Source organism: Eubalaena glacialis, chromosome 13, assembly GCF_028564815.1.
Source record: "Eubalaena glacialis isolate mEubGla1 chromosome 13, mEubGla1.1.hap2.+ XY, whole genome shotgun sequence".
In the NCBI taxonomy this organism is placed as follows: domain Eukaryota; kingdom Metazoa; phylum Chordata; class Mammalia; order Artiodactyla; family Balaenidae; genus Eubalaena; species Eubalaena glacialis.
Genome location: NC_083728.1, coordinates 12,532,371 through 12,583,157, shown reverse-complemented (window position 1 = coordinate 12,583,157; position 50,787 = coordinate 12,532,371). Strand labels below are relative to the sequence as shown.

General features: G+C 46.2%; 1 protein-coding gene across 1 annotated transcript; it reads left to right on the top strand.

Annotated features, from left to right (window-relative positions):
• Positions 1–15,316: 15,316 nt before the first annotated feature.
• On the top strand, positions 15,317–33,526 carry LOC133104113 (somatomedin-B and thrombospondin type-1 domain-containing protein-like; the record flags this gene model as incomplete). Its single annotated transcript, XM_061209792.1, has 5 exons — positions 15,317–15,494; positions 24,124–24,318; positions 26,750–26,828; positions 29,298–29,474; positions 33,069–33,526. Coding segments are annotated over 5 exons (747 nt in total), but the record flags the coding sequence as incomplete, so codon positions are not given.
• Between the last annotated feature and the right edge of the window lie 17,261 nt (positions 33,527–50,787).

The window sequence follows — 50,787 nt, the reverse complement described above, 5'->3', positions numbered from 1 at the left end:
GCTCCAAGGTTTTGCACTAGCTCCTGTGGTTTCCTTATATTCTGTGAGCACCACTGTATTCTTCTTGAATTATACTCTGCTTAGAGTTATTCTATTTCCAGTGGGCCAGGACTGGTAGAGAGGCAGAGCTGGGATTCGAACCCAAGGACTCCAAAATAACCTCTTTGCTAATGGCATCCTAGAACTGCTTGCTCCTGCCCGCCACGGTGTTTTCATTCTGGCTTGGACCATGATCTACTCGCATTTCTATTCTTTTCTCCAACAATTACAGGAAATGTTGCTAAGTGCATTTTCTGTGCCTGCTAGTATATGGACCCTATTAAAAACAAATCAAAAACAGTGCTAGCTTGACATGACTTGTTCTTAGGAACAATCTCCTAGTGAAGTCTTGCACACCCACCCTCACCCTACCCCCAAGTTCTTAATGAGAATCATTTTAAGAAGCATTTCCTGGGACTTCCCTGGTGGCGCAGTGGTTAAGAATCCGCCTGCCAATGCAGGGGACACGGGTTCAAGCCCTGGTCTGGGAAGACCCCACATGCCGCAGAGCAACTAAGCCCATGAGCCACAACTACTGAGCCCGTGTGCCACAGCTACTGAAGCCTGTGCGCCTAGAGCCCATGCTCCGCAACAAGAGAAGCCACTGCAATGAGAAGCCCGTGCACCGCAACAAAGAGTAGCCCCCGCTCGCTGCAACTAGAGAAAGCCTGCATGCAGCAACGAAGACCCAACCAGCCAAAAATTAATTAATTAATTAATTTTTTTTTTTAAAGAAAGGGTAAAGAATTTGAATAGACATTTCTCCAAAGAAGATATATGAATGGCTAACAAGGACATGAAGTGATACTCAGCATCACTAATAATTTGGGCAATGCAAATCAAAACCACAATGAGATATCATGTCACACACACGAGGATGTCTACTATACAAAAAAAGCAGAAAATAACAAGTGTTGGTGAGGATATGGAGAAATTGGAACCCTTGCAAACTGTTGGTAGGAAGGTTTAGCTGCTTTAGAAAATGGTATGGTGGTTCCTCAAAAAATTAAAAATATGACATACGATACAGCAATTCTACTTCTGGGTATATACTTCAAAGAATTGAAAGAAGGGTCTCAAAGAGATAGCTATACACCCATGTTCACAGTAGCATTTTCACAATAGCCAAAATGTGGAAGCAATCTAAATGTCCATCGACAGATGAATGGATTTTTAAAATGTGGTATATACATACAGCAGAATATTACTCAACTTTAACAAGGAAATTCTGGCAATGCTACAACATGGATGAACTTTGAAGACAGTATCCTAGAAATAAGCCAGTTATGAAAAGACAAAAAAAATGTATGATTTCACTTATATGAGGTACCTACAGTAGTCAAACACGTAGAAACAGAAAATAGAAGGGTAGTTGCCAGGGGCTGGGGAGAGGGGACAATGGGGAGTTATTTATTGGGTACAGAGTGTTAGTTTTGTAAGATGAGAAAGTTCTGGAGATTGGTTGCACAACGTAACACTACTGAATTGTACACTTAAAAATGTCTAAGATGGTACATTTTATGTTATGTGTATTTTACCACAAATAGAAAAAAATGTTCAAGGGCAACAATAAACTCTGGTAATATAGAAGGAGCAGTGTCTGCCACGGTGTTAACATAAAAGGTAACTTTCCATGACCCACATAGGTGTAAAATAGTTCCACGCAAATAATTCATCTTAGAGCTGGTCCCCTCTGGTTTTTACTGTTGTGGGTCTACTAGCTTATGACCCTTATGGAAAAAAGTATTTGCATCACAGCTTATAGTCATTGGCTATCAGAGATGTAAGAGCTGTTAGAAAAGGGCCTTCCCCCAACCCTCTCCCCATTATGTAGATGAGGAAACTGAGTCCCAAAGAGAGAGCTTGCTTTGTTCAAGGACATAGTGAGTTTCTCCTGACATCTGGCCCAGGGCCTTTCTCAGTGAGGAATAATGAACTCTCCTCTGGCAATGCTGGTGATGGACATATCATTAGAATATGAACTTCTGCTGGCAATGGACTTATCATTAGAATATGTCATTTTCTGGAACTTCCCTGGCAGTCTAGTGGTTAAGACTTCACCTTCCAGTGCAGGGGGTGCAGGTTTGATCCCTGGTCAGAGAGCTAAGATCCCACATGCCTCTGGGCCAAAAAACCAAAACAAAAAACAGAAGCAATATTGTAACAAGTTCAATAAAGACTTTAAAAATGGTCCACATCAAAAAAAAAAAATTAGAATATGTCATTTTTGAAGAAACCTTCCATTTAAAAGACAGTCTCGGGGACTTCCCTGGTGGTCCAGTGGTTAAGACTCTGTGCTTCCAATGCAGGGGGGGTGGTGCAGGTTTGATCCCTGGTCAGGGAACTAAGATCCCACATGCTGTGCGGCATGGCTAAAAAGTTTAAAAAAATAAAAATAAAAGTCTCTTCAGCAAGTGGTGTTGGGAAAGTTGGACAGCTGCATGTAAATCAATGAAGTTAGAACACACCCTCATACCATACACAAAAACTAAACTCAAAATGGCTTAAAGACTTAAAGACGTGATACCATAAACCTCCTAGAAGAGAACATAGGCCAAACATTCTCTGACATAAATTGTACCAATGTCTTCTTAGGTCAGTCTCCCAAGGCAACAGAAATAAAAGCAAAAATAAACAAATGGGACCTAATCAAACTTACAAGCTTCTGTACAGCAAAGGAAACCATAAACAAAACGAAAAGACAACCTACAGACTGGGAGAAAATATTTGCAAATGATGTGACCGACAAGTGCTTAATTTCCAAAACATACAAACAGCTCATACAACTCAACAACAACAAAAAACAACCCAATCAAAAAATAGGCAGAAGAGGGACTTCCCTGGTGGTCCAGTGGTAAAGAATCTGCCTTGCAATGCAGGAGACACGGGTTCGATCCCTGGTCGGGAACTAAGATCCCACATGCTGCGGGGCAACTAAGCCCGTGTGCCGCAACTACTGAGCCCACACATCTCAAACTACAGAGCCCACGTGCTCTGGAGTCCGTGTGCCACAACTAGAGAGAGAAAACCCACATGCCACAACTAGATAGAAGCCTGCGCGCTACAACGAACAACCCACGTGCTGTGATGAAGATCCCATGTGCCGCCACTAAGACCCGACACAGCCAAAATAAACAAACAAACAAAACCCCAAAATGCTTTAAAAAAGAATAGGCAGAAGACCTAAGTAGATATTTCTCCAAAGAAGACATACAGATGGCCAAAAGGCACATGAAAAGATGCTCAACATTGCTAATTACTAGAGAAATGCAAATCAAAACTACAATAAGATACCACCTCACACTGGTCAGAATGGCCATCATTAAAAAGTATACAAATAACAAATAGCGGGAGAGGGTGTGGAGAAAAGGGAACCCTCCTATGCTGTTGGTGGGAATGTAAGTTGGTGCAGCCACTATGGAAAACAGTATGGAGGTTCCTCAAAAAACTAGAGTTGCCACAAAATCCAGCAATCCCACTCCTGGGCGTATATCCAGACAAAACTATAATCCAAAAAGATACATGCACCCCTATGTTCATAGCAGCACTATTCACAATAGCCAAGACATGGACTTTTAGGTTGCTTCCATCAACAGATGAATGGATAAAGAAGATGTGGTACCTATATACAATGATATACTATGCTGCCATAAAAAAGAATGAAATAATGCCATTTGCAGCCACATGGATAGACTTAGAGATTAACATGCTAAGTGAGGTAAGTCAGAAAGAGAAAGACAAATACCATATGATATCGCTTATATGTGGAATCTAAAATATGACACAAATGAACCTATCTACGAAACAGAAACAGACTCACAGACATAGAGAACAGACTTGTGGTTGCCAAGAGGGAGGGGTGTGGAGGAGGGATGGGTTAGGAGTTTGGGGTTATAAGATGCAAACTATTATATACAGAATGGATAAATGAGGTCCTACTGTATAGGACAGGGAGCTATATTCAATATCCTGTGATAAACCATAATGATCCCACATGCTGCAGAGCAACTAAGCCTGTGAGCCACACTGCTGAGCCTACGCTCTAGAGCCCGTGAGCCGCAACTACTGAGCCCGCGTGCCACAACTACTGAAGCCCGTGTGCCTAGAGCCCATGCTCCTCAACAAGAGAAGCCACCACAATGAGAAGCCCGCGCACCACAACGAAGAGTAGCCCCCACTCGCCACAACTAGAGAAAACCCGCGCAGAGCAACGAAGACCCAATGCAGCCAAAAATAAACACTAAAAAATAAATAAATTTAGGGGCTTCCCTGGTGACACAGTGGTTAAGAATCTGCCTGCCAATGCAGGGGACACGGGTAGGAGCCCTGGCCCGGGAAGAGAAAGCCCACGCGCAGCAATGAAGACCCAAGGCAGCCAAAAATAAATAAGTAAATTTATTTTAAAAAATTTTATAAAAAACAAAATAAAACAAAAAAACCACTTATCAGACCTGGACTCATGTTAACGTGGAGTAAAAATGGAAAACTCCAGACATTATAAACACTTGTGTTTCATTTGCTTTGGAGGAATTTTCCTCATCTCTAACTAATGGGCCTCCAATTTCTCAGACTCTCTCTGCCAGAGACGGAAATTGAGCTGGAAAGTTAACCATCCAGAGAGGGTCATGCACCTGGCTCCACCCTAAACTTCATCATTTACCAGTGGAGCCAGCTAGACATTTGGCAGGAAATGGTGAAAATAACATTTTCCTGGTGTCTGACGGTGCCATATGCATTTTGGCTTGGGTGGTATCCAAAAGCAGCTGGGAAAATTCCAGTTTTATCAGGCATCAATCTGTTCACTCTGGGTGTGGCTAGCCATACAGGAAGTCACATAGATACATATTGCCCACTGAGTTAGCTCTGTCCTTAAAAAACATATTATTTAAGATATAAACACACGCAAAGGGCGAGAAGAAGGCAGCTTGAGGAAGTGGCTAGATCGCTATATTGGACATCAGGATTCAAGGCCCAGCTTAGGCACTGACTCCGCCACCTTCATTTATAAAAATTTACCAGTTTTCTACGAAGTGGCAAGTACTTTCTAGCTCTGTGACTTTAGGCAAGTGACTTCACACCTCTGAGCCTTGTCCAACCTCTGCAAAAGTCATTAATAATATTTATTTGTGGTAGATACTGCTGGTTCCTACCCAACAGCTATTTCCTTGACTCGTGTCCTTGCTGTCACGAGTCTCCCACTCTAGAGGCAGATGAAGCCAGCCACTCACCTTCCAAGCCTCCTTTGCATTAAGGCACGCAGCTTAGTTCTGACCAACGAGATGCAAGGGAAAATTGTCCAGGGAGTTTCTAGATGCAGTGCCCATGGCATCTTTTCATATGATTATTAATAATCATGAAACTGAGTCTCCCTAAAACCAAGTTCCCTCACTGACTTTATGATTAATCTCTCTCTCCAAAACTTTATTCCCTTTCTTGTCCCCTCTGACCTCAATCCTCTGCTAACCAAACACTCATCAACCAGAATCAGGTGACTACAATTGCTGTTGTCAATAATATGGTTAATGTACTAAAATCGCTGTTATAGATATGTCATCATTAACGTACAAACTCAGGTTGTTTCTTCAGGGCAAGGTGAGTTAACAGACCCCCAAGCCATGGACCACCTGGACAGAGAATCATAAACCAGAGACATTCTGACTCTCGAAACTAGGATTAAGAAATGTCACAAGATAATGATTAATCCCAACCTCTTTGTTCTTCCCCTTTGAAAAAAAAAAAACCTAATCGAAGAGCAAGTTGGAGTCATCTGAGGCTTGTCTCCCACTCCCTTGCTTGGCGCCCTGCAATAAACCCTTACTTTGCTGCAAACATCAGCTGTCAAGAGTTTGGCTTTCTGCACCAAGGGCACAGGAGCCCTTGCGTGGTTGCAATAACATGATTTCATGCAGCTATTAGGTGGGGCAGGCAGCGCACCGAAAGGCCCAGAAAATCCAAAGCATACGTGCTGCTGTGTAGATTAGAGCAGTGCTTCTCAGGCCTTACTGTGGGGGTAATGTGCATTGTTCAAATGCAGATTCTGTGCTGGGGCCCGAGATTCTGCATTTCTAGTGATAAAGTGCATTCGTATATCAGGACCCACAAAGTGAAGGCTGCTTTAGTGGCCTGGCTCATGTCACAGATCCAAACCTAAGTCTGCCTGCACTTGTGGGAAACACCTGTCAAGGAATCCTAACACAATCACAATCCTCCAACTTCACGAGCTGACCTTAACCCTAGAAAGCAGGACCTTCTAGCCCATCACGCCTTGTTTTGTATTTTTTTAAAATATTATTTATTTTTAGCTGCGTTGGGTCTTCGTTGTTGCGCACGTGCGGCGAGCGGGGGCTACTGTTCGTTGCGGTGTGCAGGCTTCTCATTGCGGTGGCTTCTCTTGTTGAGGAGCACGGGCTCTAGGCACACGGGCTTCAGTAGTTGTGGCACATGGGCTCAGTAGTTGTGACACACGGGCTTAGTTGCTCTGCGGCATGTGGGATCTTCCTGGACCAGGGCTCGACCCTGTGTACCCTGTATTGGCAGGCAGATTCTTAACCACTGCGCCACCAGGGAAGTCCCTCTTGTTTTATGTTGCCTCCTCTAATGCTCTATAAAACTTGCTTTTGCCCCAAACCCCTCAGGAACAGTGTCCCACTGCTTGGGAGGCGCTGTACTCCCCCACTCCATGGATTGTTTGCCCTTCAATAAAGACATCGAACACATTACTAAATTGTTTTAGTTTTGTCATTTGATACAAGCAAGATTTCAAGAGAGACCGATGTTGCTGGTTCTAGGACCACAATTTGAATAGCAGGGTGTTGCATACCTTTGGACACAAATAAGAGAGAAGCCAATTATATGTGAAAAATAAAAAGGAAAGAAGTTCCCAAGGAGGCAGTTCAGGGTTGGTTGATCCAGCAGTTCAACAAGTTCTTTAAGGACTCAAGCTCTCTCCCGTTTTCCTGTCCCCCATCCCGGGTGGTTGGCGTTTAGTCTTCAGGCTTGTTGCCTCAAGGTCATGGGACAGCTCCAGGGGACACCCACACACTACTGAACTTTCAAGGGAAGAGGAGAGCATCCCCTCCTGTGCATTTCCCACTATCAGTGCGAAAGTCTTTCCCAGAGCCCCCTGCCCCTCGAGGGCTACTGATATGCACAGCCCAGGGGTACCACTTTAATAGACTTTACCGGAATGCTGCCTCAGCTCCCAGCGGTCTTCTCCTCACATCTCCGTGGCCAGAAGAGCATCCTGCAGTCAAGGCCAAACCGTCATTGGTAAGGAGATAGAATGAGTGGGATTGGCTTAGACCGCTAGTTCTTAAAGGAAGGTACTCAGACCAGCAGGATCAGCATCACCTGGGAAACCTGTTAGAGATGCAAATTCTTGGGTTCCACCCCAGGCCTACTGAATTAGAAAGGCTAGGGATGAGGCTCAGCAATGGTTTCCCAAGGTCTCCCAGTGATTCTGATACACACTGGATTGAGCCCGGGCTACACATTGGAGTCATCAGGGCAACTCTTAAAATTACCACTGGACAGAAATCAGAATGGTGGTTACCTCTGGAAGTGGGCTGGGGTATAGACCTTCAAGAAGTGTGACCAACTTGTCCCACTTTGCCCTGGACATTCTTTGTTTTAGTACTGAAAGTCCTACATCCCAGAAAAACCCCTCAGTCTTGGACAAATCAGAACAGTGTGTCATCCTACCTTGAAGGGGCAAGAGGGAACTTTCTGGACATGTTCTATGTCATTATCTGGGTGGTGGCTACATGGGTGTACATGTGTGTAAAAATACCAATCTATCCATTTAAAGTTAGGGCACTTAACTCTAGTAAATGTAAAAAATACTGATGTCCAAATTGTATTCCAGATCAACTGAATCAAAATCTCAACTGAGAATCTCAGGTACTGGTATTGGGAAAACTCTCTCCAGTGCTTCTAATGTTCAGCTAGGTTTGACAACTAATGTGTTCAAATCACCTGAGATCTTGCTAAAAAAATGAAGATTCTGGGGACTTCCCTGGTGGTGCAGTGGATAAAACTCCATGCTCCCAATGCAGGGGGCCCGGGTTCGATCCCTAGTCAGGGAACTAGATCTCACATGCCTGCCGCAACTAAGAGTTCGCATGCCACAACTAAGGATCCCACATGCTGCAACTAAGGAGCCTGTGAGCCGCAACTAAGGAGCCTGCCTGCTGCAACCAAGACCCCACATAGCCAAATAAATAAATAAATAAATATTTTTTTAAATGAAGATTCTGGGTCCGTAAGTCTGGGATGGGGCCTGAGATTCTGCATTTCTGACAAGCTCCCAGGTGATGCGGATGCTGGACTCTGTTCTGGGTAGTAAGGGCCAAGCCGAATCAAGATTTACCTTCTGGGTATGAGGGCAGGGGGAGGCGGCCGTCTCCTGAAACATCTTGATGCTGTTATTGAGGAAGGGAGAAAGTTGGGAGAGAGGTAGACTAGCTGTGGGGTAGCCCACTCCTGTGGCGTTCAGTGGAACCAGTGTTTCGGGTGAGGTTAGGAAAAATAGAAGCACACACATGGGCAACGTCACAAATACAGAAGCTCAGACAGCTGTTCCCAAACCCCTGACATGCCAAGAGGTCCATGTTTGCCTGAGTCCTGGCCTTAGCCAAGTCAAGACCAAGGACCCCAGCCTTTGTTCAGTTCGCTTGTCCTGAAGTCATCCAGGAAGCTGCCCCTCTGGAGAAGTCAAGTGCGGCATCCAGAGGTGCCCTGTCCCTCTGCCCCACAGATGCCGTGGAGACTGATACCGGGCTGCCAGCTGGTTTAATTACTCAGATGGGAAGTTGGCTGGGAGAGCCCAGTCTTGGGCAGAGATTAATGACTCCATTATCTTCCTGGGCAATCATCCCATGTGGGCCTCAGTCCGGAATGTAGATATAAGGTGTAAATAAAGTCCCTGTTCTGAGGGAGAGCATTTTTCATTGTCTCCAGATGGGAATTTGGCCCAGAAACCTTTGGCTCAATTCCAGGAGGTGTCTTTGTTTAGCAGAACGACCTGGTCCACTGGGGGCATGTGACACAGGCCTCCTGAGCGCTGGGCTGAGGTTTGGGGCAAAAAATGTATTGCTCTTTTTCTTAAGCTCATAAGTAATACATGCGTGTTGGAAAAAATTTAAACTAGGAAGCTGGGTGCATGTAAGGTAACAAGTGATAGTTCTTGCCCCCCCCTTCCCACTCCCTAAAGGTAACGATGATTAACTTTTGGTGTGTATTCATCCAAACACACGTCTTTTTTTTGGTCCTTTGTTCTTTTCCTTTGATTCAACTTTATCGAGGTATAAGACACTATATTATACACTCTATGGCACATATTTAAAGTGTGTTATTTGATTAGTTTTGCTATATGTCAAACCCATGATAACTTCACCACAATTAAGATAATGAACATATCTATCACCTCCCAAATCCGTTATCCATCCTTGTGCCCTTTTGCAATCCTCCCTCCCTTCCTCCCCCTGCCCCCCGAACATTGACCTACTCCTGCCACTATAAATTAGTTTGCACTTTCTAGAATTCATGTAAATGAAATCCCAGAGTATGTGCTCATTTTTAGGTGATGGAGGTTGGCTTCTTTTATTCAGTATGATGATTTTGAGATGTCATAGGTATCAATAATTTTCCTTTTTTTTACTGCTGAGAAGTATCCCATGTATGGATGTTCCATGATTTGTTTATCCATTCATCCATTGATGAACTTTCTAGATTGTTTCTAGTTTTTGGTGATTACAAATAAAGCTGCTCTGAACATTTAAGTACAAGTCTTTGTGTGGACAAATATTTTGTTTCTTTGGGTAAATGCATAGGAGTGGAATGGCTGGATGGTATCCTATGGTGGGTACATGTTTAACATTTCAAGAAACTGTTTTCTGAAATGGTTTAGCATATCTTGCATTCCCCCAGCAGCATATGAGGGCTCCATGCACTCCCTGTCCTCACCAACACTTGTTATGATCGGTCTTTGTAATTTTCGATGTTCTAATGGATGTGCAGTGGTATCTCACTGTGATTTTAATTTTCATTTCCCTAATGACTAATGCTATGGAGCATCCTTTTATGTGCAGTTACTGGCTATTCACATATACTCTTTTGTGAAGTGTCTGGGAGCAGGGGGTTGAAGGTGCTTTTAGAGCTGCTAACATTGAGGTCCCCATGTGATTCCCAAGCACAGATGTCAATTAGGCAGTTGCATGGTGAGTTTTTTTTTTTTTTGGCCACGCCATGTGGGATCTTAGATCAAACCTGCTCCCCCTGCGTTGGAAGCACAGGGTCTTAACCACTGGACCGCCAGGGAAGTCCCAGGCAGTTGGAGATTAGAAGCTAGACTTCAGAGGAAAGGTCCAGGTTGGCGATGTAAATTCAGGAGTTGTCAGCTTATCGGTGTTTTGAGTCACGAGACCAGATGAGACCAGTAAGGGAGAGTGTGTAGGCAGAGAAGAGGCCAGGTCTGGGTTTGGGGGCACTCGATTAATCTGAAGCCAGAAGATGAGCAAAAACCACTCAAAGCAACTAAGAAGGAGTGGCTGGTGAGGTAAGAGGAGGAGGAAGAGAAGAAAGTGTTTCCTGGCAGGCAACACTATAGTGGCTGGCCTCCAAAGATGGCCCGTAGAGAACCACACACTCTGCTCTTCACACTCCGCTGTGGCCCCTCCCACTTTCACTCTGGGCTGGCCCTGCAAAACCAACAGAATGGAGTAGAAGTGACGTGCCTGACTTCTGAGGTTGTAAGAAGCCCTGTAGCTTCCACCTTGGCTTTTGGAACATTGCTCTGGAATAAATTAGTTGCCATCGAAGAAGTTTGACTCTGAGACTACCATGATGGGAGGAAGCCCAAGCTGGCCACCTGAAAAGACAATATGGAGAGAAAAAGATGGCCCACTAGTCCTTGGTTGTTCCAGCCATCTCAGTCGAGACAGCAGACAGGTGAGTGAAGAAGCTGTTTTGGATGTCTGGCCCAATCAAGCCTTGAGATGACTTCAGCAGTAGCTGCTTATTTATTTATTTATTTATTTATTTATTTATTTATTTTAGCAGCTCGTGGGATCTTAGTTCCCTGACCAGGGATTGAACCCGGGACCCCTGCAGTGGAAGTGCGGGGTCCTAACGGGACCACCAGGGAATTCCCAGCAGCTGCTGCTTTCTGACTGCAGTTGCATGAGAGACCCCAAAGGAACCACCGAACCAACCCACAGGACTATGAGTGATAATAATAAATTGTTGTTTTAAGCCTCTAAGATCTGGAGCCGTTCGTTATGCAGCAGCAGGTAACTAAGACAGACGTGAGCAGTGAAGGGAGACTGACCAGCCCCCCTGCCCCCACCCAGAGCCCAGTAGCCTTCAGCCCAGACCCATGGAGAGAGGGGTGTTCCACCTCAGCTGGACGGCTCTCTGCATTCTGATGGGTCCCCCCTCCCTGCTAAGAGGAGAATAAGCTTCCCTTTGTGTCCACAGATGTGGCATCTGCCAAGAGCCCCACAGCCCCCAGGGCCCTTACAAAAGGACAACAAGGGAGATTTTCTGGGAACTGGGTCACCAGTTACTTGGATGCTTCAAACCTGGCAGGACAGAAAGAAACCAGATAAAGGAGGCTGGAAACTACAGGAAGCTCCTGGTCCTTGTCAAGGTGACATGCCATGGTCAGGAGTGGTTGCCTGCCCCCAACTGACCCTTACATCAATAGAGACCACCTTTCTCTGTTTCTGTATCTCTTTCTTCTTTTTTCCTTTCTTTCTTTTTTCTTTGTAGTTAAAACATTTGTAAATCAATATTTTATATATATGTAATATTGTTACATACATATAATATATCTTATTATATATATGTAATTAAAAGCCACCATCCCATTCTACCCTTCCCACCCCCTATTCAGTTCTCTAGGGGCAATCACTTAACTTTTTTTTTTTTCACATTTATTTGAATAGATAATAAGGGCATGACGTAAAAATTTCAAAAGGTACCACCCAGCTCCTCTCTCCAAAGGCAATTACTCCTAACAATTTAGTACATCTTCTTCCAGAGATATGCTATGCATATGTCAGCATATAATATAAATGTTCTTTTTTTTTTTTTTTTTTTTTTTATTTATTTTTGGCTGTGTTGGGTCTTCATTGCTGCACACGGGCTTTCTTTTTTTTTTTTTTTTTTTTTTAAACATCTTTATTGAAGTATAATTGCTTTACAATGGTGTGCTAGCTTCTGCTTTACAACAAAGTGAATCAGTTACACATATACATATGTTGCCATATCTCTTCCCTCTTGCATCTCCCTAAATGTTCTTTAAAATAAAACAGAGATGATAACATGCTACAAACACTGTCACGCACCTTTCTTTTTCACCTAATAATGTATCTCCAAGATCTTCTGTATCAGTACATAAACAACTGCTTTGTTATTTTAGGAGACTGCACAATATCCCATTGTAGGGATGGATCGTAACAGATTTAACCAGCCCCTATGAGGGACGGTGAGGTTGATGGCAACTTTTTGATATTATAGTGAAGCAGCAAAGAACCTGGTACTCTCATTTTCCTGCACACATGCCTCTACCTGTAAGGATTCCTGAGTCCAAAGATACACACTTTTGTTAATTTTGATAGATATTGATGGACTGTCTTCTGAAGAGACTGTGCTGATGTACTTGTCCACCAACTTCATACTCAATACTCTTTCTCCATACCCTCCCCAATTCTATTCAAATAGAAATCAACATTTTTGATTTTCCCTAATTGGTAAGAAATGGTATCTGTGTACTTTTACATTTGAAATGTCTTATTAGGAAGTTTGACTATCTCCACATGCTTAGTTGGCATGGCAACTGTGTCTCGCCTTTGTAGCTATTTCTTCTAGTTGTTATTTCCATATACTTAAATAATGTACTCATGTGGACATTTGTTGATTTATCAGCTTTAGACATTATCTATTGATTTTTGCTCCAATAAATGAGGATTTAGCTCACTTACAGTATCCTCTGTCTTACATGTCCTCTCTCTTTCCAACCTTCCTTCCGTCTCATTCTATTTATGAAAAAAAATATTATTGGCTTTCTCTTAGGGTAGTGATATGTGTTCTTTTTAAATAGACTTTATTTTTAAGAGCAGTTTTAGACACAGTCAAATTGAGCAGAAAGTACAGAGTTCTCATAAACTCTCTGCTCCCCACCCCTGCTCAGCCCCTCCCCCATCAACATCCCCCACCAGAGTGATCCATTTGTTGCGATAAATTGAAGCTACATCCACACACTCTTAACACCCACAGCCCATGGTTTACGCTATGGTTCGCTCTTGGTGTTGTAAGTTCTATGGGTTTGGACAAATGTATAATAACATATATCCGTCAGTATAGTACCATACACAGTATTTTCACTCTACTAAAAATCCTCTGTGCTCCACCTATTCATCCCTCCTTCCCCCTTAATCCCTGGCAACACGGATCTTTTTACTGTCTCCATGGTTTTGCCTTTTCCAGAATGTCATATAGTTGGAATCATACAGTATGTAGTCTTTTCAGATTGACTTCTTTCACTTAGTAATATGCATTTAAGTTTCTTCCATGTGTTTTCATGGCTTGATAGTTCATTTCTTTTTAGCGGTGATTTATATTCCATTGTCTGGATGTACCACAGTTTATCCATTCACTCACTGAGGGACATCTTGGTTGCTTCCAAGTTTTGGCAATTATGGATAAAGCTGCTATAAACATCCATGTGCAGGTTTTTGTATGGACATAAGTTTTCAACTCATTTGGGTAAATACCAAGAAGCACGATTGCTGGCTTGTGTTGTAAGAGTGTATTTAGTCTTGTAAGAAACTGCCAAAACTGTCTTCCATAATGGCTGTACCATTTTGCATTCCCATCAGCAATGTATGAGAGTTCCTTTTGCTCCACATCTTCACCAGCATTTGGTGTTGTCAGTGTTCCAGATATTGGCCATTCTAATAGGTGTGTAGTGGTAGCTTATAGTTTTAATTTGCATTTCCCTAATGACATGATGTGGAGCATCTCTTCATATGCTTATTTGCCATCTGTATTTCTTCTCTGGTGCTTGTCTGTTTAGGTCTTTGGCTCATTTTTAAATCCAATTGTTTGTTTTCTTGTTGAGTTTTGAGAGTTCTTTGCATGTTTTGGCTAATAGTCCATTATCAGATGTGTCTTTTGCAAATATTTTCTCCCAGCCTGTGGCTTGTCTTCTCATCCTCTTTTTTTTTTTTTTTTTTTTATTATACTTTTCTTTTTTTCTTTTATTTATTTATTTTATTTTCCTTTTTTGTTTTTGGCTGCGTGGGGTCTTAGTTGCAGCACACAAGATCTTTGTTTGTGGTGTGCGGGCTTCTTTCTAGTGGTGGCGTGCAGGTTTTCTCTTCTCTAGTTGTGGTGGCACAGGCTCCAGGGCGTGTGGGCTCTGTAGTTTGTGGCACGCATGTTGCCTCAGTGAGGCACCTGAGCTCAGTAGTTGTGGCATTTGGGCTTAGTTGCCCCAAGCATGTGGGATGTTAGTTCCCCCACCAGGGGTCGAACCCGCGTCCCCTGCATTGGAAGGCGGATTCTTAACCCGTGGACCACCAGGGAAGTCCCTCTTCTCATCCTCTTGAGTGATACAGGTTTGTAACAAATAAATCATTTAAAAATTTAAAAAATGGTTCAACTTAAGGATAAATATTCAGGAAATGATAGTCAAAGTGGTAGGAATATAGCAAAAAAGGAAGGTGTATCCAAGGGACTCAGTTTTGGGCAATACTGACGATACACAAAGGGCCTGGTACACAGGCCTGGCTCTCAAGCTGCTTACCTGGCAATTATTATGCCTGTTACTGCTATTTAAATAATATTGGCAGCTATTGTTGGTCTTATTGCTATTATATTTATGGCATAGCGGCTATTACTGTTACTATTGCTATAACAATACACTATTGTTATCTATTATAATGCATTGTTTTGATGAACCTCTGTATCGCTTCTAACTCCCTGGAACCTGGGGGCAATGGGGAACGCTGCAAAGTTGCTGCGGTTATTATTACTATTATCTTGATATTTCACCGCCTCAAGCTGCGCAAAGTTTGGATAGGACGAATGGGAGTGGATAACAGTTCCATGACAGGTAGGAGGTGGGTCTGGGGAGGGGTCGGGCCAGGAGCCTCCGCCCCACAACGGGGCGGGCCGCTTAGGGTCGGTCCCGGTCGGCCTCCGGTCCCCAGCCTGAGCCCGGCTATGGCCCCGCGCGGCGCGGCGCCGATCCTGCCGCTGGCGCTCGCTCTGACCGCCGTGGCCGCGGTGTCCTGGGCCGCTCTGGTTCCGGCAGGGCTGCGCCGCGCTGGGCCGCTGCTGCCCGGGCCGTGACCCGACCTGCGCGGCCCGCGGGCCCCCTCGCTGCTTCTGCGATCAGGCGTGCAGAGAGGTCCGGGACTGCTGCCCCGATTACGCGCGGGCCTGCCCAGGTGCGCCCCCGGGAGCACGTGGCATGGGCGGAGCTCCCAGCGCGGAGGGGAGCAGGGTACCGGGGTGCGACGGTACAAGGAAGAGAGGAAGTCGACCTCGGAGGGGGTTCTGGACCTGGAGGGGCGCAGGAGCAAGGGGGACGGGGACGCTCAGGACACCAGGCGCAGAGTGGGGCTGGAAAGGTGCGCGCGGAGAAAGATGCTCGGGCCATGGACGCCGCTGCGCGAGTCCGGGGGAGGGGGCGGAATGGAGACGGATGCGAGGAGAGTACAGGGGCGTTTGGGAGGAGAGGGTGCGAGAGTCCTCCCCTCGCGCGGGACTTGGGAGGACCGCACGAGGATGGAGGGCTCGTGGAAGAGGTGCGCGAGCCAGGCACTCGGGTGAGGGATGCAGGGCCCCCAACAGAAATAGGCTCGTGCGGGCACTGAGGGGTGCGAGAGAGGAGGGGGCGAGAGAGAGCAGGGGGCGCACTCGCTAAGGAGGGCGCACGCGGCTGGAAGCGGTAAGAGGGAGGAGGGGGCGTATGCGATCATCAGGGCTCGTGAGGCGTGGAGGGGTTGCGAAGGCGCAGAGGGCGCTTGGGTTGGGGTAGGGTGCCAGATTTAGCAAATAAAAATCCAAGATGCCCAGTTAAACTTAAATTTCAGATAAATAACAAATACTTTTAAAGTATACGTATGTCCTCAATATTGCACGGGCCATACTTATATTAAAACTTATTATTTTTCTGAAATTCAAATCTAACTGGCCGTCCTGTATTTCATCTGGCAACCTGAGCTGGCGGAAGGGCGTGGGGCATAGAGAGTTCGAGGGGGGAGCGGGATCACGCACGACATCGCGGGCAGGGAGGTCACAAGGCAAATGGAGGGGGTGTTGAGAAGCCGAGAGAAAGGCTGAAGCCTGGAGAGGGTTTGGAGTGGAGGGACGCTGAGAGCAGAGAGAGGAAACGGGCTGGGTGGTCCGGGAGGGGCGGAAGAACTGGGTGTGTGTGGGGAACAGGTTAAAACTTAGGTGAATGGGCGGGGGTGGGGGTGGTGGTGGTGGTGGTGGTGGTGAGGGGGTTGGGATGGGATGTACTGATCCCTGGGCAAGTAACGCCCGGGCACTGGTCCCAGTGCCGGCCATGGCCACCAGACCAGGGTCCAGGTCATTCCCTATAGAGACCCCCGCCAGCGTGGTATCCACCAGGCTTTGAAATTAGGGTCCACTTTTGTTGAGCCGCCAGTGGGGAGGACTCCATCCTTTTTAAATTCCAGGAATAACCTTTTCACACCCACTGTACCCAAAAATCTAAATTCTGTCACCGTGTCAAGTGGATATGATCTAACTTTCCTTTGTCAGGGAGAAGAGTGATTGATTGGACCCCTCTACCTGGAGATATCAGTGGAGCTTCCTTCAGGAACTTATATTTAAATGAGGGCAGCTTTAAAAAATTCAAAATTGAAGGGATCCAACATTTATTGATCACCAACCTACTCTGTGGGCTGGGTGTCTCATCCAACCTGATTACTGTCTCACAGCGCTCTGGGCCTCTGGTCTATAATAATGTCCCTGCTCAGCAGATGGGAAGAGCGTGGCTCAGAGAGGAGCGGGCTTTGGCCAGCCAAGGTGATCCAGTAGGATTTGGACCTGGCGATCCCCTTTCTTCTAGCCCCTTGCTGCTTCTCACAACTTTGAGTGGCGAATGGTGGAAATTCAGGTAGCAGAGAGGAAAAAGTAATTTTGGATGAGCTGTCTTCCCAAATCATAGCAGATGAGACTCCCCCAGATTAAACTTGCAGAAGGACTATCTTGGGAACGCTTTTGTACTCATCTGCTTTCCGTGCAGAGAGTGCGTGCAGCCGCAGGGTCATTCAGAGTGTAGGGCTGAGGTTCTTGGTTCAGCTGCACCCACAGGGGCTTCCCTGTCACAGGGCAGGAGTGGGGGCCCAGGAAGGGAACCAGGCAGAGGGATCAGTGATGCTTTCCCACGGTTTGATCCACGCTGACAGAATCACACGATGTTATCAGCTCCCCAGGGGTTCCCGTTACATAAGGAGCTTGGGCTGGTGGGCCCAGCAGCCTCAAAGCTTTGCCCACCTCTTTGTTTTGCTCCTTTGGAAGGTGTCAAAAAGGCAGTAGGTCTAGGATCTGGCCCCTCGTCTAGGCTGGGCAGAGCTGAGGTCTTATGAATAGACCTGGGAAAAGTTCACTTTTCCACCTCCCAGGGGAGCAGAGCAGAAGGGGACATGGGGACCAGTTAGGAGGCAAGATATGTTTTTTCATGAGTGATTTAGGTGATAAAGTTGACTGACTTCAGGAATTGATTGTGGTAGAGGGAGGTGTTGAGGATGGCTTAAAAACAAACAAACAAAAAAACAAACCACTAACATTTACTGAGTACTTATTACCTGCTGGAGAGGTACTGTTTTAGGTGCTTTAAATAAATTGTCTCCTTTAAGCCTCATAACAGCCCGATGGAATAGATGGTGTTATCATGCCCATTTTACAGATGAGGCATGGAGACATGGAGAGGTAGTGAGCTACTCTGACTTGCCCAGCTATTAGGCAGTAGATCTAGAATTTGAACCCCAGCAGTCTGGCTCCAGATCACAATACCATATTGTTGCTTGAGGGTGGGAGGACTTAAGCCTGTTGCAGGAGGGAAGCTCGAGCCCTCAGGGGAAACAGGAGCCCTTGACCTTGCCCACCTTCAGTTCAATTACATTGCTGGCCACCTGCTATGTGCCCAGCTCAGCTGGGACCAGTGGGGGCCAGAAAGATGGGACTCTGGTCCCCCTCAAGCTTATATTCTATTTTTGGGAGACAGGGTGGCTTGCTCAGTTAGAGCAAGAGGAGGCTTGGAAATGATTGGTGAGGATGGGGTGGGGTCAGGAAGAGGGTGGGTCTGGAGCGGCTAGTAAAACCTTAAAGGATGGACACCATTACTTCATGTTTTTCAAGTTCCTTACTGAATGTTTTCAAGTATTTTATGCTCCTTAATTCTTACTTCAACCCTGTAGGGATCAAAGTCCCTATTTATGCACTTATGTATTCATTGTGCTAGTCAGTACTCTGAGGGTTGTAACACAACTCGTATTACTTAAGCTAATAAGGGGATGTATTGGGACAGGTAACTGAAGAACAATCCATGGATTCTGACTTCAGGCATGGCTGGATCCAGGGACTCCAAGGATGTCATCGGGACTCTCTTTCCACCTCTCAGCTCTGCTTGTGTTAGTTTCAATCTCAGGCATGCTGTCACCGAGTGTTGATAAAGATACCGCCTAGTAGCTCCAAACTGGTGTCCCTAGGAGAATGAGAGATCCTTTTCCTAGTTATTCCAGCCAAACTCCTAGGGATGGTTCTCATAGGCCCAGTTTGGGTTGCATGCTCATTCATGATCCAATAAATCACTGAGCCTAGGGAGAAGGAATATGTCAACTGGTCATGTCTGGGTCACATATGTACCCAATCCCAGGAATGAGAAGGTGAGGTCAGCCCTACCAAAACTATGTGGACTGAGAGTGGGGAGGGTTGGTTCCTCAAAAGAAAACCGAGGCGATGTTACCAGAAGATGGGGGTAAGGAGGCTGGGAGGGCAGAAATGACAGCTGCCCACTTCTGAGCTGTAGCGGTCCCTGCATTTCAGGGAACTCGAAGTAAAAGCGTGCTGAGACATCAAACAGGAGGAGGAGGAGGCAGGGGGTGACTGCGGATGCACTGGGGAAACACATTTTTAGCCACTAGTGTTTACAAAAGACCTTTTATGAAACCACCTCAACAGGAGATGGAAACCAGTAAAGGATTTCAGGTGACAGGTCAGAACTGCATTCCAGAAAAATCCTTTTGCTAGACAGTGAGGAGGATGGACAGTCAGGGGGCTGGGCAGTGAGGTTCAGAGAAAAAGGTCAGGTTTGAATTGTCCAGAAAGGCAATTCCTGCTGAGCCTGGGCCTGTTGGCGGCAGGGCAGAGGGATCCAAGGGGACTGTGGGAAATTCAGCCTGGCTCCAGCAGGCTCTGCTGACATGATGTTATCTGGGTCCCCAGGGCTGGAAGAGCAACTTTAAAAGCTCCTCCCATCTCCCTTTTTCAGCTGCACTGATAAGCTAGAATTTCTCCTTTACTCAGAAAAGGGTGGGATGGCCTTTGTTTTGAGAAACACTGCCATCTGGTGGTACCTTTCTGGAATACCAACTTGTAGTCACATTGCCTTTGTGGTCGCTAAGGCACAATTTGCTCATTCAGAATTCACTGACTCGTTACTTACTGGGTCCCTATGTGTCAGGCACTGTGTTTGGTCCTGGAATTCAGGGAACAAGGCCCCTGCCTCCACAGAGCTGACATTCTAGTTGAGGAGGCTGACAAGATATGAATAATCACATGAAGGTACCGAGGTTGTGACCCTAGGTCTAGGTGAGGTGTGATGACAGTTCCCTGGGGGTGTCAGCTGTGCATGCTGCTTGGTGACATCACAGATGCCAGCGACATGGAAAGAATATGCGTAGGGTGGCATCTGCCTAATTTTCTGCAAAATCTCTCACCTGCCTGGCAGGGGATCATGGTGGGACTTTAGAAATTCCCTTGGTCCAGCTGCCCAGCCAGTGCCTGAATCTGGTCTGCCGTCTCCTTGTCAGTTGTCCAGCCACTCTGTGAACACTTCCAGTGACACTAAACTCACTTTTTCTAGTAGATTTTTTCCTTTTCTTTTAAAAAAATATTTATTTATTTATTAACTAAGAGCAGGTTGCACCTGGTCTTAGTTGCAGCTCGCTAGCTCCTTAGTTGCAGCAGGTGGGCTGCTTAGTTACAGCATGCATGTGGGATCTAGTTCCTTGACCACGGATCGAACCCAGGCCTCCTGCATTGGGAGCACGGAGTCTTAACCACTCCGCCACCAGAGAAGTCCCCACTAGCAGATTTTTCTATTGTAGATTATACTCTCTCGCCTGGACAACTGCAGTAGCTGTTTTATTGGTTTCCCTGATTCTGCCCTGACCCCCACCCGGCAGCTAGAGACATCCTATTAAAACCTTAAGAGTGATAATGTCACTCCTCTGCTCAGCACTTGGCAGTGGCTTTTCTTCATGCTTTGAATAAAGTCCAAGTTCCTTACAATAGTCATCAAGGCCCTGTATGCTATCACTGCCCGCCTGTCTCTGACATCACTTCCTGCCACTTTCCTTCCTGCTTTTTATGCTCTAGCCACACTGGCCTCCTCACTGTCCCTCCAGCATCTCACCTGGACTCTGCCTCAGGCCCTTTGCACTGCCTGTTCCCTCTGCCTGGAACACTTCCCCTCAGATACCTACACAGCTCCCTCCCTTACCTCCTCAGATGTCCTTTGTCATGGAGGCCCTCCTTGACCCCTCTATCTAAAACAGTTTCTTATCTCCCTGCACCTGCCACTCTTATCCTTCTTTGGATTTTCTCAGAGCATGGATCGCTAGTTGAAATTACCTCATATATTGTATTGTTTCTTGTCTGTTTCCCCTACTGAATGTCAGCTCCTCCAGGTCAGGGGCTTTTTCTGCTTTGCTCTTCTGTGTTCCCGGCACCCGGACCAGTGCTTGGCATGTAGTAGGCCCTAAATAGTTGTTGAATAAATGCAGAGAGTGCCCTGTTGTATTGAGTGTTTACTATCTTCCTAGTGCTTCGCATCTGTCATTGCACCAATTCTGTGAGACTATAGCTGGAATCCAAGCTTGTGCAACTCCAGCATCTTGGCTTGACTCAGATATTCAGTCTCCTTAAGCTCCACTTGCCTCTTCTGTGAGATGGATTTGACAATAGCGCAAATACATATATATATATATGTAGGAGTTGGGGTTCTGGTGAGTGACAGGTGGTACGCCCAGAAGAGTTGAATGGAACATAATTTGACAAGGGTTCCATTCGCTATGGTGCGGGCAGGGGGAAGTGGTGTTATAGGAGCCTGGTGAGGGCAGGATCCATGGCTGAGGGTCCCCTCCATGCAGGACTGAGGGTGAGGTGGGTGGAGGGGCGATAAACACCTGGGCTGCACTCTCCTCCCCATGGGTGCCTCACTGGCTAAACTCAATCAGCGGCCAGGGGGCCTCTGTGATGCACAGGCTTCCCTGGGGGCACAGGGCACAAAGAAGGACCCTAAAGTTGTTGTGAGGATTACATGAAGTCTGGGACTTGACTTGCCTGGTCCAGCAGCAGTGACATAATTGACATCGTTATTAGGTGGGTGTTGAAAGCAATAGATGATTGTTAGGCTGTCGTACTTCATTTCCTCCTTCCCTCCTTCCCCTGAGCATTTCAACTCTGCTCAGAGTTGAGAGCCATGCAAGGAGTATGTGACTTCCTGAGGTGCCAGAAGCAACACTGTCTGTTTTTACAACACAATCACCTCCTTCCCTCAGTTCAGGAATGTACCCTTTTTTTTTCTTCGCATTTTCAAGTTGCTGAACTAGGATATATCTCATAGCTGGTGAATGTTTGTCATGAGGACAGACCTGGTCTTTCTTGTTCCCCACGGTGTCTCCAGCACCTAGGACAGTGCCCGACTCACAGGAGATGCTCGGTAAATGTTTGTGGGATGAGTGAACTAATTCTGACAGCAGTAGTGCCCTGTGTGTGCACAAATGTCTGTGTGTGTGTGTGTGAGAGAGAGAGAGAGAGAGAGAGAGAGAGAGAGAGAGAGAGGGAGAGTGACTGTCAAGGCCTGTCAAGAAAGGCTTGACAATTTCTTTTTTTTTTTTTTAATATTTATTTAGTTAGTTTGGCTGCACTGGGTCTTAGTTGCGGCACGCGAGATCTTCTAGTTGTGGCATGAGAGCTCTTAGTTGCAGCATGCAGACTTAGTTGCGGCATGCATGCGGGATCTAGTTCCCCGACCAGGGATCAAACCCGGGCCCCCTGCATTTGGAGCATGGAGTCTTACCCACTGGACCACCAGGGAAGTCCATGGCTTGTCAATTTCTTGTCAAGAAATTCTCTCCCTGGGGAAAGTCCGAAGATCCCACATTTTGGCCAGATGGCCTTCCCTGTCTGGTTTGGCCCAGTCCTGGTCTGGGACTGTGGACTTGGGTGAAGAAGCTGAAGGTCTCAAAGGCCACATCATCAGAAAATACCTACTCACTGGGCCCCTGACTGTGGTAGGCACAGGGGAGCATCTCATGGACATGGACGCCCAGCAACTTCCTTCTTTTTTTATGATGAAATATTTCAGACATAGCCCAATGTAGAGAGAACAATATAATAAACCCTCATGCAAAGCTAAGAAATAAGCCTAGATGAATACCACTGGAGCTTCTGCATTCCTTCCCTTTCTCCTCAGAGGTAACTGCTATGCTGAATTTGGTATTTATAATTCCTGTGGAGGGGTGTGTGTGTGTATATATATGTATGTGTGTGTATATATATATACATGTATATATATATACACACACATACATATATTCAATGTATATAAAATATATACAGTCAGTTCTCATGATGGATGGTTGTTATAGTCTATAAAATCCCCATGAACACTGAATTGACAAGTACTGAACCATTGCTCCTAGGGGAAATATGTACACACCTATCTCACACAGATTATAATCTTAAATCCTAAAAACAACTCATTCTCGTAGCTTCTCTTTTAGAAAAGGGAAGAACAAGATTCAGAGGTGTTAAGTGACTGGCCCGAGACTGCCCCACTAACGGGTGCCAGAGCTGGAATTCAAACCCCGTCCTCCCGGTCCCGGAGCTGGAGCTCCTTGAACTGCACCACACCGCCACTGGCTCCCTCCATCCAAGAAGGCAGATCGGGGCCTTGTTTGACTTCAGCTGCAAATGTGCATGTTGGGTGACTCAAAATTTTTGCTGTTCTGCGTATGTCTGTGCATGACTACAAAAGCGCCTCAAATATTGGTTTGGGGGTTACAAATCAAATTTTAGCGAATAGGTAAATTCACAAATACCAAATCTGTGAATAGTGAAGATTGACATATATATACTTAGGTATGTATATCAATACAATATCATATATATGTGATATATACATATATAGTATCATATATATGTAATGTATATGTATATTACCTATATGAATTCTTAAACACTATATAGCACTGTTTTACAGTTTTTAAGACTGTATCTAAATAGTATCACACCAGAAATAGCTTCTGCAAGAGGCTTCTTTCCATCCACGTTGTTGCTAGTGTAGTCATGGTTCGTTTCACTGCCGCAGAGGAATAGCTAGTGTTCACTGAGCACTTGCTGTGTGCCAGGAGTGAATGCTTTATATGTCACATCTGGTTGAATCCTCAAGGCCACACTATCAGGTGAATACTATTCTTATACCCATTTGACAGTGGAAGAAACTGAGGCACAGGGAGGTGAAATCAGTTGCCATAAGTGCCTAGGAAATGTTAATGGGAGGAATGGGTGATGGAAACCACTGGAATGATCGCCAACAGGATGATGGGTAAATAAAATGTGGAATTCTAAGTTTAGGTAGATGTATACAAATTTGTCATAGAGAAATTTTAAGGCACACATGGATTCAAGTTTGCAGAAGTTCTGGTGCTCACTGTGGTGTTTTGGGGGGTTCGGCTTGTGGGGAAGGTGGACAAGACCTGGCCGCTGCCCGAATTCCATAGCAGTTGTCCTTGGAGACGCCACCTTCTCTTCCAGCGGTCTCCTGCGTCGTGGCAGAGTGGAGCGGCTGGAGTCGTTGCGTCAAGCCCTGCCAGGTCTCTTACCGTCTCCGCCAAAGGCATGTCCTGCAGGAGCCAAGGAACGGGGGTGCTCCCTGTCCCCCGTTGGAAGAGCGGGCTGGCTGCGTGGAGTACTGGAGCCACCAGGGGGTGGAGTGCCAACAGTCCTTGCGTGAGTTGGGGTGGCCCTGGGGGTGGCTGTCAGAGGGAACAGCCTGGCTGGACTGCAGGGCCCTCCATAAGTTTCCGTGTGGGGTCTGAGTTTAGGGTGGGACTTTGTCTTCCTTTTCCCTCATCCCCCTCCTCACCCTCTGAATGAGGTAAGAAGCTCTGACTTCCTCTAGGCATCTCGATGTCTTCTTTCTACTCATCTCCCATTGTGAATTAGTCAGGGCTTCGTTTAAATGAAGATGATAGGAAACCCATTTTAAACTGACCTGAGCAAAAATGTGTGGCTCATGTAACTAAGATCCCAGGGTCTGCATTCAGGCGTGGCTGGATCCAGGAGCTCAAGCAATGTTGCCAGGAACCTCTCTCCATCTCTCAGCTCTGTTTTCTAATGAGTTGGCCTCATTCTCAGGTAGGCATTCCCCCTGTAATGGTCTTTGATAGCTCCAGGCTTCCCTGCAACCAGCTTAGCAGCTGGAAGAAAAGGCCTCTTTCCCCTTAGTTTCAGCAAATGTCCTTAGTTTCACCAAACCTTACCGCAGTGTCACCCTCCTGTTTTAAATTTTCCAATAGGTACCCCACACCCTCATGAAGCCCAAACTCCTCATCATGGTCTACAAGCTCAAGTGCTCTGGCTCTTACCTCCTGTGACCTCATCTTCCTTCTTCGGTCTACATTTTAAAGGATCATTCTGACCACTGTGGGGACAGCAGACTGAAAGGGGTCAGAGGGCAGCGGGGAGGCCAGGGAAGAGGTGACTGCAGTGGTACAGGCAAGAGAGGAAGGTGTCTGGACCAGGATGGTGGCAGTGGGGTGATGAAAGAAGGAATGTCATTTCCTCTGCCTGAAATCCTCCTCCCTCTCCTTTGCCACCCACATCTAACTTGCCTGGTTCATTGTTTCCTGTGTAGATGTCAGTTTTCTCCAGGAAGATTTTCCTGACTGCCCCTACTATCTGCCATGCACTTGGCCACATTACTTGACTCTGTGAGGCCAGTGTTACTATGCATTTTACAGAAGGGGAAACCAAGGCTCAGGGAGGCACAACACTTGCCCAAGATACATGGCTCATCGCGCATCATTTTATTCAACGCTGACAATAACTGTATGATATAGGTTCTGGTATTATACTCATTTTGCTGACGAGGAGACTGAGGCTCAGAAAGGACCAAGATCACTCAGCTATAAGAGGGAGAGCTGGAACCAGAATCTGGGCTTCTCTGGGGCTCTCCCCACTGCTCTAGGCTACACCAAAAGCAGCACTGGATGTTGGAAGAGAAGAGAAAAGGGAAGTTGTGTATTAAGTGTGTTACCTTCTCTAGATCACAAGCATTAATTAGTTCAACACCATATCTTTGATTCAGCCCCATCACTCAGGGAATGGGCAGGGGTAGGGACTTCCTTTGGCTCTTTTTCCCCCTAAGGAATCACCAACCTCTCATGGACTGACCCTCAATTCTCCTCTGTGTTCTCCTCTGTCTGCTCCAGGAAGGAAGAGGCTTGGAAGTTGGCCCAACAAGATAATTTTATTAATTCCTTTATCTGTCTATACCTCTGTCCCCCTTTTCTTCCATCCTTACATTTTCCCACCTATTCATTCATCTATCTGTCTAGTTCTTTTATCCCTTCATCTGTCCATCTACCTATCATGTCTTCATCCATCCTTCTTTCCATTCATCATCTCTTCTATCATCTCTGTCTCTCCTTTTTTCCATCCTCCCATCTTCCCATTTACTCATCACCCATCCATTCTTCCTTTCTTTTTTTTTTTTTTTAATTTTTATTTATTTATTTATTTATTTATGGCTGTGTTGGGTCTTCGTTTCTGGGCGAGGGCTTTCTCTAGTTGCGGCAAGTGGGGGCCACTCTTCATCGCGGTGCGCGGGCCTCTCATTATCGCGGCCTCTCTTGTTGCGGAGCACAGGCTCCAGACGCGCAGGCTCAGTAGTTGTGGCTCACGGGCCCAGTTGCTCCGCGGCATGTGGGATCTTCCCAGACCAGGGCTCGAACCCGTGTCCCCTGCATTGGCAGGCAGATTCTCAACCACTGCGCCACCAGGGAAGCCCCATTCTTCCTTTCTTATATCATTTCAGCCACCCATCCATCCATTCAGTTATTAACTCCTCTCTTTTTTTCTCACTCACTCACTTATTCATTCATCAAAATCATTCATTTGAAGAACTTTTTATTGAGACTCACTATACAACCCGCTGTGCTAGGCCCTGAATCTAAGAGATAAATATGATCCTGCCTCCATCATTGCATAAGGGGTACTTGTGGGGACTATCTACCCAGTTACAAGACCCCACAGTCTCCTTAGGGCTACCATAGACATGACTCTGACACCAGGAGTACCTAATCGTGCTTCCTGTGGTGTCATAGCCTTGGGGGGGTGTTGCTGGGCTACCTGACTCTGTTTTCTCCTTGTCCCACAGTCCCTGCTCTGATAACCACAGGCAGCTACGGGAAAGAACGAGAAAAGCGAGGTGTCCCCAAGAAGCAGGAGACAATAGGGTAAGTGGAAGCAAATGAACCCAAAGTCAAACTCAAATTTGTGAACATTTTTCCTGGATTAGACTTTCGTCATGTCTCTCTCTTCCTTTAATAGCTTTAACATCTCCCCATTTCTTGTCCTGTTACATTTGTAAACTCATGAACATGAACTTTGAGTCCTTAATGATTAGTGTCTATTCAACTTCATTCACTGACTCATTCACTCAGTGTTTATTGTTTATACGACAGGTATGTTTATGTTGTTTATATGGGTTAGGCCTTGGGGCTACAGCAAGGAACAAAAAAGGACAGAAATACTTGTCCTCATGGAGTCTGCCTCACAGGAGGCAGACAATAAACAAACACATAGCCTGTCAAATGATGCTAAGTGCTATGGAGAAAAATGAAGCAGGGAAGAGGGTGGGTGTGCCAGGGACATCCTTGTTTAGAGGAACTAAGATATTGAAGAGGTTATCTGGGGGAAGAGCATGATTGGCAGAGGGACTAGCAAGTGCAAAGGTCCTGAGGCAGGGCATGCCCGGTGTTCAAGGATCAGCAAGTAGTTCAGGCTGGAATTCAGGGAGAGTGAGAGAGAGTAGGAAATATGATATACTGGGGGGAGGGGGGTGGTCAGATCACACAGGGTCTATAGGCTGTGGTGGGAAGTTGGGTACTTTCTCTGCATGAGATGGAGTCATGGGAGGGTTTTGGACAGAGGAATGACAGGATCTGACTTAGGTTTTCTCAGGGTCCCTTTGGATGCTATTTGGAGAATGGATCGTAGAGAGGCAAGGAAGGAACCAGGGAGACCAATGCGGGGGCTACAACAATGGTCCACGTGAGAAATGAAGGTGGTTTGGACCGGGGTGGTAGCCCTGTGCCTTTGAAGGGTGGATTTCAGGGACTGGAGTCAGACAGTGTGTTGCTGATGGTGGTGATGAGGTCAAGCTTCTAGGACAGTGCCTGGCACATGATAGATACTCAACAAATATTAATTGAAAGAATAAGGTCTGAACTAAGGCAGTGCTAAGGGAGATGGAGAGGAGAGCTCTATTTGTTAGGATTCCTTTCACTGCAAGGCACAGAAACTCAGCTCAAACTGGCTCAGGTGAAAAGGAGAATTATTGGTTCATATAACTGAGAGGGAAGTTTTGAAATAATATAACTTCAAGCATGAACTGGAGCCAAGAGGTTAAATATTATCAGGACTCCCTCTCCCCTTTCTGCCTTCATATACTGGCTTCATTCTCAAGCAGCCTCTCTCCCTGTAGTAGCCAAGATGCCCACCAGCAGCCCCAGATCCTCCCAGCTTAGCAGCCCCAGCTGACGGGGTCCTTCCTCCCAGTCTCATTGTGTAATTTCTGGAGGAGGTTGATTGGTCCTGCTTGGATCCTAGGCCCATCCCTGAACCAATCACTGTGACCCAGATGATGGGACCTCTGATTGGTCAGCTTGAATCATCTGTCCACTCTAGGGGCAGGTATGGGGAGCCAGGACCAGGCATCCTGATTGATTGCCCCTCCAAGACCACATAGGGTGAGGACAAGAGTTCCCCAAATAAACCACCAAAAGGGCAAGAGAAAGAACGTTGGGAAGACGAAAATTCCAATTATCACAGGCTTCTGGCAAGGACAGGTTCCTGAGGCGTTCTGGGGGCAGCTGAGAGGAAAGGGCTCTGGGCTGGCTTTGGGCTGTTCCTGGAAGAAAACTGTCCGCTCCTTGGGCTTCCCAGAGGCTGCAGCCACCAGGGGGCAGCAGCCCCACACAAGAACCTCCCGGGGTCCTTGACAAGCTGTATCTCTTCCAGCAGGGGGTGCCATTTACCGCTACTTGTAGAAAAAGTTGGGTCGAAGTAAAATGTTAGCAAATTGGGTCTTAATTCAGATACTCCAGAATGGGACAGTTATTTAAATAATTCTTGCAGTGAATCTTTTCTGTAAAATAAGATCTTTTACAAAATGTGGTGGAGTGCTTATTGAGGCTTTTGGGGTTAGGCGGTTCCATTTTAGGCACTACCACTTATTAGCTGTGTGACTCTGGGCAAGTTATCTTTCTGCTCCTCGATTTCCTAATCTGTAGGCTGGGGCCAAGATCTACCTTGCAGGGTTTCCCTATTCCATTGGACCAAATGATTCGGCAAATTTTTGTCGAGCCAGGTCCTAGTCTAGGACTTGGACACAACAGTGAACAAAACAGATACAAATTCCTGCCTTTGTGGAGCTGACATTACTGTGGGGGAGAGAGATGAGAAGTAAACAATATAATCTTTTGGATAAGGTGTTTGAAGAACTGGCCCATGGAAGCCCTCAATGATGTTAACTTAAAAAAGCAGGAGCCAAGTCTCATTGATGCAGATTGAGTTGCCCAAAAGGTTTCTTCCGTAGCAGGGAGAAATTGTATCAACCTGAGCCTACATAGGGCTAGGTACACAGTAGGTGCTCCATAAATGCTCACAGGTGTTTGGGGTGGTGTCTTCCTGTGTGGCTGCAGGTACTGTGTCCAGTTCCGGCTGGGGCCCGTTCCAGGGAGCTGCCAGCAGGTGAGGGCACCCCATGCCCAGTGGACAAGGTATCTGACCCAGGGCCACACAGTTTGTGTGAGGTGTGAGTGGCCTGCCCAGGATGCCAGGAGCCGGCGCTGCTACGGGGATGGTGGAGGGGCCGGAGGGTAAGCCGTGGGACTCGGGCATGGGGAAGTGCGACTGTAGAGCCTGGGGCCTCTCTGCAGCCTGAGAGATGAAGGTGCCCAGGGAGCGGGAGCCTGTTTCCTGGCCAGGGTGGGGTGCAGGAGGGTTCTGATCCCAGTGTCCGAGGAGGAGCAGCTCCTGCCATTTCCAGCTGTGTGACCTTGGGCAATCTCATAACCTCTCTGGACCTCAATTTCCTTATCTGAAAATGCAGATAATAAGAGGACCTCCTCATGGGGCAATGATGAAAGTGAAGTGAGATTGTGCAAGTTGAAGACTTAGCATAGCTCCTGACATCCAGAAAGTACTCAAGAAAAGGGAGCTGGTTTTATTGTTGAATCCTTACAATTCCCTTAAAAGCCAAGTTTGGTTACCCTCATTTCATAGATGGGCCAACAGAGGCTCAGAGAGGCATTGTGACTTAGTCAAGGTCACACAGGATTTGACCCAGATTTGGCTGTTATCATCCCCCTAGACTCCTGCCACAAGGGCAGATGTCTTGGAAAGCACTTAGCATTACAATAGTAGCTAAAGTTTATTGAGTGCCTACTGTGTGCCAAGCATTATTCTAAGCTCTATATTCATTCATTCATTCAATACATATTTGTTGAGCACTTACTATTGAGCATGTGGCAGACAATGTTTTGGGTACTGGGGAGATGCAGTGGACAAAGCAGCTGTGGTCCTTCTCTTATGGAGACACATTCTGCTGTGAGGAGACAGACATTAGGCAAGTAAATCTGTAATTTGTCAGATGGGAGATAAGTGTTAGGGAAAGAAAGCAGAATCGGGGAAGTTTTGGGGATTGTTTTTTTTTTATTTTTTAAGGAAGGTGACACTAAGGAAGTGACATTTGAACAGAGTTCGGAAGGAAATGAGGGAGGTAGACATGTGGAGGTTTGGGGGAAGGGTATTCCAGGCAGAGGGAACAGCAAGTGCAAAAGCCCTGAGGCGGGAGCGTGCCACCATTGAGGCTGGCGTGGAATGAGCAAGGGGGAGCGTGGAAGGAGGTGAGGACACATTGACACACAGGATGCCCCTGAAACATTCCAAGAGCCCAAAGTGGATACTTTCAGGATCCTCTCCTCCTAGATGAGGAGACTGATTCAAAAAGAGGTGCCCGAGGTCACACACCTAGCAAGTGGCAGAAACAGGCTTTGAACCTAAATTGCTCAGACTCCTTGGCCAAGGTCTAAAGACAAGTCTAGACTGTTTCCCACTGACTGTGCTTTTCCATGCAGGGATTATTAGACTGTAGGAACAAGAGCTCTCTCTGGGGTCTCTCCAGGGAGTTCTGCCATTTCTAAGGATGTTAGTTTCCTGACTTTTAAAATTGAGCAGCCCTGCTCACTGTAAACCTAGAGCAGGGAATGCCAGTGCCTGTTGGGGTGTTAGGGACAGATGTATCTGAACGAGAGGCATTGGGACTGCACAGATCTGGGTTCAAACCCCACTTCTGGCCCTTACTAGGTATGTGACTCTGGGCAAACCCTTCTTCTGACCCTGACAGTCCCCACCACTCAGATGGTGGGAAGGATCCTGAGCCCTTTGCACAGCACCTGGCTCCTCATAGATGCTTAGTAGTGGAAGCTGCTCTTGTCATGTTTAACCTATAAAATGGGTATAATAATATATGTACTTTGTGGAAATGACATGTGATAAATGTGATGAACCTGGCACATAGTAGGTGCCCAATAAATAAATGGCAGACAATAGGGAGGCCCTCTCAACCAACCTTCCTCCAACCTCTCCCCCCCACCACTTACTCGTCCTAGACCTGAGATTCTACCATTAGAGATTCATTCTTTGGACTAGATGCTCACTTATTAGAGCCTCAGTTTACTTATCCATCTTTGAATAAGCCTTTCTAGCCCTAAAACTCTGATTAATCCCAAACTTCTCTTTTTGGATGCAAATACTCCAGGAACATGGCACTTTGGTGAGGCTGAGATGAGGGTCGCAGGCACTGCTGCCTCTACCAGGCACGGGTGGGGATGGAAAGCAGAGCCAGGTCTGTGCCAGGCAGGGGCATCTTTCCCTGCTCCCACCCCAGCCAGGCCAGGCTCACAGAACAGGTGACGGAAGGTCTGATTGGGGGCATGAGCTCACCAGGCAGGACTGGGCAGAGGAGGAGGATCAAAGGGAGGATGGAGACGAGCTGCCAGCCAGATTCTTTCCGTGGGCAGCTGGTGAGGGCGGGCATGCAAAGGGCCCAGCCCCGGGGAGGGTTAGCCTGCCAGTTGGGGATTTTAGGATGGTTTATTTAGCATGAGAAGTGTCTCTGAGTTTGGGACAAGCAGAAGGAACACCTGCTATAGTCATGCACCTACTGTGTGCTGGGCACCAAGTGGGTGCTTTAGATGTGAGCTCCCACTCAAGCCTCACAAGCCCTGTTGAGACAACGGACATTCATTCCATTTTATACACTGAGGATGGCAATAAGAATGGTAACTTTAAATGCTATCATTTGTGAAGTGCCTATTAGGTGCCAGGCACTGTGCTTAGAAGCTTAGAACAGTGCCTGGCACATAAGACAATCTGTGTGTGTTATTATTGCCATTATTTGCATTTTTAAAGGATGTGAATTATACCTACAGAGAATTGGCTAAAACATATATGAACAGGTTAATAAATGTTTGCAAAGAGGACACATCTGGGTAGTCACCACCCAGGCAAGGAACAGAACCTGGCTAGCCCCCCAGTCCTGCCCCCAACCACAGCCCCTCCCCTCCCTATAGAGGAGACCACCATCCTGACTTTTACGGTAATCCACTGTACAGTTTTCTTTATAGCTTTACTCAACTCGGTGCAGATCCCTAAACACTACAGTTTAAATTTTTCCCCCCAAACTTCACATATATAAAGTGGTACAGGATGTACCTTTTAGAATTCGGCTTCCTTTGCTCGACATGCGGTTTGCGAGGTCCGTGCACGTGGCTGCCTTGTAGCACTGGATCGTTCATTCTTGTTGCTGAAATAGTTAGCTATTATTGTCATGATCATTTTTACTTTCTCTGCACACAGCATCTCATCAAACCCTCCCAACACTCCAGAGGGGCGGAGATTATACTTATCTGTTATTCATTGAAGAGCCAGAGGCTCCTAGGAGCTGGGTCATGAACCTCCCCACCCCACCATTCCCAAACCTTTCTTAATCACTCCACTCTGTTGCCTCCCAACAGGAGGGAAAGGGGGGCGCAGGGAGGTTAAGGATGTCTTAGTGTCACCAGACCCTAAGAGCCAAGTCTGGATTGCCCCGGGTGGCCTCTAGGGTCAGCAGTTCTGCGGCCAACCCAACTTCTTCATCAGGCACAGGAGACACAGGGCCCAGTGCCCACACACGTTCAGGCTCCACAAAAATGCTTTAATTTTAACCTCTTAAAATCAGAAGAAATAGGATGTAATAGTAGTGAAGATCTGATACTGACTCCAGCCCGGATTATATTTATCTTTTTATAATGCAGTTGTAAACTTTGATTTAAAATATTTTTGCATGGAGAAGGGGCCCGCGAAAGCAAATATCCCTGGCGCCCAGGAGAGTCATGACGCCGCTGAAGCAGCCCCATGTCTTGCAGGCACCAGCTGTCGCTGTGGCAAGCGGCCGGCCACCCCCGGTGCCGAGGGACCTGGGAGAGGCTTGGGCAGCTCCGGGACTGTTCCTGCCCCGAGGTCCACAGCCTCGTCTTCCTCTAGCAGCGGTGACCCCTGTCTGTCCAGAGCCCTTCTTTCCAAAGCCTCTCTGGGTGGCAGGGAAACCCCCAGGGCTTGGGATCCTTCAGGACGAGGGAGTGGGGAGAAACCTGCACATTTGAGACTGAAGGAACAAGCCTTGTCCTTATGCTGACACTGAAAATAGCTTTATGTTTCCACTGGGTGCCAGCTGAGTCACAGCCTTAACTGCCATCTCCCTCTAGTTCAGGGCTTCCCAAATTTCATCTCCTAAATACACCCTTCTTCATTTTGCCCTATTTTCCTTACCTGTACCTTTTTTTTTTGACACCCCACCTCATCCTTTTTTTATTTACTTAAATAAATTTTTTTAAAAGGAAGCTTATACTTACATATATGTGTATAAATAGGAAATTTTTTTTAAAAAAATCACAACTAGAAATGAAAATAAGTAATAGTAGCAAACATTTATTAAGTACCTACAGTGTGCCAAGCCCTGTCCTGGCCCTTTACACATACTGACTCATTGGATCCTGAGTTAGGTGCAGTTATTATCGCCATTTTACATGGGCGGAAACTGAGGCACAGAGAGGTTAAGTTACTTGCCCCAGGACACAGAGCTAGTGAGTGGCAGAGTGGGGATTTGAAACCCATGAGCTACACCTACTGCTAAGATTTTCTGCACTAGCAGTACATCAGCTCCAGGAGGGCAAGGTTTTCGGTCTGTCTTGTTCCCTGCTGTGTCCCCTGTGCCTAGAATAGTGTCTGGCACGCCATAATGCTCAAGAAATAGTTGTTGAATAAATGAAATGAATAGGTGAATGATCAGTTGCCATCATTAGAAGGCAATCAGAAAAACAAACACAATGGAAACCAAACAAGTCTGGTGAGGTATTGTTGCCCGAGGAGCCGAGCATGAAGCCTGCTCTCACGTTATGCAAACAAGACAGTTAGCACGTGTGTGAGAGGGAGTGAGGGACACTAGTATCTAATAGAGACTAGGCCCTTGACAAACTAGAGGAATTACAAGGGACTTGAAAGGGAGCGGATTTTCTCCCCTTGGGAGTCAACTGTAATTAATAAGCATTTTAACACCTTTATTGAGATAGAATTCACAATATTATACCATTCCCTCAAAGTGTACAATTCAGTCTTTTTTAGTATATTCGTAAGATCGTATAACTTGGTCTAATTTTAGAACTCTTTGTGTCGCCCTAGAAGAAGGCTTGTACCCATTAGCCGTTACTGCTCATTCATCAGACCCCTCCAGCCCTAAGCAACCACTAGTCTACTTTCCGTTTCTATGGATTTGCCTATTCCGAACATTTCATATAAATGGAATCATACAAATGGTCTTTTGTGTCTGGCTTCTTTCACGTAGCATAATGTTTTCAAGGTTCATTCATTTTGTAGTCAATTATTTAAGCCCTGTCCTGAATTCGTGTAAAACTATCTCATTTATGAGTCCCTCACTTTGGGGAGCACGGTGATAGTGAATAAAGAACTATGGGGGAGTCCTGGCTCACTCCCGCTCCTCATGCGAGTGTGCTGGCCCAGCTTTCCCAGCCTTTGGACCCAGGAGCTCCGAGCATGGAGTTGGGAGAGGGGTGTATCTTTCCGCTGTCCTTGGGGCTGGGCAGGGACTGGCCCACATGTTCCTGCTACTCAATCCTCCTTCCTAAATCAGGACTCTGGGCACTCTTGGGAATCACTGTCTGTTCCCCGTCTCTGGGAGTGCGAATGAGTCACTGGGCAAGCATTGCAGCAGCACCTGTGTGTGTCTGTCTGGGGTGAGGAGCTGGGGCAATGCAGGGGAAAGAGGTGCTGACTGGTCAGGAGGCCAGTGAGGGGGCTGCCCGATTCACATCCAGGCCAGGTTCCCTAGAGGCAGGCTTTCTCTGCCTCTGCCCCTACACTTGTTTTGGCCGCAGGAGGTCGTTTTACATGGAAATTATCTTATGTGTGTTTAGCTGCTGTCTTCCCAAGCAGACTAAGTGTCTGAGATGCCCAGGCTCTGTAGTATAAACTTTTTGGAGTCCCTCATAGCTACCGTTGAAAAACCAGCCCCTAAGGAGTGATGCCTGTTTTAATCCCCTCAAGGATCCTGGAAGGTGGATGATCTTTCTCCCATTTGCAGAAGGAAAAACTGAGGCTTAGGAAAGTCAAGTGACCAGTACAAGTTCTCATTACCAGGAAATGCTGGAGCTGGGATTCGAACTGGGCTCCAAAGCCTGTGCTCTTGACCGAACAGGAAGGCAGAGGCTGCGGTGGGAAACACCGGGTTACAGGTACCATGAAATGGGACATTTACCTTGGGTACTCCTTCTGGAGTGTGTTGCTGTGTCACCGAACCAGCTTCCTTTTGCCTGACTCACAGCAAGCCACAACGCGGAGATACCGAGGTTTGCAAACCTCGTGGAAATAGGAGAACAAGTCTCAAATCCGCCTCCCCAAAGGAGCTCAGGGTATTTATGGGATAAACAATAAAGCAGCAGGGCGGTCTGAGGCATGGGGAGCGTAGGGAAAGGTGACTGGAAAAAGGTGCAGTCACTGTTGTTCTGCGCAGGTGCAACCAAGCTACAGGCCTCTGTATGTTAAAAAATGAAGGCACTTAGCACCATCTGAGGGTGGAGTTTTCGACCCTCTGACGTCAAAAAGTCACCAAAGGAACACTCACTAATACCCAGTGGAAGGGTCAGTGGTCCTGTCCCGTCTTAACAGGCTCAGCTAGAACTAGACACAGCCAACTCCAAATTCCTGGAAAACAACTCGGTCGAACATCTTATTGTTTAGGCTACGTGCTGCTTGGAGGACATGGAAGGCCTTGATTAGTGAAGGCAGGTGAAATGGATTTGACTCATTACCCCCAGTTTCAGCTGGAGTTTGTGCAGAGTCAGGGAATCTGCTAGGGGAAGGGGAGGTATCTCCATCCAGCCAATACAAAAAAAAAAAAAAGTCCAGAAATGTGTTGGAGACAGAGGTGGGAAGCATGCAGTGTGATGTTCCTGGAGCCTTGCCCCACACCTAAGCACTTCAAGTCAAGGACCTTTGAGGGGTAAGTGACAGAACTCAACCAACCTTAGCAAAAATGGAAATTACATTACATGTAATTAATGTCAATAATTACATGTCAATAACACAGGTAATTAAAATATTCAGGATAGATCTCCTGGGTATGGCTAGATCCAGGGGTTTCAAGGTTGAAGCTGTCTTATCGCTATCTTTTGGCCCTGCTCTCCTCTGCTTGGCGTTTTTCTTAGCAGGCATCTTGTGGTGGCATAGATGGCCATCAGCATCTCTAGGTTTTCTTCCTCCCAGTTTAGTAATGCCAAGTGGAACAGAGCTTCTCATTTCCAATGGCTGTAGCTCTGGCTAAAGTCCTGGGGTTGCTGCTTATTGACCTGGCTCATCGTACATGCTCTTCCCTGAACCAGTAGGGCAGTGGGCTCTGATTGGCTGGGACTGGGTCAGTCCTGGGGGTAGGAGAGGGGTTAGTCCTACTTTAACCACATGGACCAAGGGGAAGGGATAGCTCCCCTAGGAAAACTCAGGGTGCTGCTATCAGAAGCAGCAGGAAGTGGGCTGGACAGGTCCCAGACGACAGACTTCTTCCTCATGGGAGGTGGAGGAGCTACCATCCAGCTCTCTGGCTTTGCCGCCAACTAGCTGTGTGAACTTGAGCAAGCCCCTTCCCCTCTCTGAGCCCCAGTTTCCCCATCTGTACAGTGATGATCTCCTTGGACTCATCCAGCTCTGAACTTCTGAGACCAAAAGATTTCATTTAGCCAGCGGCCCAGCATCCTAGCTTGACAGACCCAAGCTCTGTGCCTTAGGAATGCGTGGCCTTCACACACCCTGAGATTGAACTTGGGACCGGACATCCAGCCTCCTGTTCCTGCTCATCCCGGCAGGGTACAGCCTGTGTTGGTGGGAGGGAAGGGCTCCAAGGAGGTTTCTTTGCACATCCCCAGCGTTCTCCATCTATAATTGGCTCCAAATGAAATGATCTCATCCCTGAACACTGAGGAAGATGGATGGGGGTGGGGGGAGGGAAAATAGCTCACTGGCAGCATCTGACACTGTTTGTGACTAACCTGTTTCCCTCTGAGAGAGACAGTCCGCTCTCTCGAAGACGACATTAAAGTTTGGGGAAAAAAAGTCTTGGTAATAGATTGAGGAAGGCTCCAGCTTTTGGGGCTTTGAGAGGCCCAAGGCATTTCTTCACTCTGTCCAAACCAGGTATCTTCTGACTGCTGCTCACAAGTCAACGTGACCACTTGTCATATCAACCCCCGGCCGGTGAGGAGGTGAGCTTGGCCAATCGTCGAGTCCTGTATGGATTCTCATGGAGTTTTGTGGCTGACTGAAGCTCGTTTAAATGTGCATACATTAATTGCGAAAGATGAGCTCCTGATCAACTTTTAAAAAGCTTGTCACGGCACCATCTGTTTGGCGTTTGTCACTATTGCATTACATAAGAGGAGAGACATTTTTAAAGAATGCGGCTGCATTTAGTAATTGGATCGCTGGAGAGGAGCCAAGCTGGGGCGGATGGCACTGTGATCTGGGGTGCGGCGGCCTCCCCAAATTCCACTCGGTCTTGGCAGAGACCTGAGTGCAGCCCAGCTTGGGAGACAGGCCCGCGGTGGCTTCTTTTCCTCTTGCCTTTCTCTCTCTCTCTCTTACTTTTCCTTCCCCCCATTTGTTCTTCCTCACCCTGCGACTGATCAAGTATTAACGATACCCAGAGGACTTCACCTCCCTAAGCCCCAATTTCCTCATCTGGAAAGCGGGAATAATAATACAGTGCTGCTGTGAGGTTTAAATGCATTAACACAGTGCCTGGCACGTAGTGACTGCTTGATAAGTGTGAGCTATTATATAAAGCTGTGTCTGATACATCAAGGGGCCAAATACATGTCTGTTTTCCTTCCTTTTCCCCCGTCTTCCATTTGATTCAACAAGTATTTAGGAAGTGCCTACCTTAGAGGCAGGGCTGGCTTCATAGATGTGCAACTTGGCCGGTTGTACAGGGCCCTGCACTTGGCTTATTGCTCTATCGTTGCTGTCTTGAGATATTTATATATATATATATAATTTTAAAAAATATATATTTTTAAATTTATTTTTGGCTGTGTTGGGTCTTCGTTGCTGCGCACGGGCTTTCTCTAGTTGCAGCAAGCGTGGGCTACTCTTCGTTGCGGTGCACGGGCTTCTCATTGTGGTGGCTTCTCTTGTTGCGGAGCACAGGCTCTAGGCACACGGGCTTCAGTAGTTGTGGCGCGTGGGCTCAGTAGTTGTGGCTCACGGGCCCTAGAGTGCAGGCTCAGTAGTTGTGGTGCACGGGCTTAGTTGCTCCGTGGCATGTGGGATCTTCCCGGACCAGGGATCGAACCCATGTCCCCTGCACTGGCAGGTGGATTCTTAACCACTGCGCCACCAGGGAAGTCCCTGTCTTGAGATTCTTAATCATTTTTGAACAAGGGGCCCTGCGTTATCATTTTGCACTGGTCCCTGATGGTCCCACCTGGATATCTAGAGTGATGCTATGTTTCATTGGACTGCTTGATATTTAAAATAAACAATTCATGGGAATTTCCTGGTGGCGCAGTGGTTAAGAGTTCGCCTGCCAGTGCAGGGGACACGGGTTCGAGCCCTGGTCTGGGAAGATCCCACATGCCATGGAGCAACTAAGCCTGTGTGCCACAACTACTGAGCCTGCGCTCTAGAGCCCATGAGCCACAACTACTGAAGCCTGCGTGCCTAGAGCCCGTGCTCCACAACAAGAGAAGCCACTGCAATGACAAGCCCGCGCACCACAACGAAGAGTAGCTCCCACTCGCTGCAACTAGAGAAAGCCCGCGCATGCAGCAACGAAGACCCAACACAGCCAAAAATAAATAAATAAATAAATTTAAAAATAAAATAAAATAAACAATTCAGTCCACATTTTAAAATTTGGAGAGTTCACATAAAAATCTGATGTATTTTGGAAAATTAGAACGTCTTGCCATAGTGAGTCTATATTCCCACATGCCTCCAAAGATGGGCTGGAGCTGGGTGGCGGTACCCTCTACAAAGGGCACGTGCTTTAGTTCACCACTGTCCCCACCACTCCTGGAGGCTTTGAACTGAGTCCCTTTGCTCATTTACGGAGCATCTGGGATGGTGGTTGGGGTCATGGGCTTTGAAGCCAGGTATGTTTTCAGCTTTGCCAGTCAACAGCCATTGACCTTGGGCAAGTAGCTCTTTGCCTTAGCTTTCCATCTATAAAATGGAGATGATGAGAACAGTAAACTCTCCCTTAGGGATGTGAAGGATAGACTAGTTAATACATGTAAAGCATCTAGAATATGTTGTATTATTTCTGTTCTTTTACTCTTCTTACCTGGTGCAGAGGCTCAGACTCCAAATCTGAGGGCTGCCCTCCAAGAGCTGGAAGCTGGACCTGCAGCAGCTGGCTATGAGGTCATCTTCATCCTGCCATCATGAGCAGCATCCCTTGTCAATGTTCACTTTCTCCCCCTCAACCTGCAGTGTTGGAGTTCATACCTTGGAGCTGCCTCCCTAGCGTTATAAGCATCATTCTGAGGGAAGGGCCTTCTGTTCCTTAAATAGTCCAGTTCTTCCCTGCCTCAGGGCCTTTGTACATGCTGCACTCTCTTCCTGGAACATTCTTTCCCTATATATTTGCATGCCTATCTGCTTATTCTGGTCTAGCTCAAGTGTCACCCGTGAGAGAGGCCTTCCCCGACCACCCTAAGTAGTCTCTGCCCTGATCCCTGCACTCATACACATTCAGCTATATTATCTCCTTCCCAGAACTTTTTTGTTGTCTGAATCCCAGAGGACCTGGTCTATCTTGGTCACTGCTGTACCCCCCGTACCTACACCATTGCCTGGCACATGGTAGGTGCTCAATAATAATTTGTTGCATAAATGAATGACTGAGCTCATTAACTCTTCATGGCCACCCTGTAAAGCAGGCACAGGAGGGGAAGCGGCAGCTCAAGGTCACATAGCCAAGAAGGGGCAGGAAGGGAGGTGGGAACCAGGTGCCCTGCTTCCAAGCTTCCTGTGGCTCCCCGGTGGGAACAGGATAGACATGTGGACCTTCGGGCACACCCAGCCACCCAGAAGGGGTCAAGTATGAAGCAAGGCCCAGGGAACAGCTTCTAAGTATGGTAAGAGTAAGCCAGCCCAGCAGCCAGGAGGTAGGACTGTTTATAGGAGCTGGAGACCATCGCCATGACAACTGGACAGCCTACAGCTTCCAGCTGTCACCAGGGATGCAGATTTGCATTTGCCTGGGATGCAGTGAGGACAATGGGGATGGGACTGGCCGAGGGTGGGGACTCCACACACCCAGTCTGGGGGAAGGAGGTTTCTCTTGCATTGTTACTAAGTTCTAGAAATCATCTTTTTAAAAAAAATTATTTATTTATTTATTTATTAATTTATTTATTTTTGGCTGTGTTGGGTCTTCGTTTCTGTGCGAGGGCTTTCTCTAGTTGCGGCGAGCGGGGGCCACTCTTCATCGCGGTGCGCGGGCCTCTCCCCATCGCGGCCTCTCCAGTTGCAGAGCACAGGCTCCAGACGCGCAGGCTCAGCAGCCGTGGCTCACGGGCCCAGCCGCTCCGCGGCATGTGGGATCTTCCCAGACCAGGGCTCGAACCCGTGTCCCCTGCATTGGCAGGCAGATTCTCAACCACTGCGCCACCAGGGAAGCCCTAGAAATCACCTTTTGATACATCCGACTTTTGGTTGCCTTCCTGCTGGGGTAGTGGGAAATTTGGTCTCAGTCATTCTCAGGGATCCCCACTTCCCTGGCTTTATTCATTCATTTAACAAATATTTATTGAGCACCCAATCTGTGTGAGGCAATGTTTTGGAGGCTGGGAATACAACAGTGAACAAAGCAGACAAAAATCTCTGCCTGCATAGAGCTGGCATTTTAGCAGGTAGACGTTAAATAAGATAAAAAGGAAAAATACGTATTATGTCAGATGATTTTAAATGTTCAGTAGAGAAAATAAAGCAAGGTGATGGTGGGGGGGATATGGACTGTGGGTGAAGGTTTGCAGTTTTAGACAGTGGTAGGGTGTCAGAGCCTCGTTGAGAAAGTGACCTTTGAGCACAGGTTGAAGGAGGGAAGAGAGGGAGCTACGTGGTTATCTGGGGCAAGAACATCCCAGACAGAGCAAACAGCAAGTGCAAAGGCCCTGGCGCAGGAAAGTGAGCATGTATGAAACCATACTGTGCGGTTATATCTCTTGGCACGTGTGCACATATGGTGTTATGTGGCACACATTTAGTGGTACATGGGTGGTTGTGCCATGGATGTGGATGTGTACACAGGGATGGAGATGTGCATACATGTTTGTTCACACAAACATGTGGCTGTGCTTGGCCACAGATGCTGTGCCCGCACAATGCAGGGGATGCCATCCATGCAGATTACAATGGGATGGAAGCTCCTGGGGCTGTGCCATGCAGTGGCCCTGTGCAGATTTATGAGTAAATATTGAAACATAAAAACATGTCTCTGAGAGTAAAGTCAGAAAGAGAAAAACAAATACCGTAGGCTAACACATATATATGGAATCTAAAAAAAAAAAAAAAAAGGTTCTGAAGAACCTAGGGGCAGGACAGGAATAAAGACAGACATAGAGAATGGACTTGAGGACACAGGGAGGAGGAACGGTAAGCTGGGACAAAGTGAGAGAGTGGCATGGACATATCTACACTACCAAATGTAAAATAGCTAGCTAGTGGGAAGCAGCTGCACAGCACAGGGAGATCAGCTCGGTGCTTTGTGACCACCTAGATGGGTGGGTTAGGGAGGGTGGGAGGGAGAGGCAAGAGGGAGGAGATATGGGGATATGTGTATATGTATAGCTGATTCACTTTGTTACAAAGCAGAAACTAACACACCACTGTAAAGCAATTATACTCCAATAAAGATGTTAAAAAAAAACAAAAAAGCAAAAAAACATGTCTGTGAAAATGTCCATATGTGCATGTGTCTGGACACTTGCATATAAGTGATATGTAAATGTGTGCATATGGATATGTCTTTATTTAAAATGTTAATATTTTGAATATCATGGATTTTTACAATACTGATTTTTAAAAATATTATTTATCTTGATTACTGAGTTTTTTGGTCTCCCCTACAATTTATGCCACACACTCCTTACCATAGTCCTGGCCCTGCTCCGCCCTGGGGATGTATATAAAATGAATGTGGGGGAGGCCTGGCTGAGGCAAGGGAAGCCTTTCCTTCTAGTATCTTCCAGCATCTGTGCTCATCAGCACATGACCAGAATCCAAGCCCAATCTGAGCACCTCTTGTTCCTCTAAGACAAGATTTATTGAGTGTTGCTATGTGCATACATATTTTCATTTCATCCTTACAACCGTCCTCTGGGGGTAGATATTTGTTCATTCAATTGCACATGTATTTATTTATGGCCTACTATGTGCCAGGAGCACCATCTGGTATTCCTGCTGGCCCAGTATACAATGTTTTTGGTAACAGCACCCTGGTTTTTTTGCAGGGAACCTAGCCTCTCCCCCTCACAGTCCAAACGTCTCAGACTTTGGAGCTAGGGGGAGGGCTTTCTGCACCCCTTCCCCTAGCTCCAGGAGTGGGCATGTGGCCCAGGTGGCCCAATCAGCATAGTCCATTCCTCTGGCTATAAAGATTGGTTATGGAATGAGCATATGACCCAAGTTGGTCCAATCAGAGTGAATCCTAGGACTTTTGCTGCCCTGTTGGGAAAAAAGCTCTCCTTCAGTCTAGATTTCTAGCTATAAGAAATCTGATATAATCCTGGAGGGAGGGTCCACTACATGGAAAAAGAGAAAAAAACTGAGCCCTTGGCATCTTTAGAGCCTCTGGATCCAACTGTACCTGAAGCTATTGCCTGAAGAATTTCCAGTTCTAAGAGTTTACAATTGGTTTTTAAAGTTAAATCGGTTTGAGAAGGCATCTGAAATTCTGTGCTTGGCATCTTTATACATTATCTCCCTTAATTCAGAGATGAACTCGGTGAAGGGGCTAAGATTATAAAGGAACTGAGCCTCAGGGAAGGAAGCAGCTTGTCCAAGGTCACATAGCAAATCCATAGTTGAAGCTTGGATTCGAACCCAGATCTCCCTGCCTCCTGAGACTTTCTTCCATTTCACTTTGTCTGACCTCTGGACAAGAGGGTCTGTGGGGATAATAGACAAAAGACCTGAGTCCCATTTTGGCCACTATTTTGCTGTGTGACCTTGATCAAGTCATTTCTGCAACATGAGCCTCAGTTTTCCCATCTATAAAATGGGGAACATAGTAGTGCCTACACCATCTCGTTGTCATGAAGGTTAAATGAAATAACCCATGTAAGTAAAGCGCTTAGGACAGGGCTGGGCAGGTAGCAGTGAACATGAGCTATTATTATCATGGCTCTTTTTTGGAGGAAACGAAGGAGGTCTGGGGGCTTCATCCTTGCCTGCAGCCAACATGCTCCCTCCCTCCCTGCTGATCACAGTTTCCCTTGGGTGGCGCCTTCATCCAACTCCTGCCAGATGAGCAGACCTGGCTCACTTACCCAGCAAGCAGGCACTTAAGGAGCTGCTTCCCCAGTTTCTCTTTTAATTTTCATTACATAAATTTCACATTTCCTGGAATAAAGATCTTGAGCGGCTGGACTCATTTGGAAATCAAGTCAGCAAAGACCTCATTTATTTTAATGGGGCCGCTAGGTGGCTGAGACAAGGATGGATGGTAGCGACTCCCAGCTGAGCTGCTCCTGGCTGAGCTCTCAGATGCTGCCTTGGAGGAGCAGATTCTTCTAGGTTCAGGGGGGACTGTTTTCATCATGTGAGAGGCTCCTGGATGCACAGACTGTGTTGTTCCCTGGCTTAAAACTCCCAGTGGCTGCCCATTGTACTCAGAGTTACCCTGCTTAGCAAGGTGCTGTGTGATGGACCCCTGCTGACCTCTCCCACCTCCTACCCACCACTCTGCTCACTCATCCCTCTCCAGCCAAGCTGGCCTCCCGAGAGTGTTCCTACCTCAGTGCCTTTGCACTTGCTGTGCCTTCTACCTGAAAAGCTCTCCCAGCTCTTCTGGTGGCTAGCTCCTTCTGTCAAGCAGATCTTGTCTCACAATCACCACCTCTGGGCTGTCTTCCCTGACTGCCCAGTCATCCTATATCACCACCTGTTTCATTTTCTCCATAGCGCTGAGCAGTTTATATCTTTTTGTTTACTTATTTGCCTATTTGTTTATTGGCTGTCTCCTCTATGAGAATACAAACCCCATGAGAGCACAGATGCCTACCTCATTCACCTTTGTCTCCCTAGGACCTGGCACAGAGAAGGTGCTCAATAAATATTTGTGAAATGAATGCCTGAATTCATTTAGCAAACTTTTACTGAGTGCCTTCCCTGTGCCAGGCTCTGTGCTGGTGCTTGGAACAGAGATAAGACATGGTTGTTGCCTGCATGGAGCTTACAGTCTGGGGCAGAGAGGGACAAGCCACAGTAACTTTTATTGACTGTGACAAGGACTTTACAAGAGACAGCACACTTGATCCTCACTACAGCCCTGGGAACTAGCTGTTACAAGTTCATGAAGCACGGAGAGGTAAAATAACTTGCCCTAGGTCACACAGCAAAGAAGTAGTGTAGGCAGAGTTTGCACTCAGATGCTTCAGACCCCAACATTTCTCTTCTGAACCACTAGATTGAGCTGCAGCTTGAAATGCCACCCCCTCACCCCAAAGGCCCTCTTTCCCCTTCAGCAATTTCCTGTTTATTAGCACAGGGTTAATTGCCAGCACATCTGACAGCCGAATCATTTGTTTCCTCATTTCCCATCTGCAGAGAGTCAAACCCCCTTCCCCTTGGGAAACCCAGAGTAGATTCCCTTAGAAGTTTCATTTTTCTGATTCCAATACCCTCTCGCTGACTCTCTCCTTTGATATCCAGGATGGGCAATAAGAAGAACACACACACATTTCAGAAAAGCACAAGAATATCTGCCTGGCCTTAGCTTCCTAGAGTGTCTCATCAGAGGCTGTTTAATTAGCCCCAAACCTTTGCAGCCCGGCACCTCCAGACATGCTGCCAGCTGGCTCTTCACAAACAGCTTGCCTAATATTTGCTGTGGGGACATGTGGCCATCAGGAGGGGCATGTCCCCAGACAGGCAATGAGCTCAGGACATGGGCATCGCCACACCTGCTCCTCTCCCCGAGGACGGGGGAAAGAGCTGTGCAGCCACTGACAACACAGTGTTTTTTGAGCTTGGGTCGTGTGTGTACACTTGTGTGTGGGCAGAAATGTAGACAGAGGCCAAACCAAGGCCGATGAGGGCCCGGAGGGAGGGACATGGAAGCGTGCACCTGCAGTGTGGCAGTGGCCAGTGGCTGTGCTGGACCTGCTTTCCCTTGTGCCATTGCTTCTCAGATATTTTTGACCATGAGTTGCAGGAAGAAGTATTTTTGCATCATGACCTGTATCACACACACACACACACACACACACACACACAAGTGAAATGAAAGTTTCATGAATCTGTACTCACTTTATTGTGAGCAATGCATGCTGATCTATTATGTTCTGTTCTAATCTGGTCTAGTCTATATCATTCTTTCATCAAAAAAGTTCTAGTTGTGACCCATGAAATAGATTTCAAAGTCCCCTAATGCAGGAATTTGTAATCTGGGTCTGTGAACTTGGATGGGCAAAACTCTATAGCTTTATTTTCACTGACTTCTAGCTGAAATGTAGCACTTCCTTTAGTTAGAAATATAGGCAAAAAAATTTTAGTACCATAAGCAGTATTTGTGACATTGTCACTAACAAACACTATAGATTATTTTGCATCCCATTATAGCTGTTTCAGATGCCTTGAAACAGCCTATAAATGCTTCTCTACCTCAAAATTATGGTAGTTTCTAGACCCACTGCTAGGTCCTGTTATTTGATTTGCTAAGAAGCACATGTATCATTGTATCATGTATTAAAAATATTTTGATAATTGCATTTCAACAGAATAGGTTTCTTTTGTAAACGTAGGTATTTTATTTTATGCACTTAAAATTATTATTTGAGAAGGGGTCGGTGGGCTTCACTGGACTGCCTGGGGGTCCACAGCACACAAAGTTTAAGAAGGGGGTCCCAGCTCACAGTTTATGAAACACTGCCCCAAGCTGTAAGCTCTGGGAGAGCAGAGCCCTGGAGTCTCTAACTGGTGTGTGCCCCCTGAGCCAGCACTGAAATCACATTAATGGCCAGTGTTTGAGTAGCACTTACCATGTGCCTGCCTCTATACTAGGCGCTCTATGTGGGTCATTTGTTTTAATCTTTACACCAACCTTGTGAGATAGGTACTATTTTTTGCCATGTCTCTTTCTGTCTCTTTACTCAAGTTCATTTTTCTTCTTAGCACCAGATGTGTCATACATTTAACTCCGTTGATTGGCAGCCTTCCCCTCTAGAATATTGGTGTCTCTCTTTAAGGCAGGAATTTGCTATGCAAATTCCGAGTCCCCGGGGGACAGGGCCGGAGACCAGGGTGAGGTGAGTGAGAAAGTCATCTCTCATGCGATATTTTTTTTTTTTTTCCTCATGCGATATTTAAGGGTGTGCCCCAAACTCAGTAATCAAGATAAAGCATATTAAAAAAAATTAATGCAAAAAATCCACCATTAACAAGATATCAACATTTCAAATAAAGACAGAATCCAACTCTGCACTGGTACAATTCTGCCTTGGTCACCTCATCCCATTCTTGCCCCTGAGGGACTTAATTAATATATAACCATTGCTTAAGGGAATTAGCCTTATTCTGCAGATGGGAACACTGAGGCACAGAAACTAGAGACCTCCCTGATGCCATGTAACTACTAAATGGAGGAGTCAGGATTTTGAACCCAGGCAGTCTGGCTCTGTACAAGCCCTCTCAAACCCTGCACTGCTCTGTCTACTGAATTATTATGCTTGATCCTTTTGGTAGAGGTAGTAACCTGGTAAAATTGGACAGACCTGGGTTAAAATCTTGGCTTTGCCTCTTCCTAGCTAGGTGACCTTGGACAAGACAACTTACTGCCCTTTGCTTCAGTCCCCTTGGCTGCAAGATACAGGTAATAACAATGTTTTCCTAGTAGTGCTTAGTGAGGATTGGGGGAGATAACACATGGGAAGGGCTTAGCAAAGCATCTGGGACAATAGGAGATCTTGGGTCACATCCTGTTTCTTGCAGGCACCTGTGATCTGTGTGTATGCATGTGTGTATATGTGTGGTTATTTTCAAAGCCCCCTCACCTGTTTCTAAGGTGAATAAGTGTGGGCTCCCTCTTTAGATTGTTACCTTCATGAGGGCAGGGACTCTGCCCAATCCAGCACCAAGCAGAGGGTCTACTACACAGTAAGTGCTCAATAAATGTTTATGGAAGGCGAGAAGGCATGAAGGAGGGAGGAAAATAAAGAAGGGGAAAGAAGGAAGGGAGGAAGGAAGGAAGGAAGGTAGGAAGGAAGGAAGGAAGGAAAGGAGGGGGAGAGGGAGAAAAGAAGGAAAGAAGAAAGAAACAAAGGAGGGAAGGATGTCTTATTTTATCTCAGAATTGCAATGCTTATCCATAGCTGACATGTAGAAGATGCCAGTATATGTGTGTTGAGTGAATAACTATTATAGCTTTATAATAATTCTTGAAGTTGGGTAGTGTCAGTTCCCCAATATTTGTTCTTCTTCAATATTGTGTTTTCTATTCAGGATCTTTTACTTCTTCATAAAAACTTTAGAATCTGTTTCTTGATATCCACAAAATAATTTGCTGGGATTTTGCTTGGCATTGCAGGGAATCTTTAGATGAAGTTGGGAAGAACTGACATCTTGACAGTATCGAATCTTCATATCTGTAAGATGGAATATCTCTCCATTTATTTAGTTCCTTGATTTCATTCATTATACTTTTGTTGTTTTCCTTATATAGATCTTATACATATCTGTTGAATTTATAACTATTTCAGTTTTTTGGTTGCTAATGTAAACAGTATTGTGTTTTTTTGTTTGTTTGTTTTTTAAATTAATTAATTTATTTATTTTTGGCTGCGTTGAGTCTTCGTTGCTTCGCGTGGGCTTTCTCTAGTTGCAGCGAGCGGGGGCTAGTCTTCGTTGCGGTGCACGGGCTTCTCATTGCGGTGGCCTCTCTTGTTGCGGAGTGCAGGCTCTATGAGCGCGGGCTTCAGTAGTTGTGGCTTACGGGCTTAGTTGCTCCGCGGCATGTGGAATCTTCCCGGACCAGGACTCGAACCTGTGAACCCCTGCATTGGCAGGCGGATTCTCAACCACTGCGCCACCAGGGAAGCCCCAGTATTGTGTTTTTAAAATTTCAAATTCTACTTGTATATTGCTGGTTTGTAGGAAAATGATTGAATTTTGTATATTGAGCTTGTATTCTGCGACCTTGCTATAGTCACTTATTCAGGAATTTTTTTATGTCAGTTCTTTTGGATTTTCTACATAGATGATCATGTCATATGTGAACAAAGACAGTTTTATGTCTTCCTTCCCAATAGGTACACATTTTACTTAGTTATTTGAGTCTTATCTCTCTTTTTTCTTAGTCTAGCTGAAGGTTTGTCAGTTTTGTTTATCTTTTCAAAAAACTAGTTTAGTTTTGTTGATCTTTTCTGTTGTTTTTCTGGTCTTGATTTCATTTATTTCTTTTCTGATCTTTGTCATTTCCTTCCTTTTGCTGACTTTGGGCTTACTTTGGTCTTCTTTTTCTGGTTTCTTGAGGTGTAAAGTTAGGTTGCTTTTTGAGATTTTTTGTTGTTGTTAATGTACGTGCTTATAGCTATAAAGTTCCCTCTTAGAACTGCTTTTGCTGCATTCCATAAGTTTTGGAATATTGTATTTCCATTATTGTTTATTTCAATATACGTTTTGATTTCCTCTTTGACTCATTGGTTGTTCAGGAATGTGTTGTTTCATTTCCACATATTTGTGAATTTTCCAGTTATTGATTTCTAGTTTCATAGTTTCATAGCATTGTGGTCAGAAAAGATACTTGGTAAGGCAGAAATCTTCTTGTATTTGTTTAAACTTGTTTTGTGAACTAATACGATCTATCCTGGAGAATGAGCTTAGTTGCTCCGTGGCATGTGGGATTTTCCTGGACCAGGGCTCGAACCCGTGTCCCCTACATTGGCAGGCAGATTCTTAACCACTGCCCCACCAGGGAAGTCCTAAATAACTTTTTTTTTTTTTTAAAGTAGAGGGAAGGATTTTTTATTTATTTATTTATTTATTTATTTTGGCTGTGTTGGGTCTTCGTTTCATGCGAGGGCTTTCTCTAGTTGCGGCAAGCGGGGGCCACTCTTCATCGCGGTGCGCAGGCCTTTCACTATCGTGGCCTCTCTTGTTGCGGGGCACAGGCTCCAGACGCGCAGGCTCAGTAGTTGTGGCTCACGGGCCTAGTTGCTCTGCGGCATGTGGGATCTTCCCAGACCAGGGCTCGAACCCGTGTCCCCTGCATTGGCAGGCAGATTCTCAACCACTGCGCCACCAGGGAAGCCCCCTAAATAACTTTTTAAAAACATTTCTTTGATTACATAGTTACAAGGGGGAACCTTGAGACCATAAGTTTGCAGCTGGTTATGTTGTTCTCAGTAGGGCAAGTGGCATCCTTGGGTTTGGCAAAGTTCAAAGAAAGTTCAAGTTCTCATTGATGTAAGGACGTGTCTGAGACCAGATTCTCAATGGCAGACGTTTCCATTTTTATATGCCTGAACTATGATGACTCCATTATCGTCAGATCAATAGCAGAGAAGGAAATATCTGGGTGAATAGGATAGACTATTATGTTTCTCTTGAGTTCTTTGAAGTATGTTTAATGTTTGACAGTGAAAATTACAAACAAATAAAAAAATAAAAACATTTCTTTCAAGGCAGGTATACTGGCAACAAATTTCTTCAGTTTTTGTTTGTCTGAGAAAAATCACTATTTCTCCTTCACTTTTTTTTTTTTTTGGACACGCTCTGTCGCTTGCAGGATTTTACTTCCCCCGACCAGGGATTGAACCCGGGCCCTGGGCAGTGAAAGTGCCGAGTCCTAACCACTGGACTGCCAGGGAATTCCCTCTCCTTCACTTTTGAAGAATAATTTTGGAGGGTCCAGAATTGTAGGCTTTTTTTTTTTTCTTTCAACACTTTAAATATTTCATTCCACTCTCTTTTTGCTTTCATGTTTTCTGAGGAAAAGCTGGATGTAATTCTTATCTTTGTTCCTCTAGAGGAGAGGTGTTTTTTTCTTGGGCGTCTTTCAGGATTTTTTCTTTTTCCTTTCCTTTCCTCCTTCTTTCTCTCCCTCCCTTCCTTCCTTCCTTCCTTCCTTTCTTTTTCATTTTGGTCAGTTAGTTTAATAGGCATTCCCAGGGAGAACAGAGGGGAAGGAACACGTGGAATTTAAGGAATTTCAGTCTTCGTCATTCCAGTTCCCCTAGCCAGGCTCAGAAGGTCTTCCTATTAATGATCCCGGGACTGATAAGACAGGTAACAGTGGAGGTTTGGGATATTTGGGTTCATCATGACAATAAGTGCCACCGTCTACTACTATGACTACGG